General features: G+C 36.7%; 2 protein-coding genes across 3 annotated transcripts in view; one reads left to right on the forward strand and one right to left on the reverse strand.

Annotated features, from left to right (window-relative positions):
- The window catches only part of ARHGEF26 (Rho guanine nucleotide exchange factor 26), a gene marked incomplete at both ends in the record, with an annotated part of 100,516 nt that extends 85,877 nt beyond the window's left edge, over positions 1–14,639 (forward strand). Inside the window, 4 exons of the mRNA XM_084232577.1 lie at positions 3,342–3,577; positions 12,264–12,331; positions 13,834–13,938; positions 14,497–14,639. Coding sequence (XP_084088703.1) covers positions 3,342–3,577; positions 12,264–12,331; positions 13,834–13,938; positions 14,497–14,639 — 552 coding nt within the window. The remainder of the gene's footprint in view (positions 1–3,341; positions 3,578–12,263; positions 12,332–13,833; positions 13,939–14,496) is intronic.
- A 9,175-nt stretch (positions 14,640–23,814) lies between these two features.
- Positions 23,815–60,602, reverse strand: DHX36 (DEAH-box helicase 36; the record flags this gene model as incomplete). 2 transcript variants are annotated; one of them, XM_084231980.1, is made up of 25 exons in its annotated part: positions 23,815–24,000; positions 24,368–24,520; positions 25,371–25,491; positions 27,323–27,413; positions 27,507–27,606; positions 30,983–31,066; positions 32,049–32,135; positions 32,284–32,457; positions 34,488–34,586; positions 35,594–35,711; positions 37,006–37,149; positions 38,446–38,510; positions 39,969–39,982; positions 41,030–41,117; positions 41,750–41,852; positions 42,139–42,279; positions 45,574–45,655; positions 47,166–47,332; positions 47,467–47,541; positions 48,192–48,271; positions 49,881–50,051; positions 50,857–50,895; positions 52,372–52,603; positions 53,356–53,480; positions 60,360–60,602. In XM_084231980.1, 25 exons carry the CDS (start codon positions 60,600–60,602, stop codon positions 23,815–23,817), a joined length of 2,982 nt encoding a protein of 993 aa, XP_084088106.1. The 2 variants fall into 2 exon arrangements, with proteins under 2 accessions (XP_084088106.1, XP_084088105.1); XM_084231979.1 differs by having other exon boundaries at positions 39,969–40,024.
- Positions 60,603–60,948: the final 346 nt, after the last annotated feature.

Below are 60,948 nucleotides of genomic sequence, written 5' to 3' on the forward strand. Positions count from 1 at the left end.
CTGAGTAACAAGTCATCTTTTTTAAGTTGTGAGTTGGATCAAGAGTAGCTAGAAGGGGCCTCCCCGGTGGCGCAGCGGTTGAGCGCTGGGTTGCGAAGCTGCCCGCAGTCTCTGCGGCGCCGGTTCGATCCCCGGCTGCTCCCCAGCCACCAGAGGAGGGTCCCACATGGCGCGCAGACCTCCCCTGCCGCCCGCTGCTCCCCTCAGCAGTGTACTTCGGTCCTTCTGCCTGCTCTGCTCCCCGCTCTGGCTCTGGTGAATTCTCTCACCCTCCCGCGCTTCTGACTGTACCCAGTGCATGTATAAACAAACAAACAAAACAAATAAATAAATAAATAAAGCATGCCTCTATAAAAAAAAAAAAAATACATCTTTTAAAAAAAAAAAAAAAAAAAGAGTAGCTAGAAGATGCAGAGAGAGGACAATCAACCAGGAAGCCACCATCTGCCTTGTTTTTTCTGTTGTTTTTGATATTGTTTTTGAGGTGTAGCTTTTGTTTTCAGATTTTTGGTTTCTGGTTTTGTTCTGGTTCTATAACCATGTCTGAGATAAGTAGACAGCATGTCAGATTTTTTCTACACTGCCCAACATTGCTTGCTTTGTTTCTTTTTTTTTTTTAAGATTTATTTATGCATACAAGAGCTGGGGTACAGGCCAGAGATTGGGGGGGGTGGGGGTGAGAGGAGTCACCAGAGACAGAGTGGGGAACAGAACAGGCAGACTGACTGAAACACACTGCTGTGGGGAGCAGCGGGCGAGGCAAGAGAGGTCTGCATCATTATGTGGGTTTCTCCCTGGCTGACCGGGTATTGAACTCATGCTGCAGAGGCTACGGATCACTTCATAGTGCGGTACTTCACCCCTTGCGCCACTAGGGAGGTCCTGCTTGCTTTGTTTCTGATAAACATGGACTTTTCAATATATAACCTGATTTGTTTATAAAGTATATTGTTCTGCCTCCTCCTTTTATAACAATCATGTCAGCTTTGAGAAAACTCATTTTGATAGAAGAAATAATTTCGGTATCGTGAGTGTGGAAATGCTGGTCTGTAGGCAGGCTCTGCAGAGATGTGGAACTATCTTGCTATATGAACTTGCAGCTGATATAGGTTACTTTGCTAGGAACTATTATGCTTGATAAGAATGCCACATTTTGTTTTTACAGATAATTGTATGGCTGCTAATCTGAGGAGTAAATCCCCCAAGCTAAATTTTAGGAAAAGATCATAAGGTTTTTTAAAGAGTGTTACATGGGACTGGTTGACAGGCAGATATCCATCACCAAAAGAAAGAAATCTTGAGCAAAGTAGCCTATTCTAAAATTCTAAATACAGCTGATGAGGTGCCAAGTTTTCCTTTTCTCCAGCTCTTCCGAGTTCATATTTGCATTCTTATTAAATAAGGTCATTGTTCAGTACTGTTCTTAGAATATATTAGAATGCATTTCATAGTTTTCCACTTGTTCTCCAATTATTTTTTGAGCTCCTTCAAGTTCAATTACAAGGACATAGATGCAGAGGTAAAGCTGGATCTACCCAGAGCTGAAGTTTGCCAAGGGGATCAGCCCTGCCTGCAAGAAGTAATTGTGACTAGGGACTGATTTAATACACACGAGTGAGAGGACATGGAGGGTTTAAGGCAAAAGGGAAAGTCAATGGGTAATAGAAACTGGTGGGGTGAAGAACACAGAGGATTGAGGATTAGAAGTGGTGAGTTGGAGAGACGGCCTGCTGGTCATTGAGCGGTGTTCAGAATTGGGATTACAGAGCGGTTGGTAATAGCAAGGTCTGGGGTATGACCCTGGAGAGTTTGCTGAAGGAGGGCACAGGATAAGGTGATTGCAGGAGAGTAAGACAAAGGTGTGAGAGGTCAGGACAATAGAAGGATCTTCTGTGTGGGAATCCAAGAAAGAAGTAGCGTTGGAGAGAGATGGTGAGCCAGCAATGAAATCATGAGCAGGGGAAAGAAGGCTTTAGTGTCTGTGGGTGACTGTGATTATGAGGTAAACTGATAGCATGAGCTTCCAAACTGAGGACATTTTTGGAGGAGGAAGCGATCATCTTCTAAAAGCAGCAAAGAGGGGCCTCCCCGGTGGCTCAGCAGTTGAGCGCTGGGTTGCGAAGCTGCCCGCAGCCTCAGCAGCGCCGGTTCAATCCCCGGCTGCTCCCCGACCACCGGAGGAGGGTCCCACATGGCGCGCAGACCTCTCCTGCCGCCCGCTGCTCCCCTCAGCAGTGTGCTTCGGTCCTTCTGCCTGCTCTGCTCCCAGCTCTGGCTCTGGTGAATTCTCTCACCCTCCCGCACTTCTGACTGTACCCAGTGCTTGTATAAATAAATAAATAAATCTTTAAAAAAAAAAAAAAAAAGCAGCCAAGAGAAGCCAGTTGGCAGAGAGCCTTCAGGGGAGGTAGTGTTCTCTAGGGAAAGCTATGTCTCTCTTAAGACCAAAAGGCAGGGGGGGTGGTTCAGGGAAGAGGCTGAGTATTTAGGAGATGTGCTGTATTCCCTAGATGAGTTGCATTTCCATAGGAAACAGTGACAGGGGTTCAGTGGCCAGCTGAGGAAGTCAGGGTAGGGGTCAATTAGACCGGTTCAGTGCTGTGAGAGTCCAAGTGATGCAGGACTGGGGTCTTGGATGAGCAGTGATAGGGGACAGTGTGCCTGTTCAAGCACTACCATGTGGCATGTTAGCACACTTGTTAGCAAGTTCCAGGATAATGTAAAATGAAACCTAATGGGTTAAATCATTGTTTTCAATATTGTTTTTATATCTTAGATACAATTTAGTCTATCACTGGAAAATAGTAATAAATAGGCTTAATTTGGTGAGGGTGGCTGTTGATTCTTTTTTGTAAAGATTTATTTATTCATGAATGCAAGAGCTGGGGTGCAGGCCAGAGATGCATGGGTGGGGTGAGAAGATTCACCAGAGACAGACTGGGGAACAGAACAGGCAGACTAACTGAAAAGCACTACTGAGGGGAGCAGTGGGTGAGACAGGAGAGGTCTGGTGCATCATGTGGGCAGCACCCTGGCTGGGGATCGAACTCATGCTGCAGTGGCTGCGGATAGCTTCTTAGTGCTGTGTCTTAACCCCTTGCGCCATCAGGGAGGCCCTGATTCTTAATCATATAATTTAAATTACAACTCACATATTATTCTTCCTTTTTTTTTTTTTTTTTTTACTTGAAGTTCTGTTGTTTTACATCTTTGTTAGTGTTTTGTCCCATTCATATTTTAAAGTAAATCATTTTGTCCGGGTCCACCCTTCCTCCCCCCTCCTGTCACCCTCCCCAAGATGTGACTTAAACACGAACAGTGTCAGTGTATCCACTGATTGACATCTTCCTTTCCTTTTTCCTTACAGTGAAGAAAGTTACAACGTCAATGATTATTCCTTAAGAGATCAGCTATTGGTGGAATCTTGTGACAATGAAGAACTCACTTCTTCTCCAGGGAAGAACAGCTCCACGATGCTTTACTCCAGGCAGAGCTCTGCCAACCACCTCTTCATTCTGACGGTCCTGAGTAACCATGCCAACGACAAAGTGGAGATGCTGCTTGGGGCTGAGACGCAGTGAGTATGTGTGGGAGCTTCGGTGCATCTGTTACTGTCCTCCCTGTCTAGTGCCTTGGTCTGCAGACTCCCTAAAATGGGAGACAGTAGCTATTATGCTTTTTCTTCTTGGATTCCTATCAGGCACCAGCCTTGGGTGCTTTATTATTATTTTTTTTAAGATTTATTTTTATTTATATAAGAACTGGGGTATAGATCAGAGGCATGGGAGAGTGAAAGAATTCACCAGAGACAGAGCGGGGAGCAGAACAGGCAGACAACCCGAAGACACTGTTGAGGGGAGCAGCGGGCAAGGCAGGAGAGGTCTGCTACACCATGTGGGTTTCTACCTGGCCAGCGGGAATTGAACTGGCGCTGCAGAGGCTGTGGACGGCTTCACAGCATGGCGCTTAACCCGCTGCGCCATCGGGGAGGCCCAGCCTTGGGTGCTTTATACAATGCTAGTCTTTTCACTGAGAACCTTTCAGTGACTCAAGAGGTGAATGTTGTTATTTTCCATCTCTGAATTCTGATAATGGTGGCATGCTTTTATGTTTAGAAAGGGGTTTAAAAATCATTTTATTTCAGGGGGCCTCCCTGGTGGCGCAAGGGGTAAGTCTCAGCACTGTCAAGCTATCACCAACCACAGCAACATGAGTTCAATACCCGGCCAGGGACCTGACCCATGTGGTGCAGCAGACCTCTCCTGTCTCACCCGCTGCTCCCCTCAGCAGTGTGTTTCAGTGGATCCTCCCGTCCTGCTTCCCACTCTGTCTCTGGTGAATCCTCTCACCCCACACATCTCTGGCCTATACCCCAGTTGTTATATGCATAAATAAATGAAAATAAATCTTTAAAAAATCATTTTATTTCAGTCACTATTAAAATATGAGCCCTAGAAATAAAAACCCAACAGACAATTTTAGTCTCAAATGCAGGTTTACTTAGATGAAAGAACTGAGGTCATTTTGTAATCGGTAGCCTTCAACCAAATAGCAAAAGGTGCTTTCTGATGAAAGAAATGCCCAGTTGAGGGAAATGTGTGCATGCCTCCCCTGTCTCATCCAGAGTTTATGCAGAGGATGAACTGTCAAACTGTTTCCAGTTTCACAACTTATTGCACAGTCCATCATCATAATGGATAAAAGGATGGGGGCTTAATTTTCAATCCCACCCCTATGATTTGATCCATTTTCAGATTGCTGAGCCTTTGTACCTGATCCTTGAACATCGCAGGGTTTGGTGGCTCCACCCTGGCTCAATCAAAAATCTATAAATAATTTCTGGCCCTCCATATTATTCCTGGTTCCATGTCCACCAATTCAGTCAGCCACTATCAAATGCAGGACCCGTTGTTAGAATGAAGTGGATGTAAAAGTGGCCAGCACAGTTCAAACCTAGTGTTCAAAGATAATTTGGAAACTTCCTGTAGGAACAGTCTTCATGGGCAGATGCTATGTTGGGCCAGAGGGTAGAGCAATAGAGCAAAGAAGTCCCCAAGTTCTCTGTCTTCTTGGGGTCCTAGAGCCAACCCAAGTCTGCCACCAAGGTTCTCTGAGAGCTAGGTCCACATTTTAGTAATATTTTAAGTGTTCACTGGATCACGAGAGAGACATCAGAAAAATGTTAAAACTATGAAACAGCCACATTAAATGATTAAATTATCATTTCATATTTTTTGGCACTAGAGGTAGCTTTTCAAAGGGCAGAGGAAACTAATAAGCTTAGGTTGATGTAAGCTATTTGAGATTCGAGACAGCCCACAACAGAGTGTTCCAACAGAGGAGTGAGTAAGTGAAGGCGCTTCAAAATATGTGTTTGTTTACTAAACAAAGAAATGTTTTTTGCTCTGCAGTTCTTCTGTTGAAACTGCTGGGATATCCTGACACATTCCAAGACTGCCTTGCTCTCCTGAGGAGGGGGCTTTGGGTGGGTCTGGTGCAGGCTGTTTTATGTCCAAAACCAGGGCTTGCAAAGCTATTTCTTCTACTCTAAAGGTGATTAAACCTCTTGGTCAGTGAAGTCTGGCCTAGCCTCCCTCTGGCTGCCTCTCTTAAAAGGAGAATTGAACATGTCCAAACTTTGGATTTTATATGACTTTAGGGATGAAAAAGATGAAACACTTTAGAGATTAGTGCTCGTCCAGAAGTTCTAGAAAATTCTCAGAAACTAGAGGTTTTAATTTCATCATTTTTAATGAGTAATAGTGAAAGTGGCATTGACTTGGCTTGTGTTTTCGGATTTTGTGTTCCAATGGATATTTGTTCTTTATTTAGGCCTTGTCAGTATATTACCAGATCTTTTCCTGACCGTCTCATTCGTAATTTATATAATCTCCACCGCTTGTTTCTGAGATGAATCCAAGGGAGTGGGAAGTCCATTGACATGTCCAGTTCTTTGGACACCAAGGTTAGATGCTTTTCTGGGACAGTCTGCAGCAGATGTTCCATTTTCTTGCCTTTTGATCTTGCCATAGACTGAATGGATGCCATTTCCGCAGTCAGAAATGTTCTCAGAATATCTAGTTATGTCATCCATAAACCCATGGTATGACTCATATTTGTAGTTCTTTAATTAAGAGAACATTCCAGAGCGGGCAGAGGGGCAGATGTCTCCTTGGGTACAGGAGGAGTGAGTGACTCCCTCATTCCTTTGCCTCCCACCAACTCAATTACAGTTGAAAATTAAATAAACGAACAAATACTTTTAAGCTCATAGGGCATTAGTGTGGAAAGACAATTTATGATGGCCAAGATGCACATTTCTTAAAAATAAAAATGTTGGCTATTTACAAGTCACATTGTTCAAATTGTTCGATGCCATATTTGGAAATCTGCAGGTCAGCTCTGGGCTACCCGGTTTTGAGCAATCACTATGTGAATTGTTTGCTTCTGTGATTTGCAGAATGTGCATGTGATTATATGTGGGTTTTTTGTTAGGCTTCATTCTCTTATTTTGTATATGGTTACTATGATTCACTCGTAACCTCACTGAGAAAACCAGGTTTTTACCACGCCTCTAGTCTTGAGTAATTGTGGATCTTCAGACCGATCACACATATCCTTTGGCTACTTAATCTTTTGTTGAAAAGAATAGGGTTCATGCCAGATATTTTTACCTTCTTTGAAAAACTGATATAAAAATCTAAAACCTGCAGTGGGAGGTGTGCAGTTTGGCACAAGGTGTGCAGCTTGGCACACTCTCTTGTGAGACAGTGAAACCATGAAAGTGACTTTTACCTAAAGAATGCAGAAACGCTCCCTAAAGGAAAAAGGGTAAACACTTAGCATCTGGGATGTGCCAGGCACGGAGCCAATAACAAAAGTAAAGGAGGCACCAGTGGGTGTTTCTCAAGAAGGATGGAACTTCAGAATTGAAGGAGCTCACCAGGTTTCCCCCTGGTGTTATTACTAACCCCCACCCTCAGCTCTGGCTTTGTCTTTCTCCCACTTTGTGCATATGAAGTTACAACAAATATTTTGGGGATTGACTGACAATCAATATAATCAGCCTTTCTAGAGCTAAGACTTTTCTGTACTTCTGTGTAGGGGAAATACTGCTTCTCTGACAGTGTCCTTTTTGTGCTATTGGAGCAAGTTTTCTCTCAATTCCGCTTGTTTTCAACATTTGCTCTTAAGGATGTGGTTAAACTTTTTAAAGATGTATATCTAAGTTATGTATATGTGCTACATCTGCCCCCTTAACACTTCAGTCACTGTATTGTTAACAAGACAGTAGTCTGTGAGAAATGCAAAAACTTGCCCTTTTTAAAGGACAAAGGAAGAATGCTTTACCACCACCATTTCTTTTCACTCCGGGCCTTTCAAGAGAATGTGGGAGCTGGAGAGACCCTTTTGTCTGCCTTATTAAAATGAAGCACAGACAGCTGAGGCTGGCACAGAGCAGAGGCTGTGACAATGGTGGCCCTGGTTTCCTGCCTTCACAGTGGAATTTGGGCAGCTTTTGAGTCCAGTGTCTGCAGTGATAAGCTTATCCTCAGGACACGGTCAATAGTGGACCCAAACTTTCTTTACCTATCATATTTTGCTATAGGGTATATTCACCTTCAGTTGTAATAAAAGATTTCACTATTACAAAGAACTAAATGCCTAATTGAATGTGATTGGTCCTATCAGCCATTCAGATGACCCATTCCGGGGCCTCCAGATAAAGGGGCATTGTTTGTAGGGAGTTTTTTGCTCTCTTCCTGCTTCTGTTAATGATTTAATTAGAAACAGGAAATAAATGGGATGGAATAAAATTGTAAATAGTATGTCTGACATACGCTCATCCTTTGAGAAAAGTGCCCCTAAAGAGGTGTCAGTTTATATGGAGAAAAAATGTACTTATTACGGTTTTCAGTACTTACTGGAATTTTTTTCCTCCTCTTGAATCTGAAGTCCATGTTCAATAATGTTTTATGTTCATACAGTACCCAGCAAAGTGCTTGATTTTTCATACTCCTCATTACCAACCTCAACAAAACAGGAGGTCAGGTAATGCCCTGGAACTTTATCACTGAGGAAACAGAATATTGACGTGAGTTTAGCTCCAGGATTCTGGACTACACTCGAGACCTCATGAGTTGCTTGATCTATTAAGAAATAATTGAGTTAACTACATAATATGCTACAAAATGTAAATTTTAGAGCTCTTTTATTGGGCCATGGGAATTCTTTTGCTTTGGTCAGATTTGTTTAATTAGGTAAGTTGAGCTGGTGTTCAGCTTTAGAAGACTTTTGCTCACTGCACACAGGATGACTTTTGTGCCTGGTTGGTTTTCTTTCATGGTTCAGTTTATTGAACTTATCCTGTTGAACTGAATGTGAGGGAATGAACAAAAATGACTGTCTTCATACCCCTGGTCCTTATCAAGGGTTTGAGGGTTTTTTCCAAAGGCTAGTGTATAGGAATTTCAAAAGAAAACAGGTAAATGTATAGGCTCAGAGGAGAAACACAAAAGCTATCTGGTCAGAAAAGGGATAAAAGAACCTGAGGTCTCTTCATGTCTATTGAAAAGTCAGACAGACCCCTAGGGATGAAGTTCTTGGTGAAAACTCCATTCCATTCAGTCTCCTCCGTAATCTTGTATCTTCTTTCAAAGTCTGCTTCCCATTTTCCTATTAGGTATTTCTATCTAGCAGGTGCCTGATATTGCTCAGGGAGTCTGCCTTTATTGTATCTCTGGTCTCTTTGCGATTAAATTTAAACCTACTGTTCTTAATTATATGAGTTAGCAAGGGCTGCATAGCTAATTCCTGAGTTAGGGAAACATTGCTGTGTCCTTCCATGCCATCCAGAGAGAATTTGCAGGTGATAAAAGGACTGAATGGACAGATATTTATGTTAAAAGAGGCTTTTCAGCTCAGTCTTACTTCTTCCTGGGTTCCATGCACTGTTCTGTCACAGCACAATGCATGCTGGATTTTGTGGTTTTGTTGTCTTTTTCTGCTACTCTATCGCACTGAGAACTGTGAAGAGCAAGTGATCCGTTTTCATTCACTTTGCAACCTCATCCTAGCAAAGGGCCATGCAGAGGAAGGACAGAGTGGACAGGCGAGTCTTGGGAACTGATATTCCCGAGGTTGACATGAGTGTGGTGTTACTTACTCTATTGCTGTTTGAACAAAGGGAGAAATCTTTCAACTGGGCATGAGATGGATTGTGAATTCATCTTGATTATTTCATAGTGTTCCTGGACAAAACAACTGTCTGCACATGAGTCATGGATTTTATATCTAAATCTAATAAAAGGTTTGTCTCTGCTCTGATTTTTCTTGTTCTTAGAATTCCTTCATGCATCGAGTAAGTCTCCTCTTTGCTTTAGAGACGAGTGCTTTCTGCTTCTTACTAGGAGTGAGCTCCTTGGCAGGGCTCTTGGAAGCCCTGAGGGGAAGTCGTGTGGTTTTGACAGCATCTAAGAGGGGGTGGGACTGACTCAATTGAAGCCATTTCAAGAAGCGGCTCCTTTCAGAGAGGGCAACAAGGAGTGTGTTGTTCTGTCCTCTGGAGTCCCTGTGAGGGGCCTCCGTGTCTAAGGGATGTCATTAGCATCCCGGCAGCATGCCACTGGAGTGAAAGGTTTCATCTGCACTTCTGGAAACTGGCTGGGGGCTGAGGCTGCTGCTGAAAGTGCCCACTCCATGCCAGAGATGGGCTGTGCCTGGGATCGCATCAGAAGGATTGCACGCAGCAGGAAGGGCTGTGTAGAGACCTGTGGTAAGCCAAGGAAAAGTAAAACTTGCCTGGGTATGAGGCAAGACTCAAATGGACCATTGCAGATTTCTCTGGTGAACAACTCTCCCATATCAAGATGCTATTTCACTTTCAGTTGCCTTTGTGCTTTGGAAATTCCAGTTGAGCCTGAGGGAAAAAAATAGATATTACCCAACAGAGAGACGCTGTCAAAGATTTTAAATGTTTGCTTGGGATTGTTTTAAAGGAAGTTGTAATTTATGTGTCCTTTGTAAGACCAGGCTAAATCCCTCTGTCCTGTATTAGGGTGAGATAAAGCTTTTAAAATCAAAACCATGTCGTAAGTTTCTATATAAATTGTACATGTCACTACTTGACATACCAGCTCCACCAGGGCCCAACGTCATTTATTCTTTTAACTGAGTCTGTCTTTCAGCATCCTATAGCTCCTACCCTTCCTAATTCCCGCAGCATTTCGTAAACACTTCAGATCCCAGACTGCCTGTTTTTTTTTGTTTGTTTGTTTTTGTGGGACCCTCGCCGGTGGCTGGGGATTGAACTGGTGCTGCCTGGTTTTGATTTTGACTCCATACCTAACCATTTTACTGGGAACTGGTGTATAATGCACGAAACTTCAGCTTTGTCCTCAAAAGGAATGGAAATAATAATGAAATAATGTTAGATTAGATGGTACTCAGAAAATACTAGCAAGTTCCATACCGGTTATGAATATTGATTAGAATAAGATTGGATTCCTGCCCACCCAAAGCGGATGACCTAAGAGAAACAGAAGTCAGTCAATGGTTGGGGGTCAGTGAACAGTAAGTGATGATGACTCACTGGTTGAGCATGTTTATGGAGACCCTGAGATAGGCACCAGGCAGTGCTCTGCAGAAATGCAGAGAATTGAACAGGTACGGTGCTATGTTCAACGAGGCTTCCAGCAGTGTGAGGAGCCTTGGGAAGGCTGCGTGGGAATGGGATTATCAGACTGAATGTGGATGAGAGTGAGGTTCACACACTGCAGGAGACCTCCTGGGGAATTTGGGCAGTGTGTTGAATGTGTTGAACAGAAGCAGTTGGATGCAAAAGTGGACAGGCCATTGGAGTCCATGTTCCTGAAGGACAAGACAGTCAAAACTTGTCCATGGTGATGCAAATTAGAGAAGCTCTACCTTTGCAGGTAGGGGTTGGTGGGAAAGGGAGGGAGGAAAGGAACCTCTTGGCACAGCTGTATCCTGATCTGGCGGCAAGTGTAGACACAGTGTGTGTATATATATCTATATATACATATACACACACACACACACACACACACACAAGTAAACCATCACAGAACTGTGTGTACTCAAGATTAAAGCAGCTTTTATTTTATGTATGTGCTTCAATTAAAAAAGTTCCAGTAATGAAATTGAATGGGCATGGCTGGGTACAGGGCAGCTCATATTTGAACGTGAGAAGGACAAGTAGGGAAGGTGAAACAGCAGGAAGGTTTCCCTTTCTGTAGGTAGCGCATGCTGCTTGGATGGAAGGACACGCATTGGGAAGTGAACAAACGTGGCAGTGAGAAGTAGCTGTAGGTTCAGGCCATTATGGAGGAAAAAGTCTTTTATTTTAAGCAGTGTGCCTTGAGGTGTTGCTTCTGAAAATGGTCATAATTGACTGGTTTGAATTGTTTTACCTTGGAACTCCTGTCCATTCTTCTCATCCTTAAAATGGGCTTTTGAGAGGATTACATGAAATCGTAGTTCTCAGTCAGGTGTTTGTATCTGACATGTAGCATGGGTTTAACAAATACTTCATAAGAGACTTTAAACAACACTGTGTGTGTGTGGGTTATTTAGTTAATTGCAATCCTAATACTTTACAATCAAAAACTGGGGGTGACTATTATGGAGGAGTGCTTACTTATCTGGAACTTTTAGTCCTTTCGTTAAATAATTATTTTATTATTTGTAACTACAGCTTAATATTGCTTGAAAATATTGGGTTTCTTTTTCCTTAAAATATTTTTTGATGGTTCTCATGAAACCATTTTATGCATTTGAAAACAGTTTTAAAAAAGGTCAAACAAAGAATTTCTCCCTCACTAAGTCTCATATTTGGCAATAATGGTTGTATAAGGAGCAAAAAAACTTAAAATGTCAAGTTTCTCATTTTTTCTGAAATGGTTTGCATGTTGATTGTGTGTACTAAATATCCTTATGTGATTTTGATGGATTAGTGTGATCAGCTCTTTATTAAATGTTAAACGGTCATGTGAGAAATTCTGTTTAATTAGTACCTTGCCAAATTCATTCAGAATCTTTTGACAATAACTAGTTTTAAGCCTGTTTTAGATTTCCCAGATTATTGTGTTTAAATAACTCTTGTCCTTGTTTTGAAGGCCAGTCCCTTAACTCTCTGGAGAATATCTGTTTTCTGGGAATGGCTCTGTTTTCTAGAACACACTTCATTCTGTGTCTAAACACCTTGAATATCTCAACTGGATGCGCTTCTCCTCTGTATTTAGGAGCGAGCGTGCCCGCTGGATCACCGCCCTGGGACACAGCAGTGGGAAGCAGCCGCCAGAGCGAACCTGTAAGTATCAGGCGGGACAGCCCACTCTATGCACATGGAGGGACTCTGCCCCCTGCTGGACATTGGGTATTAATGGTTTACCACCCACAATACCCCCTTTCTAAGTTTCCTCTGTGGTTTCCTTCCTGCTGCTCTACATCTGAACTAAGAGATCCCTGATTTGGAAGTCAAGGGGTCTAGGGTGCAGTTTTTCTTTGTCGTATAAATGTGGCAAATTCTTGCATTATTACAAATGACAGGGGGTTATTAGGAAAGTTCAATTAAGTGATGAACACAGAAAGCGCTGCTTGTGAATGGGCAACAGTTTCATCTTTAAGCCTTATACTGACAACCTGAATCTAAGTGGAAATGTTTAGCCTTTAAGTGAATTTTTAGCCTTTAGGAAGATTAATTCTCACCTTTTTTTATTAAAGTGATATTAGGCAATGTATTTCACTCTACTGGAAAACTAAGAATTGGCAGTAAAGGGTAGTGTTATGGTATTAGTGCTTCAATGTCGATGTTACGATTCTCTGAGTGATTCTGCTTGGAAGGACCAATGCAAAGATCAGGGCAGCAAAAATGGTTACCCTGGAGCACTCAAGAGTCTTAAGTTTAAGCTTAGAGTCATCAAAGTTATAATGATTGGCTTGAAATTTCTCCACAATCAAGTTTTATTTTAAAAATCAAGTCTTGCGCCTCCCCGGTGGCGCAGCGGTTTGAGCGCAGCTCTGTGAAGCTGTCCGCAGCCTCTGCAGTGCGGGTTCGATTCCCTGCCGGCCAGGGAGATTCCCACATGGCGCAGCAAACCTCTCCTCTCTTGCCTGCTGCTCCCCTCAGCAGTGTATTTCGGTCCTTCTGCCTGTTCTGCTCCCTGCTCTGTCTCTGGTGAATCTTGTCACCTTCCCGCACCTCTGGCCTGTACCCCAGCTTTTGTATAAATAAATCTTTAAAAAAAAAAAAATCAAGTCTTCTAAGGAAAATCATGTCAGTCAGTACCAACTCACCAAAATTGACTGTTTTTGTTACGAATCAGCATTGGGAGGACCTTCTAAAATGTATTCTGAACTTTTGGTTAAATATTTTATTTCTAAATTTGGGCAGATTTCCTGTGCAGCTACTGGTGGGCTGGGAAGCACCTTGCCTGAGAGGGTAGGTCAGGTGTTGTATCATCAGTTCATGGCCCAGGCCCATTATCTATTCTTTCCTGCTTCAGTTTCCCCCAAACAATGGCTATTTCCTCTTCCACTTTGTGATATGACTACTGGTTCTTACCAGTGCTCATTGAGGGAATTCATGCATCATAAAAGGCCTGTCTTGATTCCGAGCTTGCCTAAAATTCTTAACCAAGTAAGAGAGTGCCTGGAAAAGAATTTCTGCTGCTTTTTAGAAGTTTACCTTCAGTGCTACTCTGGTTATTCGCCTTGAAGTGCACGAAAAGCCTGAGTGTGTGTACATGGCTAATTTGTATGTTTTACTTTTCCTCTGCTAATGGAAGCTCAATGTGTCGCTTTCCTCCACAGCATTGACCCAGGTAGAAATCATTAGATCTTTTACTGCCAAGCAGCCAGACGAACTCTCCCTGCAGGTAGCAGATGTGGTCCTCATCTATCAACGTGTCAGCGACGGTGAGTGGTGTGTTCTTAGGAGTAACTTGTGGTCCGTTGTGATAGAACCCGGGACTGTCATTTTGTACTTAATGTTAGTATTCTGTATCCCTTCAATTTTGCCTTCTGCATCTGCCTCTGAGCTTTTAATGTTTTTGAATAGGGATATAGTCACAGGGTTTGCTGTTCAAAAGGAACCAACCAAAGCTTTTCCTTTTTCCCCCATCCTTTAGTGACCTAGTTCTCACCCCCATAAGTTCATCCGTCCTTACTTTAAAAGAAGAAATCATTTCACCTGCTGCTTGTGTCCAAGCATCCCCTTCTGTAGCCCAGCCCAAGCTCCATACTCTCTCAGCCTACTCTCTTTCGATCCTCTGATCAAGTTCTGCCCCCTTAGTTGAATTACTCCCCCATGAAGCTTTTCCCTCTATTCCACTTTCTTCCTGACCTTTCATCATCCATGATGCACAAACTGGCAGGTTGCCCACTCTCAAATGTACTCACATCCTCCTGGAAGCCGTCACGCAGTCAAATTTGTCCCAGTATTTGCTGCTTCATGAAGACTCTGGTTTTTTGCAGGCTGGTATGAAGGGGAGCGACTACGAGATGGAGAAAGGGGCTGGTTTCCTATGGAATGTGCCAAGGAAATAACATGTCAAGCTACAATTGATAAGAATGTGGAGAGAATGGGACGTTTGCTAGGACTGGAGACTAACGTGTAGCCTTTCTGATGGCCTCTTATTACTGCGAGATTTGCACTACGTCATGGTGGACTGGTTGGTTCTGGGCTGGTTTTGTCTTTTTAACACAGCCGATTTATTTACAGGAATGAAAACACTTGCCTTAAGCTTGCCAGGTGGTTATGCTCTCTCAGGAGAACAACTACTAGATTCAGTTCACAAAACTCAGTTTGTAAACAATGATCCACTTACAAACCTTTTCATGTTCACAGAATAGCGAAGCCATTCACTTCAGAGATCAGACTACGATTATGCTCTTGGTGCCGTCATGTTCTGGCATAAACAGTGATGCTGTCTGTGACTTGGTTTTCTCCATCTTTACTTAACCAAGAGCTTTGCTGTCTCTTGTATCTTCTTTCTATGGTTCTCCCAGTATTAGCAAGGGTTCATGTCCTGAAGGAATACCCAGTTTTGTAAATATTTTTCCTGCCTCTTAAAATTTAGATCTGATTCTAATGCTCTGTTGTTTTTGAAAGGAACTGGTAGAATTCAGAAGGTGAGCTGGTCAGTTTTTCTAAGCCTCTTCCCAGGAAAGGGATATTGACACTTGAATATTTACCACTTCCATCCTCGTTAGAAGGAAATTAAAGAGACTTACAGGTTTTGTTTTAAATACCTCTCACTCAATATTGGTCTTAGGTAAGTACAGCCTAATAAAAACTAAGCTAGTCAGCTACTTTAAGTGACATGGTTCACATATTTGAAAATATCCTAAATATAGGCATACTTTTTTTTATATTCCCAAATGAACTGATAGACTGACGTGAGGCTGCTCTGCCTTCAATGATGAAAGGTTTTGACTCTTTCTACTCCCATTTCCAAATAAGAAATTGGCTGCAAAACCCTTTAAAACTCTGAAAGATAAAATTAGTGCCTAGCAGTTATTAAAGAAGCTAATATGGTACCTAATTGAAACAACATTTTGACCTACATGGAAACGCTTTGATTTGCACGAAAGCCTTGCTTGCTGGATTTGGAGCCTCTTTCATACTTAGTCTCTATTGACCATCATTTTGATAGTACATTTCATGAAGAGGAAAGGAGGCCTTGGAATCGAAAGGGAGGAAGTGATTGTACTGGCAGCTATGTTTCCTCGACACTCCATTCTCTTCCAAAAAGGGATTAAACCTAGCAAAGGCTATATTAGTCAAGGACTCGGATCTATGAGACATTCCCAGCTACTGTGACCCCAAATCGTGAGCAAAGCTACAGAAATCTAGTGCAGGAGGTGAGTGTGCTTGGCTCAAGGCCCTGCGCCCTGCCACCGAAGCACTGAGCCGCCACACAGCACCTGCACCTGCCAGCCCCTGCGTTGCTCTCTTGGACCTATGCGTACATTTCCAGTGTAGCAGACACAGCAGGCCCTGAGTCATTCTGTCTGAAGTAATAGCAGTGGAGCGGAGCAAGAGAAGTTTCAACCTCTTTAATGTCATGGATTTTTTAGTGGAGAGGCTAACAATGTTGTGATCTAATCTAATGCCATGTTTTCATTAAGGAAAGGGAAATGTGTTGCTAGAAAAGGGAAAATTTGATATTATTTTTACTAATACTCAGTTGAAGCTAAAAAGCAACTATACAAATTCTGTAAATTCATCTGAGTAGAGATGTTAAACAGTTTTGGAAATAGGTGCATCATATAAAACCAAAACTTTATTTAGCACACAGGTTAGTACTATTTTTAAAGTGTTTTACAGCAGGTGTTTAACACTCACAATGTTTAATTTCATCCATGTATTGTTTTTATATGACACAGGATTGTTTTCAAACCTAGTGGGTTTTCCATTAAGTTTCTCTGAATTGTACAATGACTCTATTCATTGACCTGTGACCTGTGGAGAAATATTCATTTTTGTCCCTATGAATTGAGACTGATTGTACACTTTTGGTGAAATATGTGAATTTATAAAGATTTTGTATAGACTTGTTCTCTCGTGCTGGTGTGATTAATTTACTGTACAAGGTATTCACTTAAGTTTATAGCTCAAGTTTTGGCCAAAAGGTATCTTTAAGTCAGATCTGATTTTCAAACTTCTTTGCCAGCTCTGGACTGTGAGTGGACTCCTAATCCTGTGTTCTTCTCATGGATGGCCATAAAAATAAAGCCAGCCTCAGTCATTAAGGCTCCTGAGATGTTGTACATAAATGTCTTTTTAGATACCTGGTTGGTATTTCCTCACTGAAAATGTCTTTTGTTTGTACACAGCAGTGCTTGGGGTTACCGAAGCCATAACCCATTAGCCTGTCATTTTCCAGATTAGGGGACCAGCCAGACTATGCCCTATTGCAGTCTGGTTTGCTCCTGTTGTTCTGAACTAAAGACTGGTTTGTCAAAGAAGTCATATGCATTTTTGATTAAAAAACAGAGGAAAAAAAAAAAGAAAAAAAAAAGTCATGAGTTTTCCAATAACCCAATATTAAGAACGCTGCTTTCACTACCAAGTTCTCTTAATTTTCACTGCCCTCTTTTCCTTAACCTACAAATCATCTCAAACAGCTTGGTATTGGGGTATCTACAGCTAAGACTGAAGGATTCTAATCTTTCATTTCGTGTAACTTGCCCTAAAAGGCTGGAGCACATTTAAGAGTTGAGCCATGCTATTTCTTCTCAGTTTTCACAGAACTGCATCATTGAATTAGTTTATCTTAAAAAGGTCAGTTCCCGGGGCTCCCTGGTGGCGCAGCAGTTGAGCACTGGGCTGCGAAGCTGCCCACAGCCTCTGCAGCGCCTGTTCGATCCCCGGCCACCAGGCGAGGGTCCCATATGGCTTGCAGACCTCTCCTGCTGCCTGCTGCTCCCCTCAGCAGTGTACTTCATCTTGTCTGCCTGTTCTGCTCTCCACTCTGGCTCTGGTGAATTCTCTCACCCTCCCGCGCTTCTGACTATACCCAGTGCTTGTATAAATAAATAAATATATCTTAAAAAAAAAAAAAAAAAAAGTTCAGTTCCCTAATTGCCACTTGGCCCCTGGAGCACATCCCTTCTGTATTAGTTTTCTTTCACTATATAACACAGCATCATAAACTTAGTGACTTAAAATAGTACCCATTTGTTTTCTTAGTTCTGTAGTCAGAGGTCCAGGATGAGTTGGCTGGGTTCTCTGCTTTGAGCCTCACAACACTGAAAGCCTTTCTCAGCTAGAGCATCTTTTGGTTATTCTTTCATACCTATTATTGGCAAAGTTCAATTCCTTGTGGTTGTAGGACTGAGGTCCTTGTTTCCTTGTTCGCTGCCAGAGGGGCATTGCTCACAGCTTTTCCTGCCTATTTATATATTCTCCTCCATGTGGCTCCTTCCATCCTCTAGGCAGTTGTGACATGCTGAATCCTTCTCATGCTTGAAATCTATCTTACACTATCAAGTGAGAACTGCTTTTAAAGAGCTCATATAATTAATTGTATTATGCCCCCAGGATGGTATCCCTTATGTATTAACTCAGAATCAGTGGATTTGGGATCTTAATTAGATCTTCAAAATTCCTTTGCCGCACAATGTAATATAATCACAATGTGACACCAGTTGATGGGGTGGAAGTGCATAATGAGATCATGGGATCATGGCAGAATTTTGCCTGCAACACTCTCTCAAATGCTAGATAGTTCACTAGCATCCCTGCAGTTAAACCACAGCCTTGTGATAGAAAATAAAATTGATAAACCTTTAGGCTATACTATGGGAAAAAAAATTTAAAAATCAGAAAGAGAAGTTACAATGGATGACCAGAAATATAAAGGCTCATAAGAGACTCTCTGAACATTTATGTGCCATTAAATTGGGCAACCTAGAAAAATGAAGAAACTATACAACCATTGAAACACCACATGGGGGAGATCCTGTACTAAAGTCAGATAAAGTAGATTTCAGAGAAAGGAAAATTACCAGAAACAGAAAGGAAAACTATATAATAATAAAAAGGTCTATGAAGAGGACAACATAAGCCTAATGTGTATGTTCCAAATAATGAATCTTCAAAATACATTGATCAAAAGCTAACAAAAAGAAAAAAAAAAAAAGAAGTCATGAAATAATGTTAAAAGTTATAAAGCAGAATGCCCTCTAGGAATGGAATCTAAATGACATTTATAGAACATGCTGTCCAGTAACAGATTATATGCTATTTTTATGTAAATAATGGAACATTCCCAAATCATATTTTGGGTCACGAAATAAACTGATAAACTTAAAAGAACTGAAATTATACAAAGTATGTTTTCCAGCCAGCACAAGAGTATCAACTAGAAATTAACACCTCAAGACATTAGAAATAAAGAACAAAGTAAACTCAAAGCAGGAGGAAATAAGGGTAAGTATAAAGATCAGTAAAAATAAAATCAAATAGCTGATTCATTGTAAAGATGCACACAGTTGACATCTCCTAGCAAGACTGATAAAAAAATATTATTCATGTCAATAACGTGAGAGGAAATACTATGGATTCTACAGATACTAAAAAGACACAGGATACTGAAAACAACTTGGCACACAGGTATTTAACAGCTTAGATGAAACAGTTCATGAAAAACCACTACCAAAACTCTTAACTAGTCTTATATAACTGCCAAATAAATTGAATTTGTACTTTAAAAATTTATGAAAATCTCCACGTGCAAATATTTTCACTGGGAAATCCTTCCAAACATTTAAAGAATTAAAATCAATTCTGCAGGGCCTCCCCTGGTGGCGCAGCAGTCGAGCGTTGGGCTGCGAGGTTGCCCATAGGCTCTGCAGCACCGGTTCATTCCCGAGCCGCCAGGGAGGGTCCCACAAAAAAAAAAAAAAAAAAAAAATTCTGCAGTCTCTTTGAGAAATTACAAGAAAAGGTCAACACACTTCCCAACTCATTTTATGACGCTAGCATTACTCCACAAAAAGAAAACTATGTACAGGCTTGTATCCCTATAAACAGGCAAAAATCTTCAATGGATTATTATCAAATTAATCCAACAATATATATTTTTTTTAGATTTATTTATTTATTTATACAAGCACTGGGTACAGTCAGAAGCGCGGGAGGGTGAGAGAATTCACCAGAGCCAGAGCGGGGAGCAGAGCAGACAGAAGGACCGAAGTACACTGCTGAGGGGAGCAGCGGGCGGCAGGAGAGGTCTGCGCGCCATGTGGGACCCTCACCCGGTGGCGGGGCGGGAATTGAACCGGCGCTGCAGAGGCTGCGGGCAGCTTCGCAGCCCAGCGCTCAACCGCTGCGCCACCAGAGAGACCCCAAACAATATATTTTTAAAAATCACACTACAACCAACTGGGTTATTACAAATAATGCAAGTCTGGCTTAATACTTGAAAATCAAAGAAGTTGAAGAAAAAGCCACATGGTTCTATCAATTGATGCAGACTATTTGGAAAAGTCAAAATACTTAGAAAAATTCAAACTAAGACTAGAAGTCATCTTTGATATTTTGCTGATCTTCAGTTGTAGGAAAACCATGGGTTTTTGTCATTAAAACACGAACCAATAAAAACTGGAAAAAAATAGTCACAATGCAAAAGAAATTCCCTACTTCAGCAAGACTTGCAGGATTCTAACATTCACGATAAAGGTTGGTTCTGCTATGCTTCCACATCAGCTGTCTTCCTTAGCTCGTGTTTTTAACCGAGAAATGTCCAATGCCTTCTTCATCTCATGGTGAATATACAAACTGGTGCCATCACAAACACATAAAAGTGGTGCTATTCTTGTCTGGCACTTAATAAGTGACTTTAACTACAGTGCACCAGCCAACTTAAACAGTGGCACATTCTGACCATTTTCTATGTCAAAGAATTTAACTTCCTGCATCTCTATATAAGTCCAGAAGACAGTAAACAATAGAAATAGATATTAAACCCACAATTAGATATGACTGCACATACACTAAAGGCTAAAATTAAAAGAACAAGTAACTAAAAATACCAAGTACTAAGGAAGATTTGAAATACCTGGAACCTTCATAAATTGACAGAGGCAATGTAAAATAACATACCCACCTTGGAAATCAGTTTGGCAATTTCTTATAAACACACCACATGACACAGCAGTCCTAACTATGAGAAATGAAAACAGAGACATCCATCACAACTTTGTAATTGGGAGGGAAAAACCCTCAAAACTTCAGCAAATGGTGAATGACTACACTGATACAACCAAAAATAGAATGCACAGCAAAATAAAAAACTGATACATGCAAAAACATGAGTATCTCAAAAGCATTACATTAAATGAAAGAAGTTGGACACAAAAGGCTACATACGATTTCATTTATTTGAAATACTAGAAAAAGCAACACTAGGGACACAAAGCAGATTAGTGGTTGCCAGTGGGTAGAAGAGTGGCCAGGGGATTGAATGCAAATGGGAATAAGGGAAATTTTTAGGAGATAGGAATGTGAAGAATGTGGAGGTAGGAATTACATGACTTTATACATCTGACAAAATTCACTTAATTATACACTTAAATTGGCTAATTTTATTATATATAAAATAACTTAAAGCTTAAAAAAATACGGATATACCAAAACATAAGTAATAACATGCTTCTATGTTCAATTTCCAAAAATTCTACGAGATGTGTTGTTTTAATATTAGAACAAAAATGCTACTTAACAATTAGCGTATTGTAAATATATGATTATACCACATGATCACAATTATTTAAAAATAAATATACATAAACTCAATGTAAAAAAGAAGGTAATCTTTGGGTATGTGGGTACTAAAATAAATTTCAAAGCTTTTATATAAATTTTAAATGTTCAGGGGGCAATTTTTCTTTTTTTTTAAAGTACTGTAAGAATGGAAAACCACTTACACTGAATGGTATAATAAAGCTTTTGCCCAAGTTCATGAATTAGGGCTCACTTCTCAAAGATGCTTTTAAGGATTATTCAGTGGTTTGTTTTTTCCCATAAATTTCTGTTTCAGAATTAATTGTTCAAGAATTATCCTCTGCATCAGTCAGGCAAGAGAGGCAAACAGGTTTTCCTTCTTAATTTAATATCTTTTCTTTAAAACCAGCAAATAACAGTTCTTAGGCCTGAAGCGTATTTTCCACTCAGTAACACTTTTTTATAAACAAAAGAATAGAACAGCAGCAGTTTTGAAAAGAATTTCATCCTGACCAGCTAAAGACATAAATTAGGGGTGATAGTAACTGCTACAATTTCTGAATATCTTATCTATTAAACAATTTTTGGGAATAATTTCCCCCTCTATAGGGTTTGCAAATACAGAACCAATGAACTAGTAACTTGCATTTACAGATTCTTTGAATGCTTTCCTTCAAGACCATTTTGGCCAATTGACTGAATTTAAATGGCCAAGTAAAAGCCAAAAAAGAAGAGATCAAGCAGAAACACTCTTAGAGAACAAAGAGGACCCAAAGGTCACCCTGACTTCAGGGACAAAATTAACAAATAACAATATGTGATATGATTCAAAGGAAGAATTCAGTGAGAGATGTCACTTTTGGGAGATGAGTCAAGAAAACAGACTTGGACACAGACTGCAGTCCAAACCTTGGAAGGCATTGATAGATGACTGATAATCCCATAAATGGGAGCAGTACCTGTTAACTGATGGTCACAGCTTTATCAAGAAATTCCAGCCATTGTATGATACTCTTCCTTTGTATTTGTTTGAAGGCACAATAAAATATTTTTTAGGTTGCAGCAAGATGTTCTTTCTGTTTTGCTTTTATTTTACAATATGTCCAGTACTACCCCTTTATATCTTTCGTGAAACTGTTAGATCACAGAATAAATGGTAGAAATACTGGCTCAAGCAATGATGGATAGTGTTTCAGTTGTTTTCTTCCAAGTTATACAAAATATTCTACTAAAAGTGGCTAAAATAATTGATTTTTTTTTTTTTTTTTTACTATCAAGATAAGTCGTTATGTAGCTCACTCTAGAATTGGACAATTCAGCAGTTCACTAACATGACCAACTACTGGTGATTTCCAACTTTGTACTGACTCAACCTTAGCATTCACTGGAATCCTAACATGGCTGCGGCAGTTCTCAGTACCAGATTCAGCAAAGACAAAAGAAAACAAAATGTCCTCTATTTGTGAAGATGCCCCCTTGCAGATCTCATCAATTGCCACAGGCTAGGACAGATTCACATTCTCATGCCTCATCAGGTACTTCAAGGGGAGTAAGACCATGTCTGGCTTAGAACAATCCCCAAGTGATTGTTGTGGGGAAGTGTGTTCAACATACCCAGGAACAGGCTGCACGGAAAGGGACCACTTGAATAAGCAATAAGAGAGGGGCAAATTGGCTGTTGAATGACAATAGCATTTGTCATAATCTGATAGGGCTAAAAAATAAAGCACGTCACACTAGCTTTCATTGGCTGAGAGTAAAATAGCACTGACTAGAAAACAGTATAATAATGGATTGTTATTAAAAAAATTTCAGTGAAAAATAACTAAGATTTAGTTAGTACACTCTACCTGTCAAGTACTAGTCTATGTGCTTTACATGTTCACATCTTTAATCCTCACAACTGTTTCCTGTATTTTACAGATAAAGAAAGTAAAAGAAGCCAAGTAACTTGCCCAAGACATCTAAGTAAGGAACAGAGCTTAATTTAGGTGATCACTGTCAATTGCTACATTCTGCTACATAGGGTGATGCAAAAGGAGTATAAATATATTCTAAAAAGATAAAAAAAAAAAATCAAATAAACCAAGGGATAAGTGGAAATATAGAAACCAAGCCAAAGGTTAGCTGAGATTAACACACTGCATATTTTATTAGATACTGGGTTTTATTTACTTCTGATAGAAATTTCATTAAAAAAATGAAAAAAAAGTTCAAATTTGGTTTTGACACTGCTTTTTGGCTAACCAATCTATTTTTACTGGTTTTATAGCTAATCAGTCATTGTGGGCAGGAAAACTTTTGTAACAAAACAAAGCAATTTCTCAAGTGGTACAACACATCAAAGTATATGATCAGAGAACATATTTCTTTTTCTGATATATTTATAATAGCTACAGATACCATTGTTAAGTCATGCACATTAAGTTTTCACTACCTACTGAAGGTTTCTACCTTGTATATGAAAATTACTCATGTTCCAGGGTTGGGCATCCAGCCAAAAATTAAACCGATGAAAAGTGGTTGTTAAACTGTCTTTTCAGATCAGCACAGAAAAGTTGTCAGCTGTAATATCCGTCCTGGAATCGTGGCGGTAAGTTCCTGGAAGTTGCTTTTTCCTGTGTTTTGATCAAGTCTGTAATAGCAGAGAGTACTGCACAGTCTCTGGATTTAGTGTCCTTCCAGTCTACAGGATGGGGACATTCAATCTTCTCTTGCAGAAGGGTATCTAGTTCTTTTCTTAATTCCTAACATTGGAAAAATTACACATGTTCAAAAATGCTGATGTACTGTCAACATAATAAGTAGAAGTGACTCTAGATGGTAAAGGAAATACAAAAGACTGAAATATTTACCAAGCAACTAAGTGAGCTGTGGCTGTGATTAAGAACTAAAGTTAAAAAATTCAAACTTTAGTAACACAGAACCATTAGAATAGTTGATCTGTAACTACCTAAACAAAAAACAATGTGGAAAAACTATGAATCTATTTCTCAACATCTTTACTCTGCTTAAATGTCTAGAAGTGTTTCATACATACACATCTGGAACAAAACCACAAGACTACCTGCTCACCTGCATGTAGATCAAAGACAATCATGAAAAATCAGTTACCTTCACAAGATGAGCAATTCTTGCTGGAGACTGAAAAACAATCCATTCATCTACAGCAATAGTTTCCTGATCATTATCCTTCTGGATGGAAATATCACCTCCAAAGAATAAGAGACAGTATGGGGAAACCTCTGTGCAGTCATATAAGTATATCTGCAATGAGCGTAAAAGGATATTGATACCTTTGGGAGTCTCAAAGGATTACTGCCACATTAATTCAGTAATACCACCAATATCAATTAGCACTTCCTTCTAAAGTAGGTATTATTTCTGTTATAATTACAGAGACTGCGAATAAATATCTCTTTATTCTTCAATAATTCAGAACATAAGTTTTATGTTTGTTTCAATTTAACAGCAGCATTCTTTAAACAATGTATTTTAAATAACTAAAATATTAACATATTTTAGTTAACGTTCTGATGGATACTTATAAGATATGCTAAAAAAATTCTTTGCAGAGTAAACTCCTGAGTACCATAAAATACCAGTATTTCTTGAAAGAAGGCTCTGAAAGAAAATTATGCAAATTAAGTAACTATCCCAATCAATTATAATACAATCATAACAGACCTACACATTAAAATTATAGGTTACTGGGCCTTCCTGATGGCACAGGGGTTAAGTCCCAATGCTATCACCACTGAAGCCTGAGTTAGCTCCACCCAAGGAGCTAATCCACATAGGTGCAACAGACCTCTTTTGTCTCGCCTGGAGCTCCCCTTAGCAGTGTATTTCAGTAGATCTGCCTGCTGCTCCCCACTGTCTCTAGTGAATCTTCTCACATTTCCCTAGTGCCCACAGTTATGGCCTACACCCCAGTGTTCTATACATAAAAAAAAAAAAACCTTAAAAAAAAATAAATAAAAATCATAGGTATTATTTAAGGAAATCATAATTCATGTCAGATTTTTTTTTAAAAGAACAAATTTTGTTTATAATTGTAAAAACAAAACAATTATAAAACAGACATGTCCAAATTCACGATTATATATTCACTTACACTACTTGTTCTCATCTTCAGGTGATAAATAAGCCAGTTGTAGTGAAATTCTGTTTGTTCCACATTAACAGATTTAGGATGAATAGCAACCAGTCCATCAGTTTTTGTATAAACTTTCACCCTTAAAAAAAAAAATGGAGTTTGTCAAAAAAATTCTGGGAGATTCCAAATCAATTACAGAATTTAAAACAACTCCATGTATGAGTTTAGTTTTGCAATATAAATATTTTTATATTTTATTTTTGGAAAGAACAATATATTTTTGGAAAGAACAAAGTTTTTATTTTGCTAAAGCACGGAAAAATACTAGCAAAATGTGACTACTCAAATAAGGAATCTTCATGCAATTGTAAAAGATTCTGCAATTATGTTTCTATTATAGCAACAAAGGATAAAGAATGAAATAATTGTAAGTGATTCTGATCAAGAGGGCAGTATACATTTTCTTATCAATCATAATACTCACAAATAGTCCTCAATTTAGAGAATTTCATGAAGTGAATTAAAAAATTTCACAGGTTATGCACCCAGATTTAAAAACAAAAGTTTCATTTAAAAGGGATTTTAGCTACAACTAATTTTTTAAAACCACTTTAAAAATGTTTTAAATGACCTCATTTCACTCAAATCCCTCAATTTCGAAACAGGAACATTGAAATAAATGCACTCTTACATATGTCTACTGTAGTCTCTTAATTTCTATGGTCTACTCTTTATTAGCCATAAAGACTTTACAACTTGATTCACGGTAGCCTAATTAATATTACTTGTCAGGAAGATGATTTACTTTTAAAAAAGTCAACAGTAGTTACCTGTATCAGATTTGATTTAAAGGGTATCTTTTTCAAGGATGCAGGAATCCCTAACACCAAAGTCATGAATCTGTGTTATGATTCATTATTCAGAAAAATATCAGAAATTGTTTCCTTCACTGCAAAGTCAATTTGACCATTTCTATCCTGCAACCCTACATCACTAGAGCAACAGGGTCTGAGAGGAAATATTTTAACCTTGTGGATTCGATGATCTCTGACATACCTACTCAATTCATACTGTGGCAGACACAGATAACATGCAAATAAACAGGCAAGGCTACGTTCAAATGAGTATTATAAAAACAAGCTTTTGGCCAGCATGCAAATTTTTTTTGACCCTTGGTCTAGACCAAAACAAAGCACTGATGCTAAGAAAATTAAATTTTTGTCATAAAGCCTTCCCAAATGATAGAGGGATATAATAAAATGTTTGCATATCAAAGAGTCTCTCTGTAAGCTACCTGTTAAGAGCAAGGAGAAATATTAAATAAGAATTTGGGGTTTGGGGGGAAGGAAAGAATTTGGCAAAGTACTGAAAGGTTCTATAAGACACAGAATCACAAAGCCATAAATTTCACACTGCTGTGTGGCTTATTGAAAACAGTCCTCAAATGAAATATTTACTTATGAATCACTGAGAAGTGACCATTTTAATAACTCTTGATACATAATTCTAATTCACAATGCCTTCCAAAAGGGCGTAAAAGGGCATATGCCACTAGCCTTTTGTGATTGTTTTCTCACTAAAAGCAGCTCATTTACTAGGCAAAAATACAACCTGTTATCTCCTACTGAGGCTATTTAAACACGAAAATTGTACTTTATTACTCCAAATGGTCAAATCACAATTTTATTCAGAAAACTAAATTATAAAATTATCCATCTTATAAGAAAAACAAAATCCTTAAGCAAAATTGACTCTAAGCATTTATTCAAAAGATTTAACAGCTGGCATGCTTTTCTAAAATTTACAGTGTATTATATTTTACTAACATTCCTTGTATCTCAGGGATGTATTGTTAGGGAAAAGTATACCGCCCTATATTAAGAACAAAATTATAATTCCTGTTACATTAGAGGATGTCAAAAGCTTAAGGAGAGAATTATAACCAATTCATAATAATCTTCAATGCTTACATTTTTCTCTTTTTACCCAAATTTAGACGGATCTTGGCAACTTTAGGATATAAACCAGCACATATGACAGCTTTAATTATCTTCTCATTATCTATTGGAGATGGGAAGACAAAGAAAAAAGAAGTAAAATGCTGAAACAATGTATGATAGCAGCAAGTTATTTATACCATATATTTAGCCTTACCTGAATTTATATTAGATTTTGGATCTTTAGGATTTCTACTGCTTACAAATCCAGCACCAAGGAGATGCTCAGCAAACTGTCCTTTCATGTTATGCAGCATCTAGGGAGCAATAATAACAAACAAAACTAGAATACCTTTTACAGAGATTGATAGTGGCTACGAAGCAGAGACTCCTAAATAAATGAAGCCACAAGCTTTTCTTGCTTTATAAAACACTTCTGTAAAACAAGTGATGTTTTAAAGCAGGAATTGAACACCTGAAAAATTTACAAAACCATGCCTTTGGTCGATAAAGTTTTATTGGAATACAGCCACACCCATTATTTTATTTATGGCTGTTTTTGTTTTGGTTGTTTTATGGTTGTAATGGCAGGTATAAATGGTTGCAACAAAGACCACATGATTCTAAACCTAAAATACTTAGCATCTGATATTTTACAGAAAAGTTCTGCCTGTTGTAAAGAAGAGCTAATCAAGTTTAAGGAATACTTCATCTATTTGGGTAAAAATGACACATAGCTCATTATAAAGCAATCAAATTGTACAGAAAAGTACAAATAAATAAAGCTCCCTAAACTCAATGCAGTAAGAAGTAATTATTAACTAGATAAATAATACTTAACCACTATTATACATATATATTGACAAAATTAGATAGAAATGCTATTCTAACAATGGCTTCAGAATACAGAAGCTGTTTTTATAAAAGAATTAATATTAGTTTTAGTTCAAGTTGAAGAAAGTTTAAACAGAAATGAACCCATAAATCATAAGAGATACTTAACAGATCCTTGTGTACTTAAAATAAGACAGTATGAAAAAAGTCTATTGTATTTAAATATCCCTTTTATGAATTATGTTGACTTCAGTTATCCCATCTAATTTTTCTTATAAGTTACGCTTCTATCTTGTTTTAAAGATTTATTTTTATGCATTATTTATGCACACAAGAATAGGCCAAAGGTGCCAGTATGAGAGGATTCACTACAGAGTGAGGAGAACAGGGGGATTGACTGAAATATACTGCTGAGCAGTGGGCGAGACAGGAGAGGTCTGCTGCACCATGTGGGTCACCACCCTAGCCAGGGATTGAACTCAGGCTGCAGTGCCTGGCTATAGCTTGACAGCACTGAGACTTAATTCCTGCACCACCAGGGAAGCCCCTACTATTGAGTATCTTGACTGAATATAATATTGTCAAATAATACTTGGATGCAGTCATCTTTTCATATTTGTAGTTCATTTATTTTTCTACTTCACAAAATTGTTTTTATAAATATCTGTGAATACACACATTCAATGACACTTGATTTTTTTATATAGACACCCATTATCTTCATGATGGTCCTGTAATGTCTTCCTGTCTGTAAGCTTTGTACTTACTGCTTCTTATTGCCTTTTATTTTTTTTTCCCGTTTCTTTTGGAACCCTATCTTTAAACTCTACCTCATACCTTTCTTCTTTTGCAATAATTTGTTTTAAGGATTTGCACTTTGTGCAATTCTTTTGATCTCAATTTGTTTTTGTTTTTTTAGCACAGCAGTCTTTTCATTCATTATATAAATCTATTTTCTTACCTTTGTTTTACTGAGTCCATGTTCTCCTTAAACTGTTCCTTCTTATAAAGCAGTTTAAAGTACTTTCTATTGAGACATGTTGTGTTCCCTTTTTTCCCCCTTTGTCTACAGTATTGTTCAGAGTTATGAATATTCCCCTGCCATTTTGTTAAAGTTTGGGCAATTTTCTTAGATGTGCTAGATTCTTGATTCTTTTACCACCTTGTAGATATGCTGAATGTCTAGGAATAGGTTAGTGACACACAGCTGAAATGAACATCTATTAGGAAAATGTGAGGATATTCCTATTCCATTGACTTGAGCTCACTTCTCCAATGTAGACTTTAAGGTTTGTTATATTGGGTTGTCAGAAAAGTCATGACACATTTTTGCTTGAAAAACAGAAAAAATATGTCATGACTTTTCTGAAAACCCAATGTAACTACCCTATTTATTTGTTCACTTCCCTCTTGTGTAGCACATCCTGTACTGTGTTTTCTTGCTCATCAAACAGGTAAAGATAAAGATACCTATCTGAAAGTTAAACTAAAGATACTCACCACTCACCCTAATTGATATTTTAAAATTGATTTTAGGAGTACCAGTTAAAATTTTCAGCTTGAACGACAAATGTTAGCGAGGATGTGGTGAAAAAGGAATTCTCTTACATTGCTGGTAGGAGTGCAAACTGGTCCAATCACTATGGAAAGCTGTGTGGAGATTCCTCAACCTGCTAAAAATGGACCTATCATACGACCAGGCAATTCCACTACTAGGGTTCTACCCATTGATTCAAAACCTACGTTTATTACAGCACTATTTACAATAGGTAAAACCTGGAAACAACCCAAATGCCCAAAAAAAGATGACTGGATCAAGAAGATGTGGCATATATACACAATGGAATATTATTCAGCAATCAAAAAAGATAAACTCATTCCATTTGCAGAAACACGGATGGAACTAGAAGGAATTATGCTCAGTGAAATAAGCCAGGAGGAAAAAGAAAAATATCGGATGATTTCACTTATAGCAGGAATATAGGGGAACCAAATAAGACATCAGTGTAAAAAAATAATAACAGTACAAAACACAACAAAGCAAAAACAGACAATTACAAATCAGAGACATACTGCAGGGGAGGAAGAGGGAGAGGGATCAGCAGGAGGGAGGGAGGAACACAGGGGACTGAGGTGATGGTGTGTTGGTACACTGGTGAAGGAAACTCTATGGGGACTACACCTGAGGGGGTGGGGGGAAGCAAATATTGTTTAAAAATGAACAACGATGTAAAAATAAAAAAAAATATTAAATTAAAAAAAATAAATGGGTGAATTGTAAAAAAAAAAAATTTCAGCTTGAATCATCACAATGGCAAACACAAGGTGGGGCAAGAACCAAGGCCTATTGCACTTTCCCACTATACTCTGGAATTTTGCCTCTTTTATACATTGTTGGTGTATATAACATTTTGCATCTTTTCTTATTTTATTGCAGTTGAGTTAATAAATGTCTCTTCTATTATTTGGACAATAATTCACCTTCCTAAGACAAATTCATACAATTTTTAACTTTTTGCTACAGATATCGCTGTACAAAAAAGGATTCGTATATTTACTAATCTAACATATATAAGAATTACTTTCAAAAAGTCAAGTAAATAAATCAGAAAGAGAAAATACCAGATGGTGTCACACATATGGAATACAGAGAAACCAAACAAAGGGTTGGACAAAGTGAAACTTAAAACCCTTGAAAACTAATTATGCAGGCGGACTAGGGGTCCTCTGTATGATGCTGGGTGTGCCTCAGTACAACACTGAAGGGTGGGATCCTATATTTCTAAAATATAGCCAATGTTACTAAAACAAAAAAATAAAAAAGTTAATATGCAATTACAAAAAAGGTCACTATTTTACCTGAAGTGTGTTTGAAGAGAGAAAATATTCCCAGCAATAGTCTTTTTCATATCTGAAACCACGTCGTCTGGCTTCTTCCCAACCCTACAGGGCATTGAAAGGAAATTAATGTTGTTACCCAAAGCAAGGAATGCTTACTAGTTTATCTTTATTTTTGCATCAAATTACTATTACTTTCTTTGTACAAAAACTCAAGGAATTCTGAAATATGCAAAATTAAAAACATAAAAATGTAAAAATAAAAACCATAAAATTCCCATGATCATGTTGTTGAAACCACCACCATGGATTTCCACACCTGTATACAAATAAATTATATAGTAACAATGCATATTTTTACACAAAATGACATCACAATTGAAAAATAGTAATCAAAAAAAAATATGCCATTGCGAAAATTTTAAAGATGTTTCATACTTTCAACTTCACAAATGTTTCTCTTTTTTCCTTTAGCTAGAGGAGGGGAGCTAGGCACAGTGATAGAAAAATAATACCGAATAAGCACAGAGAAAAATAAACTTTCCCATAAAATTTAATGTAAAACTTAGTCTAGTACTACAGTAAGAAGATGCTATCTCTCTAAACCAAAGTACATTTAAATTTTGCAAAGATGGGTTACAAATATTCTCAGATAATCCTGACTTTTGGAAGAGTTGTTTCTCTAATCTGAATACACATAATTATGACAATCTATCAGAATGCTGAATCTGAATATGGGTATAGCTCACTAATAAACAGAAAGAGGCCTGTCATGAATGTCAATAAAAACGAGACACAAATGAATAACAGCAAATGAAATTAAGAAAAAATTTTTTATTTGTTCTATTCTCAAAATACAAATACAGACTGACTTCTCTAAAGGATAAATAAAATGGGTGAATGAGCTATCTATCCTAAAATTGAAAAATAATGTACAATTCTTTTCATATGCTTACCTAACTAAACATTTTCATATAGCAATTTATTTCTCACACCTACAATAACAAATTTTAAAAGGTTATTTTCCTATTTTATTAACAGCTTTCATTTAGATAAACTGTCACAATCCAGAACAAGTTATTCTTACCTCAAATGCATTCACGACTGTCAGGTGGTCACTTTTGGTATCCTTTGCCAATTCCTTTCTTCTTGCATCTGCAATCTTTTCTTTTCCCTTAAAAAATGACAGATAAAGGCAATTGAAATTGTTCTATGCTATATAACAAAGAATATCATTCTAATGGAATGATGGAATATTTTCTAATGGAAAATATATCTAAGCCACATCACATATGAAAATGATGTTTTCGTATCTTTCTTACCAGTGGAATAACAAAGGGATCTTTAAAGCTGAGACTAGCAGCAATGGTGAGTACTGGATCTAAGCAACAGAACAGAGCTCCAAAAAGAATCATTTTCCCAATATGTGGTTCAACTGGTAATCGTGCTAAGTGGACTCCAAGAGGTGTCAATTCTTCTTGTTTATCCAAAGCATTCTGTAAAGTAAGAGTTTATGTTTAAAATGCACATTGCAAAGCAGCACATTTAAATATATTTTAGTCTGCACTGAAAAGAAACAACAAAACAGGCAAGTCTCAGTCTCTAAAGCCCAAAATGACCTACTAGTGCTCAGCTTTAGTTTTCTTTATCAAACCGTAAGTTTTAAGGCCAGAAAAAGGCAGAAACCAATTTAAATAAAACAAAAACTAATGTACAACTTGGCTTTATCTTAAGTGCTAGAAAAAAAATAAGAGAAATAAAACATTCTAAGAGAGAAAACCACCCAGTATAGTATAAGAACTGTGGATAAAACAAAAAAGACACTTATATATTTGGAATACACAAGTATAGATTCTAGTAGTTCATGAGGCATGTGACACAGGAAGCTAAGAGAGATCAGGGGTTGCAGATGATTGGAAAAGAACAAAACTATAGTGCTGTGTATGCAGGAAAATCTGCATATAATTATTAGAATAAACAGTTTCATTTCTATGTATCAGATTAATAAGAAAATTAAAACTTTTAAAAAGCAGAATTCTAAAATACCACTGAGAAATAAATCTTAAAAAGAAGAAAAAGACATAAAATTCCTACATAGAAGTGGGGCCTCCCTGGTGGTGCAAGGAGTTAAGCACAGCACTGTGAAGCTATCCGCAGCCTCTGCAGCACGAGTTTGATTCCTAGTCAGGGAGGTGACCCACATGGCACTGCAGACCTCTCCTGTCTTGCTGCTGCTTCCCTCTGCAGTGTATTTCAGGACATCTGCCTGTTATGTTCCCCACCCTGTCTCTGGTGAATCCTTTAACCTCTACAACTCTGGCCTATACCCCAGTTCCATGCAAAAATAAATTTAAAAATTTAAAAACTAGATAAAAATAAAACCAATGCATGTAAAATACATCTTTAGCATCCCCTAACTCAACACTAATCAACAAAATGTTGGCACAAATGTTCCATTTCTGTGCTGTCCACAATAGCAGCCACTAGTCACATGTGCTTATGAACATCTGAAAAGTGGGGTGTAAAAGATATTAAATTTCTAATGTAATTAGAAATTCAAATTGAAGTAGTTACATGTTGAGTAGTGGCTACTACACTGGACGTACAGCTCCTTTCACTCCCCTCTGGCACTGACTCTAAACCAGTCCTATGTGTTTTTCAGTGAGGTCTCGCACAGACTGTCTCTCAACTTGACTTATACATTGGAACAAATTTCTCAAAAGACAGACTTCCTAAAAGAACAAAAGAAACCAGAAAACACTGTTCTAAGGAAATAAAGCTGTAAGAGTATAATGATAGATTGAGTAGGAGAGAAAAGAGTAAGATATTGTGGAGAAAAAACACTTGTAGCATTCCTTAAAAAATATAAAATATGGGCCTCCCCGGTGGCGCAGGGGTTGAGTGCTGAGCTATGAAGCTGCCCGTAGCCTCTGCAGTGCCGGTTCAATCCCCAGCCCTTGGCAAGGGTTCCACATGGCGCACAGACCTCTCCTACCGCGCCCGCTGCTCCCCTCAGCAGTGTACTTCGTCAGTCTGCCTGTTCTATTCCCTGCTCTGGCTCCGGTGAATTCTCTCACCCTCCCGTGCTTCTGATTGTACCCAGTGCTTGTATAAATAAATAAAAAAAAAGATATGACTTTTAAGATGTCCACACAATTGCTGTTACTTGATTTTGACAAAAAAAAAAAAACGAAGAATATTAGAAAGACTAGAAAAACAAAATTCATTTCAAGAATATATAATTTATATATATATTTATATATATATAGACAAAGAAATTAAATGAGCTCAAAATTTTATGTAATTTTAAATCAAGCCTACCAAAAACTGAAAATGAAAAATGGTGTCAAAGCCTCCCAGTATGATAAGAACAACACAAAGATACCACTTTACATTTTCTAAAGCAAAGTTTCTATGCTAAGCTGAATAGTCAAATAGTGAATCAAATCTGACAACAGTAAATTTTATAATTACTGGGCTTACATGTTATAACGCTATAAGAATTTTTTCAAATAATCAGACTTACCAGTTCCATCAGATGTTTTATGGAGAGTGACACGGCTTCATTTGATGGTGGATCCATTAATCTACTCAGAAAATCAGCAATTCCACCAAGCCTTAAAATCTGGGGGAGAGATAAAAATAATTAACATATAATATATGTTAACATATATTATATGTTATGTAATATGTAATAATTGACTCAAAATACCATTTTAACTTATTTTGGTGAAATAGCTAATCTGAAAATCATGATAGGTTTGACACTCTGTGATTGGCATGACTAAAGTATAATGTCAGTATATATCACATGTTAAATAATTAACATAGTATATGTCATATGTGTTATATGTTATATGTTAAATAATTAACATATTATATGTTATATATTACATGTTAAATAATTAACACAGTATATGTCATATATTATATGTTGAATAATTAACATATTATATATTATATGTTAAATAATTAACACATTATAATTAACATATAACATATACTGACATTATACTTTAGTCATGCCAATCACACACAGTGTCAAACCTATCATGATTTTCAGATTAGCTATTTCACCAAAATAAGTTAAAATGGTATTTTGAGTCTATACAAATGAGTTAAAAGGCCAATAGACTATTTTCTACCAGTAGTCTAAGGAGAAAAGTAGCTGGTGAAAATCTGGAACAAGTTGATTATCAATTATCAAAATTAAGAAGGCTAAATAACTATATCAAATACGTAAAATGCTGAAAAAAAAAAGGGTAAGTAGTTTATAATGAAAGACAACATCTTAAGATGTAATAATGATAGCTAACATTTACTGAGAACTTACTAAATGCCTATGTATTCTGAGAATTTTCTGAGATTAATTTAAATAATTTGCTCAGTATAACATGACTAGCTTGTCAGGGGAGGATCTGGGATTCAAAGACAGGCCGGGATCAAGAGCAGGACAGATTAAAATCTGTTTGAAGTAAGTTAAAACACAGTTTGCTACCACATACACACACAAAAAAACAAATGCCTGGTGTTAATTCCTTCTTCCAGATTAATCCATGTTTTTTGTTTTTTAAAGTGATGAAAAGTAGAACCCAGCCCCACTTAGTTACTTAGCTTTCCCAACTACTTTACCTTGATTTGTAAACAAAGTTCTTCCAAAGGAGTTCTCAGAATTTCTGGCAGCTGATAGTCATCTAGAAGGCTTGCTCTAAGACCATTATACAGATGATAGCAATGACCAGGCTGAACTCTAAAAAAGAACAAAGGAAAAAAAAGGGGAGAGCTGTCAATAAGGTCTTAGAACTTCAGAGAAAAACATAGCAATATGTATTTTTTATAAGCCATGTCATAACTAATTTGCTCAATTATTTCATTTTGTTACTCATTTATTCCTTCTCATCTGTTTGGAATAACCCTAACCCACTTTCCCCATGTCCAAGGTTTAAGAAATACAAGATTTCATACCCCCAAACTCCCATATTTTGGTTCCCTCTTTTTATTTTATAGATACAGACTGCAGGCCTATAACAGCAATCTACTTAGGCTAACCTTGAAATATCTCATGAGCACTTTGTCATATATCTTGGTAGTACATTATCCTACTTATATTATTATTAAAAAGCTGTAAAATATGTACTTTTTAGTGAGTTCTCAGAGGGTGCGGGAAAATTCCTTTTATTGTTTGCAACTTGTGGCATGCATGATTTCTTAGCACAATGCTCAATATGGATGTAAGAGGTGAGGGTACTGGTGTATTTTCAAAAAGAAATATCTCAATGGGCTCCTGATGTTACAGAAAGGGATACCCTTTACCTGTGAGAATAAAATAGTATTCATTACTAATTAAAGCACATCATCTATTACATAACATGCCTGTAGAAACTAAAAACAAAAATACCTCCACTGAGAATCATATGATATTTGCTCTGATCTACAAAATAACTGTAAATCTAAACAGGCTTTGTTGAAGGCATTTATATGTGCTATCCTACAAGGGAATTATTTCCATTTGAATTCAAACAATGTATTCTGTTTAAACTCCACAAAATGGGGATGAAGAACTGGATAAAATATAACACTTTATTTATTTTCATAACTCTTCTGTGGATCAGACCTGAAGCCTAGTGTGTTTATATTCACATATAACAACATGCCAAAACTCCTCCATTACGGTAAATATTTTTGAGTCAATGTCCAGCAGTGATAAGTCTGCATGAGAAAACTCCAGTCTTGCCCTATCAAGTTATTCCCTTGATAAATGATTAAATGATCTGATATTCAAACAGTATTTGTAGTTATTATTGTAATAAATGCTTTAAAAAGTGGGAAAAAATTGTAATTAATAAGAATAAAAAATAATAAGTTTAGTTAAGCAGACTGAAGAATTAGAGGTAGAAAAATATTTTTCTAAAGAAACTATGATTCAAACTTTTCCAATTAAAAATGTGCTGTAGTGAAAGGCAAATCCAGTAAACAATGTCAGCAACACATCTTAAAATATTTTTTTTTAATTTTGAAAGTTTAGACAAAAGGGTTCATCTTACCTTCCAGCTCGACCTTTCCTTTGTTTGGCATTAGCATTACTAACCCATTCAGCAGACATTGTACTTATATTGTTCTGCGCGTCGAAGTGTGTCTCCTTTATTTTTCCTCCGTCTATCACATAAACTACATCATCTATGGTAATGCTGTTTAGAAAATGAATATATGAAGTATTAAAAATGTATCAAAAGCCCATTAACCTAGAGTAGTGATTTTAGAGCTCTGTTTAAAACAAACAAACAGGGCCTCCCCGGTGGCGCAGCGGTTGAGCGCTGGGTTGCGAAACTGCGCGCGGCCTCTGCGGCGCCGGTTTGATCCCCGGCTGCTCCCCGGCCACCGGAGGAGGGTCCCACATGGCGCGCAGACCTCTCCTGCCGCCCGCTGCTCCCCTCAGCAGTGTACTTCGGCCCTTCTGCCTGCTCTGCTCCCCGCTCTGGCTCTGGTGAATTCTCTCACCCTCCCTCCCGCACTTCTGACTGTACCCAGTGCATGTATAAACAAAACAAACAAACAAACCAGCAAAACAAATAAATAAAGCATGCCTCTATTAAAAAAAAAAAAATTAAAAAAAAAAATAAAACAAACAAACAAACAAACAAAACCACCGTGACTGCACTACACATTAGTGTCTGTAAGACAATGGAAGAAAATTTATGAGAACTAAGTTGGTGCAATCATTTTGGAAAAATGGAGCTTTCTCAAAATAAAAAAAAGATAAAAAATACCAATATAGCAATTCCACTTCCGGATACCCAGCCAAAGAACATTAAATAACTACCTTAGTGAGTTATACGGACCATGTTTACTGCAGAATTATATACAATTGCAAAGATAAGGAAAAAACCAAAGTGCCTACTGATAAACGATTAAAGAAGATGTGGTACATATACGCAATGGAATATTAATTCAGTTATAAAGAAAGAGGAGATGATGCCATTTGCAAAAAATGGAATGAACTCAAGGGGATTAATGAAGCAAAATAAATCTGAAGGAGAAAGACAAATAAATATTGGATCAGTTCACCTAGATATGCAATATAAGGGACAAAGCAGATGAATGGACAAAATTAAAAAAAACCAGACAACATCAACAGAACTGAGGGAGGGAAGGAAAACTGTTTTAAATGAAAAAATTTGAAGACTGTAAATAATCAATGAGCAAATTACCAAACAATACCACCCCAACCAGAAAATGATAAAAATTAAAAAAAAAAAAAATTAACTTCCGTTCCCATGCTTCTTTTGAAAAATACTACTGGAAGAAAGACTTACTGAAAAAGGCTAAAACATTAGTAAAAAAGAAAACCTATGCTCATTGCCAGGACTATATTAAAATTACCACTTTTAAGAAACCGCTAAGTACCTTATAAAGAAAAAGATTAATAATTTATGGGGCTCAAACTAATATAATCACTAGTAGTTGATATATAAAATAATTTTTACCTAGTCTCTGCAATGTTGGTAGCAATTACTATTTTCCGAACACCAGGAGGGGTTCTTTTAAATACCTGTAAGAATAAATACATCAAAACTCCTAAAGTACACTAGTTTCTGATACAGTATTCTTCCAATTGGAAGAATTCCTTTACACACTATTCATCTTTAGCATTCTGTGTTCATTCATTGACATATGAATCTAATATTTATAGATATATTTGTAAAGATATTTATTTAGAAATATATACTTCATTACTATAAAGTCCCCTTTCTCAAAATAAAAATCCCCTACAGATATCAAAACTTTATTACAAACGAGATTTTAAATTTAACATGGTCATTTCAACTTACAGAATATTTTTAACAGAAGATGGACAGCATAAATATCTTAAGTTTAAAGTTAAGAATTATGAATTACCAGGAACTATGGTTAAGGGCAACAACCTACCAAGCAGGTGTCTAACTCATCTGAATGAAAGACATCTGGCTACACCAACTTATAGCACTTGAGATAAGATGATCTAAAAATTAAAATCCTTTTCAAATGCTGAATACTACAAACCATGCCACTGAGGACAAAAACATCCAAGTAGGGAGACAAATACCACTTGGCTATACTACTAAAGTAACTAGCATATGATGTGGTACTTGAAATTCAAGTACTACTTGCCTCCTGCCCCCCCACCCCAATAAACTGCAAAAACTTACTCTCTCACTTATAAAAAAAGGAAATCAGTTGAGAAAAAGTTGTTTCCCAGGCTACTCACATATTTATTCTCTACCAAAGGAGTAAGTAACTTACAACTAGGGTATCAGAGATGGAAGTACTCCACTGAATACACTTATGTAGTCTTTGGCTCTATCTTTTCCTTCAGGTATACACTCTGTATATAAATCAGCTGGCAAAGCCTTACTTAGGGTTAAGGTACTAGTAGAGTTAAAAAAAAGTCTTGATATTCTGGGACGAAACAAGTGGATAAACTAGAAAATAAGGTAGACCTTCAAATCCATCTCATTTTACCAGTGCCTGTAAGTACTAAGTCCAAAAAATTAACTTGTCTTTAAACATGCAGGATCCATTCTAGTAAGGTAAATCCCTAGAGCTAATAGTCAAAACATTTAAGAATATAATCCAGTATTGATAAAAAAAATCTCATACTTGCAAATAGACCAATTCTGTTAAGTCAAAATCTCAAACATCAAGTTACAGTATGTCATAGATTACTTAATTTCTAGGTTGAGCCTTTTACTGGTACTCACATATCTTTTTCTTTTATTCAGGAAACCCAAGCAAGTTATTGGTGAAACCAATCTTTAAACTTTTCCCTAATTCAGACAAAGCTAATTTGATCTCTGGATTACCCTCTGTTATTGAAGTTTTTATACAATCACCCTCTGAAGACTCATTTGAAAAATACCCAAAAAAGTACATTTTATAAGGATTACTATTTGAAAAGGTGCCTTAAAAAAAAAAAATACGCAAGCAGTCCTCCTTAGTTTGAAATACAGTATAAAATTTAAAAGCATACCTGCGTCTGGTTAACTGTAGGCATCAGTGAATGTAAAGGTATAATAAGAAACTTGTCTGAAAATTAAAAAAATTAAATTTTAAGAGGAATTTTGGTTACATAGGAACTTTTATTTTTAGAGATGCAAGCTAGTATATTTATAGGAATAACATATTAACAGCTGTTATTTAAATAGGAAAAAAATTAGGTCCAAAAAGTCAATGGTATATGATATTCATTATGATTCTCTAAGTTTAAAGTAACAAGTAACAAGGATAAGTCATAGTAATTAGATAAAAATCTTTTACCAGCTTGAGAATAGTAAATAATTCAAGCAAGTACCATGTGATTTAACAAAGAAAAACAGATCTTTACTTTCTTAGCTAATACAACTAGATCAAAATAATTTTTAAGAGTCTTATAAGAATAAAAAGTATCATAAGCACTTCCACAAAGTTAGAAGTTATAGTCAGAACTAGAAAATACTAACTAGAATTTGCTTTGTATTTTACTAAATTTAAGTTAATAATGATTCCTGAAAATTCTTTAAATAAAATCTTATAGAAAGAATGCATGTGCCCATGCATTTACCTAAACATAAGAGGTTCTCTCTCTCAAACAGAATTAAAATCACCTGAGGAATTTTTAAGTACTTCAGATGTTCAGGACACATCCTTAGACTTGGGGAGTGGATAGGGTCTGTTATCTGAATTTTATAGAAATGCCATGGTGTTGCTGTTGTATAGTCAGAGCTGACAAACACTGGGCTAAAGGATAAATTCAAACTTCTTTTCTGCCCAATTAAATGAAGGAAAAATCAAGTAATCTCAAATGCCAACATCTTATCTTTAAGCCTCCACTTTACTAGACAAATTTAGGAATGGATACAAAACTTTCTCACAATTATACCACATGAAGAACTTCATTACATACAGATTATCTTTATCTGTGACCTAGAACTTAAGATTCTTACACTGAGATGACCTTTGAAGTAATACTTCTTCAAATGACAGGGGCAAAAACTGTTACCTATGATTCAAGTACTATTCTTGGAATTGCAGTAAGATATATTTCTACAATACCTGATTTAAACATCACTTGTGACATCAAAAGATCATGTAAAGTGCTGATATTGTCCCAGCCTGGAAGAAAGACCAATATTGCACCATCCTGCCAGGGGGGAAGGAATAGTCATTACAAAAGAACTAAGGTAAAATTCTGTGCATGGTTATGCCATTAAAATGATAGAAGTACATGATAATTTTAATTTACTGGTAAAGAATACAAGCTCATTTCTAAGAAAATATAACTTACAACCCAGGTATTTCATTTGTTTAATCTTTCCTTCAAATAAGATACCTAAACCTTTAGGTATTTTAAGATTCTTATTTTCACTGTCAAAAAAAAAAATTACTTCCATTGAGGGCCTGGTGGTGCAAGGGGTTAAGCACAGCACTATGAAGCAATCGCAGCCTCTGCAGCACGAGTTCAATCCCTGGCCAGCCAGGGAGCAACCCACATGGTGCAGCAAACCTCTCCTATCTCACCCGCTGCTCCCCTCAGCAGTGTGTTTCAGTCAATCTGCCTGTTCTGTTCCCCACTCTGTCTGTGGTGAATCATCTTAGCCCCCACACCTCTGACCTGTATCCCAGCTCTTGTATGCATAAATAAATCTTAAAAAAAAAAATTACTTCCATTGGCTATTTTTAAAACATATTTTAAAAATTATTTTTCTTTTTTCATGGTTTTGGTATAAAATTATGTCACTTGAAGGAAAGAAAAAAAAAAAAAAAACAACTAACCTCTTCTTCCAAAACAATGTGTCGAATAAGGGCAGCAATCAAATTCAGATCAACTTTATCATCATCCATCATTTCTAAAACATCTACAGTGCTTGTAGAATATCTATCAAAATTAAATAGAAAGTCATGAAATATGTAGTAAAGACTCCTCAGGCTTAGCATGATATAAAATCTTTAAAATTAACTTGATCTGCAAATGAAAGTATATAATCAACAGACAGAATTACTGGAATAATAATAATCTTTACAAGCTGTATCAGTATATTCTCCAGCTGGAATATGAGACTTGCAATACTCTCTTTGAACATATGCAAAGTCAACAAGACAATCACTATATTTTGTTTTAGTCTTTGAGCCTCTAGGTTCTCTTTCAAACAAAATAAACGTACTTTTTTCGCAGTTCTCTTACATAATTGGGCCAACGTTCTTTATAAATTGCTTCTTTTTCTTCTTTTTCTTGTCTGTTTACATGCCCTTGCATGAAACCTCTCTTAAACTGGGATCTGTGTTCTTTTTGTTCTGGAACATATCTAAAATAAGAACATTTTTAAAAAGTCTCACTGTTTTTTGGTTTTAGTTAATCAATGAGCATTTACCGTAAGATTTTAAAAGGAGGATTTAAAACATTTTCCTTATACTTTATAGTGAATAATTATCAATTTGTAAATATTTATTAACATAAAACCTGACATCCAGGAAAAAAAGAATTTCTCTAAGAACCTAAACATCTAAATCATCTTTAGAAATCAAAATTTAAAAATACACTAAATTTCACCTTCAATTTCAAGTCTGCTCCAAGAGAAAAGTTAACATGAATAGAAGTTCAAACTAATAGTTGATGGTCTAGTAAAAGATGCATTTTGAATAAAGGAGATTTCCAAACTTAGAATGCACATTAAAAATCTCCTAGACAGCTTATAAAGTTTATGAAATGTAAACTACAGAAATCTTAAAGCCTATCCCTTGCGCTTTGGATTCAATATGTTTGAGTGGAGTTTTCTAATCTAGGAATTGTAATTATCCCATGAGATTTTCAGATAATGTACCTAGAGAACTGCAGAACTATGCTTGAGTACTATTAATTCTGCTAAGTCCCACAGAAAGAGCTAAAGGCAAAGCCAGAATCAGAATGCAAATTCTCAAATTTCTGTTCTGTTGATCACTGTCAGTGATTCCACTACGCTGCAATGACTGCTAGAAAAACAGAGGGCACATCCATCCAAGAATGCAATGGAGGGGAGAGGGGTTCTAGGAGGCCTAGGGGTAAGAAGATACAAAGAAAAATAAATGTGTATTTTAAACCCAAACTCCCTCAGAGTTCACCAAGGGGAGATCATATAGAAGGAATGGGGAAGCTGGAGTACAGGCTTTGTCAGTCAGAATGGGACTGATGTTCTTGCTCTGCCACTGACTAGCTGTATGACCTTGGACAAGGTTAAAAAACCTCTGACCACTGCTTTTCTTACCTAAGAAACTAATATTCTTATAACAATATTGACATGAGAATTTAAAAAAAAAAAGTGATAAAGCATAGTGCCTGACACATAGCAGAAGCAACGGTGTTTACCCCCTCCCTATTCAGTACCTGTGACCCAGGATTCCCCTAAGTCTTCGAACATATAGAGGCACCAACTAGAGGTAAGTAGAGCAACCTGGGAGAGAGATTAGTCCTAGTCAGCAGGATGAACCCACAGTTGGCTCCCTTCCCAGCATTTCCAAAAACAGAGGTAACTTCAACCCTTTACCCCAAGTACCCAATGATGGCCCTCCATATCATCTCACCCTACTTTCTTCCCTCCTAATTCCCTCCAGTACAGCACTTCTTTTGAGAAGGGGATAGTTGTAGGCTTCTGCTGAATATTTCCATCCCAGGCGCCTTGTCTCCAATTTCCCTCTTAGGGATGCTAGGGGATGACAAGGCTGCAGATACCATCCTTTTGCTTCAGGAGACCCTCAAATTACAGTTCCTTATATACTCCCTGCCTTCTAGGGAGCAATTAACCATTCTGATGGTTAACTTTAGATTACTGATCACCAAATTTTTGCTTTCATTACTATCAAGCTGTTGCCTTTCATTCTCTTTGAAAACTACCGGTAAATGTGTCATAGTAAGAAATGGAATTAATGGTAGAAAGTAGAACTGAGGAGCCAGTGCACTAATAGCAAAAGCAAAGCATGAAAGAGAAACACAGTCTCTCTCATTTTTAGCCTGTTCTATCCTCTGACATAGACATCCCCCTCTCCCCACCGATTTCACTATTTCACTGACTCGCCTAGTTGAATCTTCTTCCCAATACACTCCCCCAGAATAGCTATATCTTACTTCGTATCAATGCTTCCGTCTGTATAGGGCAAATTCTGAGGACACACACCATGTTTTTCTTAATTTATGTTCAGACCCTAGTGTACAGTGCAAGGAATGAACTTTAATAAACATATGTTAAATAAATGTCCACTCAAAATTCAGCTGACTTTTCTCCATGAAATACATACTCTATGATTCTTGTTCTCACTTTCCACTATCATGTCCTGATTTTCTATTTAACAAATAATTTGTGGAGTACTGAAAACTTTCATCACAAGTGTGTCCACATCTGCCCCTGTAGAGATTCAGATGTTTACTACAGGCCAGGCACTGTGCTATGCGCTCGTTACAAAGATGAATAGGACAAAATCCTTGACTTTGAAAAATCTGAAATCGAATGCAAGCAGCAAATAAAAAGAAATACATTAAATGTCAATAAGCTAAATGTTGATTTAAATAAAAGTACTATGGAGTCCAGACAAGAAAATAACTCATGCTGTGAGAGGTATTCAAGAAGGCTAACAGGCAATGAACTGGGGTTTGTTCTTAAATTATGAACATTTTATAGATGAAAAGATGGAGAAAGTGGCAAGATAAGTCTAAAATGAAGAGACAGCATGTAAAAAAATACTGTGGTTGAGGATGGGGGACTACACTGTGACGAGAGTAATGTGGTAAGTTTTTAAATCTTTAAAAACTATTGATTTCTGGCTTCCACCCAGACTTTGTAATGTATTTAGTTAAGAAGTGTAAAGGGGGAAAATCGATTTTAAAAGGTTCCAAGTGATTTTAATGTGAAAGCAAGTTTAGGAATTCCTGATTTATGAAAAATGTCTTAAAAGAAGTTGTTAATGAATTATTTTGCTTTCTAGCTTAGGTAACTGGGTGAAGATTCCACCAGTATCCATTATAAGGCTGTTGGGGCAAGACACAGTTTTGCTTTAATATTTTGATGGAAACATAATGGGGATCAAATGTAAGTTCATGATTTTGGTTTGAAAAATACGAAGTTCAAGGTATCTCTGGTACTGGAATACTATACGATAGGAGAACATGCTTAGATTTAGGAGAAGCTTAAGTTCTGATGCTGTAAGTCTAAGAGTTGTGATATACAGAACTATAGTCATAAAGATTTCAGAGTGAAGCTATTAAAGACCGAGGAGAGGATAACAACTCAAGAGGGAATTCATATTTACAATGGACAAGAAAATGGAAACCATGTAGGATGATCAGAAGTGAAATTCAAGTACTAAAGACAAAGGTCCCCAAATTTTGCTGTCTAGGAATCTTTAAAAACTATTGATTTCTGGCTTCCATCCAGACTTTGTAATGTATTTAGTTAAGAAGTGTAAAGGGGAAAAATCGATTTTAAAAGGCTCCAAGTGATTTTAATGTGAAAGCAAGTTTAGGAATTCCTGATTTATAAAAAATGTCTTAAAAAGGAAGTTGTTAATGAGACCCACATGTTTGACAGATGACATATACTTTTTAGTTTAGTTCATTTCCCAGTTTTACTTACCTTATTTTTTCAATTATATCTTCCAAAAGATATTCCACAACAGGAAAAGTAAAACCAGGTATATGAATCATTGGACAGTTACCTATTTATGGTAAACAAGACATAAATCTGGACTCAGTGTTTAATAAGTCAACAGACTTAAATATCTAAACTGTAAATATCAACAAAAGTCAACAGACTGTAAATTACTACTACTTGACTTCACAAATTAGTACTAAAATTTTTATGGTTCTACCTTGTATTTCCTTATCGAATTTAAAAATAAGCAGTAGCTGGACTTCATACATACCATTTTATTGCTACCAAACTAAACACATCTCAGTTTTACAAAGTAACCTAGAATATCAAAGAATACAGCACTTTAAATTGGATTGAAAGTTTACTACTTAGAAATCTTTTTGTACTATTTTGAAAAGTTTCTTAATACTACTTAGCACTGTAATTTAAATGCTATTCGAATTTTGACCAAGTAAAACAAGCAGTAAGCTGGGAAAAAAGAACACTACATCAGAGGTCAAAATCTGAACTGGTATCACAGCTCTGCCTCTGACATATATTATTTGATCAAGTCACTCAATGTTAGTTCTAGATATCTCATCCTCCGCAGCCCCCCGCCAAAAAAAAAAAAAAAAAAAAAAGACAATAGATCTAAGCTTTAAGGGTCAGCTGGACTAAATAAAAGAACACTTTATTTATGCATAGAAGAACTGGGGTATAAGCCAGAGGTGCAGGGCATGAAAGGATTCACCAGAGACAGGGTTGGAGCAGAGCAGGTGGATTTACTGAAATACACTGCTAAGGGGAGCCGTGGGCAAGACAGGAGAAGTCTGTTGCGCCATTAGTGGGTTAGCTCCCTGGCAAGGGATTGAACTCAGGGTATAGTAGTGATAGCACTGAGACTTAACCCCTACACCATGAGGAGGCCAAAGAACACTTAAATATAGCTGTATTCCATTTTAACTCTTCCATTTTTCTTCCTTCACCACACAACTATATGGAGACAAAGAATAACTTAAAAAAAAAAAAAAAGTATTTCACAGCTAATGTGATTCAGTTTCAAATCCTCGCCACCTTGTTTATTATGCAACATTGCGTAAACTACTTCATGGTTCTGCAGTTATTTTCTCATTTATAAAAATGGGAATAACAGCACCTACTTCATAAGGTATCGAGGATTAATGAACCAGATATGCCACTGGCACACAGAAGAGGTTCCATTAGCTATTGTTCCTATGTTTATTATTAGCAAACCACCACCCTATCTTGTGATAGTGCATAAAAAAAAAAAAAAATCACAAAAAAGTATGAAATTATTTAACTCTGTGGTTTGACTTCATTAAGTCACCTTAATTATTTGGGGTGACACAAAGAAGCTACATTTCTTCACTACAAGAGTAGAGACAATGCCACCATCTAAGAATAGGCCCAATTATTTAATCCGAAAGGCTAGAGAGTAGAACATTAAAATAAAACAAAATGCTAAAGACTCATTTTGACTACTCTGCATCTAACAGTATATAAGTTTAAAAAACTTAATTATAAATTCAATGGCTTTGTGACAACTTTCTAAAGAAGTATCAAATTTTACTCACCAAAATATTCTGAAAATTTCTCAGCATTCAAGGTTGCACTCATCAATATTACTTTCAAGTCAGGTCGGGAATTGAGCAGATCTTTAATTACAGTCATTAAAACATCTGACTGTAGATTTCTCTCATGGATTTCATCAAGCACAATATGACTAACACTAGATAAATGCCTAAAGCAGAAGCATGAAGTATAATTCAATAAAAAATTTAAACAGAAGCATTTTATGTCAGTAAAATTCAAAACACAACCAGTTTAGACCTTTTGTAATATTTAATTAAATATTCTAAATGGAAACATACTCACGGGTCTGACTGAAGCCACTGAAGGATTATTCCTGTGGTACAATATAAGATTGAACCCTGTTTCCTTGGCAACCGACTGTGAATGAAAGACATTAGTTAACAACTCTTTGTTTTATTTTTAACTAATACCATAAAAGTTTAAAAGAAAATCTTAATTCAAAAAATGGTTTCAGTTTTAATGAAAATCTTCACACTTAATTTTTTAGGAATCCCTTTCATAACAGAATGGGAGTTACTATAGTCAAGTTCATTATTTTCATTGTCATGACACAATGTTCATTTCTTTTTAAAGGTATAAACAGTAACATCTGGAAAAACCACTGAATAACTTGGGGTCCTACATTTGTTCAGTGATAACAAAATCTGTTCATTTAAAAAGGTAAATGGAATCCAAAGATCCAGAAAAGGACTAAGAAATAAAGTCGAGTGGGATAGAGGAGTAAAGCAACTAAGGCATAAGATACCAACTCCCTTCACAGGAATGATGGCTTACTAATGTATATCCAGGGAAAGAAGTTATTTTTGTAATCATTCCAAAATATAAAAGTTAATTCAAATCTGAATTGGGGTTAAAAGTGCATTTTTGTGTTGCGAGCTTGTGAAGTACAGTTATATGTTAATTCTAGTAACAATATAAATGAAAAAAATTCTTTCTTTTAAATCTGCAGTTTAAAAATTTCACTAAAATCTACCTGTGAACAGGAAATGAACTTTTTTTTTTTTTACCTTTGGAGGCGTATTTGGTATCCGGTGCTATTCCCATTGCCACAAGATTCCGCCCTTTCAGCAGCTACTCTCTCTGCAACCTTTGATTAGGAAAAAATAGTTACAAAGAAAATATATTCTCTTAGAACAAACATCCTGAATGCTCATGAAAATCAGGGATTATTGAAAAACTGTTCATCAGATTTTCAAGAGATATAAAAAAAAGAGAGAGTGACATTAAAATCTGAGCTATCTATCTAAAACTTTGTGTCTTAAGAGCTGCATATGACTTGCTTCTTAGGTTTCCTTTGATTTCTTTGTATAAAATTCTTCCAGGACAAATTCTGTCATTATTTTTTAAAGTGCTTTTTCTAGCATCTTCTCATTTATTTTTGCTTTTCCAGAATTGTTAAGTAATTTCTAAACTTGTAAAACTTGTGTATCTGTTTTATAAAATTTGGGTAAACACATATTTTGTTTCTTTCTGGTAGCTTATGCTGCTTAACTCCTAGCTCTTGGTTGTGTTCTGAAAGTTATGACTGCCAAAGATAAGCTCTGACGATGAAAGTTATAATTCAAAACTGATTAGTAATCATCTTGTGACAGAACAGTGATTTATGGGGATAGAAAAAAACACACATTAATTTTTAAGAAATAATACTTCAGAAATAAAATTCTCCAATTCAGTATGCACTGACTCAGACCATTAGTTTACTTTATACGACTTAAAAAAAACAGTAAAGTAGATAAAGATCCAGAAGGTCTTGGAAAAATGAGTGAAAAACAATCTAGTGAGCATTTGATCCTGCTGTCAGTACAGTACCTATCATGTGTTAGTGAAAATAAGATTGGATTTTTTAACCTAATTTATATCTAATTATATCATCATAGTATAATGACAGCAGGTTTTCTCCATTTCTTACACAATTTCCAGGAATATGGTTACCTCACCAAGAGACTGCTGCCCCACTTTTATGTTTTAGAAATCAGTATCATAATTAAAGCAGTTTTTGACTATAGAATCTGTACTAATACAGTATGTAATAAACAGCATCATCACAAAACCAAAATATTGCTAAATGTAATTTAAATTCACATATAGAATTATGTAACATGAAAATAAATGTATTACATACATTGACTGTTACAAGAAACATCTTTAAAAATTATATAACATATATATCTAAGTCATCTAAATAAGTTATTTATAACATCCGTACATTAACTGTTAAATGATAAACCTGAAAGTCTTGTCTTTTCATGATAAATTTCCTTATTAAATAAATGCACTCAAAACGTAGAAATGCATCTTAAAATATGCAAAGCTTCCTGATTTACGCCACTATTCAATGTGTTATGTACTGAAAAAAAAAAAGGACCTGAAAACACTATTGAATAAATCAAGTAAAATTTAAATCATCTAATGATGGCGATTATTTGAACTTTTTAATGACTTCTATAAAAATTTATCAGCTTTTCACTTTTAGTTCTATTTTGAAATTTGCATAGGTTTATCATTTATCTTGAATTTATTAACATCTACTCTCAGTAAGACAGAGGTCACTTAAACTTTTTTAGTCTTTGTTACCAAATATTGTTGTCCAACAATTATTTGCTTTCATACCAGCATAGCCAAAATCAAAGAATCACTACAAACATGCACAACTAGTAATTTCTAGCAAACATTCACAACTAGTAATTTCTACTTACTGAAATGGCACTAATTCTTCTCGGCTGAGTACAAACTATCCGGCATGTAGATCCTTTCCCTCTTTCAATGTAGTTATCCAAAATGAACTGAGTAACTTGAGTGGTTTTTCCACAACCAGTTTCACCACTTATTACTGTTACCTGATGGTTATCAATCATATTAACCAATTCCTATTTCAAAGGGGAAAATAAGTAAATAAGATCACATGTTGACAGCAGCCAATTCTACCTATCTGGAAAATCTACTTTCTTAGAAGTTTTAGATAAACACTAATTTTCAATAAGAACTATTTTTAATAGCAGTAGTCACTTTATTAACAAAACCATCCTACCACCTTACCACTTCAAAAGGATGGTATGGGTTATTTTTATCTACAAACTAAGCTGAAAACTGATCTATTTTAGGTATTTATCATCTAACATACTATGTATATCAGAACAACTTTCAAGTTTGAAGATTAAAATCTACAGCTGGTAAATACTGAGAAGTAGAATGACATTCATTCATTCAACAATTTACTGATGATCTATAGAAAGTCAGAAAAGGTTAACTCAAGATATGCATAATGAACAAAACAGATTCTGTCCTCAAGAACATACACTGGACTAGGAGGGGGAGATACAAAGATAGCAAGCGGTAGTGAGTGCTATGGAAAGCAAAGGAAAATTGAAAAAGGTTCAGAGATCTGAGAAGGATGGGAAACTATATAAATCTATCCAGGGTGGTTGTGTGGTAAAGCACAGTAAATTAAAGTACTGTATTTCCTAAAGATATTGATTAGAAATACAAATGAGAAAATGTATGAGAAAACTTTAGAAAAACTGTCTCATGACTACTTTTTGTCCTTCAACAATTCAATGAACTTCCAATAATAACCTTTAGGGGAAGGTTCATTAATTTTTATCTTCCTGATATAATTTAGAAAAGAAGTATGCCTAACTATTTTGCAAATCAATCAAGTGATATTCATTTTACCTTTTGCATTCCATATGAAGGCAGCTTTTCCCTGAAGTGCTGAAATTTAAAAAAATTTCACATTAGCAAAGAAATGTAATCAAATTATCATCATGGTAATATCATAAATATGCTATAATACAGACCTCACAGCTTATATGAAATAGCAAGATTCAAAATTTTATATAAAATATGAAGTTAGCAATCCTTTTACTTTTGAAAATTGGAAAGATAAAATATTTCACCCAAAACAGACACTTTTATTGATAGTAAAATGAAATTTATTAAATTATGTCTTAACAATGCTTAAGTTACCTTTACCATTTCCTCTATTCCAGTTTTATACACTCATCTTAGATTTGATTTCCACAACATACCCTTTTTCTCACCCATTGATCCATCACTTAGTAATTCAATAGGTATCAGAGCAGATTCAAAGATTATTTCTAGGCGCTTATTACCTTTGGGTATAAAGGAAAGCTTAAAACAGTAAACATTTGGTGTCAGGAAATCTAGCACTGTCACTTAGTAACTGCGATTTTTAATTAAATCAAAATCAGAGGTTGGGTCCCTCAAAGGTTTCATCTCACTGGGTTGCCACAAAATCTGAATGAGAAACCTTTACATATATAGCAAATGGGAGTTTCTGACACACAGAAGCAACAGGTTTTTGATGAGTTACAACTGGAACAGTAACGAGGGACAAACTATTTTCTATATTTTTTATTTATGGAGTAAATTCTAATTTTGAAAACTTTCATGGAATCTCATACTCACACTATATACAAATGACACACTGAAGAAACCATACTATAGCTTTTAAGGAACTAGGTACACAAAATAACAAAAAATTCTTCATGGGCCTCCCTGGTGGCCTAGGGGTAAGAACTCACTAGGCCTGAGTTCAATCCCCAGCCAGGGAGCTAACCCACATGGTGCAGCAGACCTCTCCTTTCTCACCCACTACTCCCCTAAGCAGTGTATTTCAGTAAATTCACTTGTTCCATTACCTACTCTGTCTCTGGTGAATCTTCTCACCAGACACACCTCTAGCTCACACCCCATTTCTTCTAAACAAAAATAAATAAAATCTTAAAAAAAAAAAAGCTGCTGACAATAAACACATCATATAACTTTTGGATGAATTAATTTCATTATTTATAAAAGAGTTATATTAAATGACTGGGGGAAAACTATAATTCTAACCACATCTCATAATATCTCACTAAATTGTTTTAAAAAATTAAACCTTAAGAGTGATTTTTTTCATTTGTACCACTATTTTCCAAATATTTCTTCCCCTCATTATAGAAACTGCTATAGATGAGATGGACTACTATAGGTGATATGTGATTCTATTACCACTGCTTTTCTCTAGGATGATGGGGGGGGGGGGAATTTCCCACAGATGATGATCTGCTGAGGAAACAATGACTTAAACCATGTGCTACCTCTAAACATAAGTTTAAATATATTTTTATGAAGTGTGGGAAAAGATAACTAGTAAAATTTTTCCTACATCTTGCTTTTCATTACCTGCATTTCAATATACCGATGGTCAGTTTTCTTCTTCTGTAAATCTTCCAATAATTGCTGGTCTAAGGTTACATCTGGTTCATTTTCTTGTAACAGATACTCTGAATCTCGGTCAATGTATTTGTCCCTGATTCTAAATGTCCTTTTTTCTTGATTTATCAATTTTTTTTCATGGTCCTCAAGTTTCTTCTCTGAGTTTGGTTTTTTCTCAGCCGGAGCTTCCGTACCATACCTATTTTGACAAGATGAAAAAATGAGAAAACATAAAATGAAGAGCCACTAGGACTCTAGGATAAAAGTTTGTCCTAGACTCTAGGACAAAATTTTATGATATTTCAAAATTACCAAAATCAAAAACTTTTATTTTTTCATAGGAGAGCAATTTTGAAAATACCTACATTCTTATAATGAAGTCATGTTTTTCCTCCCTCTAAATAAATATTGCCAGTTATCCCTTATTAAACAACAACAAAAATCCACAAAATAGTCATTCCTCCACTGCAATGGCTTAACAGTGTTTTTCTTTTTTTGATTTTCTAAGCCTTGTTTAATTTTACTTCATTTTCTTTCTTTTTTACCCATAAATGGGAAGCTACATTACACAGTACCAGAAAAACTCCCACTTTTTTTTTCTAAATGATATAGCTCCTATGATTCTCCTACAGTAATAGCAATTTAATTTCCTGTGGAACTTCTCCACATAATTTCTGAAATACAACAATAATGGTAGGAAGAATAAATAATAACTTAATGAATCTCATATCCTACCATTTTGCTTTCCTGTGGAAATGAATATACCACCTAATTTTTTTCCCCTTACTTTTCATTTTATCTACTCAATCCACATACACAAAACTTTAAGATTAAATCACTTATTCAGGAGTCTAAAGATGCCACTTTCATTATTTTTTTTTTCCCCTAGCCAATGCTATGAAAGAAGTGTCACCACTTTGCTCATTTTTTAAAATAATACTTTTGTTTTACCCATGATCTTCAGGAGCAAACCAGGATATCTGTGCCTCTGAATCTTTATCATTCTTAGCCTGGACAGAATGGAGTAGCTGCACAATCTGCTCTTCTCGGCGTTCATCCATGTGTACTACAGCTCTCTATTTGTGCAAAGGAAAAAGCATCCTTATCAACATATGTGCTAAGTTATCCAATATTTTTTAAAAACAGGCAAAGTAATATATATTCAATAGACAAACATAAAAGAAAGTTAAATTAATCCCATACTTGTCTACTAGGTCAATTCTATTTCCTAGACCCAATTAATGTTAACATTTTTTACATATAGTCTTCTATACCTTTTTTCTATTATATTATAAAATTAACTCTAAGATGACTGTAATAGGGAACATATTTATGTCTTACTCCATCTTTATTTTCCTTACCTCCTGCCCTCAGACTATTCATTATGAAATTTTCTCATCTTAACTTTTCAAAGATGCCCATAAACTATTAAAAAACCCTAAGATCAGTTCAAAAAAAAGAAAAATCAATTAAATTTTGGAAGCATTATTTTGGTTGCAATGTAATTTTTAAGTTCTCACACTTAAAGGAGGAGTAAGTTTAAAAGTTAGAAGGTCTGAGTTCAGAGTACATAAATACAATTTATCAGCATTTATGAAGATTGTGATCACATGTGGTAAATGACACAGTTGCCTCACAAAATTTGAAAGCATTAAAAGAAAATAGGTTATCAGAGGAGTTAACAATGAACACGAACTTGGAAAAAAAGTTTATTTTATAAATGCAAATTAAAATAAGTTGAATTATAATTAATAATTATTTACTAAATTATAAATGGAGTTGGCAGATTTTTTTTTCTTCAAGTATGCAGGCAGGAAAGACAGCCAAAGTATTAAATGAAAAAATACAGGAGCAGAAAAAATACAGGAGGATCTCATTTTCATTATTATTATTATTTTTAAAAAAGCTTATCTACTATTCACATTCTGCATTTTTTGCAGTATTTCTTCCAGATATATTTCTTATACATAATAGACAGAAAAGTCTGTCAAATGAATGGATGAACGGTTGAATCTATCTTTTATAATGAGTATATGTGACACTTCTGTGTTAAGCTGTTTTTCTTTTTATTCAAGAGTTTCATTATTCTAATATAATTCAAAAGCACAATAGAGCAAAACTTTGATAGGAGCTGCAGCAAAATCTTTTTTTTTTTTTTAAAGGATTTATTTATTTATTTATTTATACAAGAACCAGGGTACAGGCCAGATGTGCAGGAGGGTGAGAGGATTCAACAGAGACATGGTGTGGAACACAACAGGCAAAATGACTGAAATACACTGCTGAGGGGAGCAGTGGGCACAACAGGAGAGGTCTGCCGCACCATGTGGGTATTTCGCTGGCTGGCCGGGATCAAACCTGCACGCAGAGGCTGTGGATAGCTTCACAGCGTTGAGCTCAACCTCCTGCGCAACCAGGGAGGCCCACAAAATCTGTTTTAAAACAGTCACTAAAGCCCCAAATTCTGTTTTTTTTTTTTTTAAACCATACTACAAAGAATCTTTTAAAAATGGCTTATGCTTATATATTACACTAATGAGTCTTTTCTATATAATATATCCTCTCACTAGAACTGGGACTCTTCAACCTGGATTTCCTGGACTCTGCCCTATGCACATTTTACTTTGCTGATTTTAACCTGTAATAATTGACTATAAAAAACTGTCATTGTGAGTACACCATAGTGTTCAGAGTTCTGTTATTCCTCCTACTGAATGAAGGAACCCTAGAGCAGTCTTGTGGAACCAGACCCAGGGATCATTACTAAAACATGTTTGCCCTATGCTTTAAATTGTGTAATGTCCTAGCAAGCATTAACATTTACTGCTCTTTCTGCCTCCCTAGAAATCAACTATTAGGCTTTTTCTTAGGAGTTAGAAATTTATACTTTGATTAAAAATGCCTCTGGAAAGGATAAATAGTCATTCTCAAGTAAAGCTTTCTTAATTTTTGCATCCTTTCCAACCAACCCAAGGGTTCAAAACCACTGTTTCTCTTATTCACATTTCAAAATGGTAAAAACAAGACCGAGTAACTTTTACCTGTACAATGATTTATTTCCAACTGAAACTCATTCACATTAAAGCATTTCTTCAATCAACCAGAACTTTATGTTTTGAAGTTTTTACCTCTACTAGCAGAACAAAGGTTCTCCTCACCTTGTTATATGGATTTTAGATATCCACAAAAAGGCGGGATGATTGAAAAATGAAACAGCCCCTGAAAACATAATTTTATACTTTTTAATAAAAACACAATTTACAATATCTATAAAATTTTAACCTCATATTTAAAATGAGGTTCTCCCACAATGAGGCTCAAGTGGAGAACTGGCCAAAATGCCAAACCTGAACCCTGCCTTCTTTGGAGATTGCCTCCCTTATCACCTTCCTTCACTCTTCACTTTACCTCACCACCTGCCTGGAGAATCTCAGACACATCTTATGCTTCATGGATGTTATTACTTTACAGCATTTAGTTTTGATCATTTCTCCCCTTTTGGCTATCCTCAAGTATTCTTTCTGCTTCTAGTTATAAATTCCTGGCAGGGGAGACCCTCAATGTTGTTTGTGTGTTGTTTTTATTTTTTTAACCTATCTTATCAGTTCCTCATTAACAATTATTCCAAACTTTTCCCATCCTCTTTAACACACTAACAACATCTTTGTGGTCATACTCAACATTTTATATATTAATTCATAATGAAAACGAAATTGTAAGGAAAAGGTCCTCAACTCCATGCCCCCAAACCTCAAAGCTACTTACATCAGATTGCACATTTTTGCTCTTTTCCTTCCAATTAAAATGGAAGGACTCCATTAAGATGGAGTCCATTTTCATGCTGATGGTTAACCTCTCCACCTAAACTCTGTAGACCAGCTGTCTTCACCTCCTCAGTACTATATCCTACTGAGATTTATCTTTCTTAAATCTCTCATTCTTTAGTAGTCACTATATATTGACCAATATTCTGGTTTACTCCTTTGCATATATATAGAACTGCATTTTCACTCCCCTAAGTTCAGCATGGGTATATGACTTACTGCCCAGAGAAATGGAAATAAGAATCTCTAAGAATCAAGGATGACTTACTGTATTCCTTCCCTGCTGTCACTGAGACTAGGTATGCTTTTAGATGGAAGGAGCCTAGCCTCCGTTTCAAAATGAGACCTCTCAACAGAACTCCAATAGTTAAATAATGTCAGCAGAAAAACAAGTCTTTGTTGTTCTACATCATTAAAATTTGGGGGCTGTTTATTACTGAGACATAATTTAGTCTATTGTGATTTATCTTTCCTCTCCATTGTTCCTAACCATCCATATATGAAGATGAACATAGTCAAATCTCTTTATTTTTCAAAGAATAAAAACAAGCAAAAAATCATCTTTGAATTCTTCCATCCCAATCAGCCATTGCTCCATTTCCCCCCTTCCTCTTCATAGTAAAACTACTTGAAAATGCTCCATTTCTCTAACTTTTCCTCACTAGTCACTCCACTGCCATCTGGTTTTTATTTTTACCACTCCATAGAAAGGGTTTTCTTCAAGGTTATGATAACCTTGATTTTAAATACAAAATGTTGCTGAGTCTTAACATATATGCAGTACTTGTCATTAGCGATTATTTACTCATTTTTCTAAATCCTTTTTTCCCCTTAAATACTACCTCTATATTTCAAAACACCCACCCTCATTTTCATTCTCTGGCTGCTTCTTCCTGGATTCTTTTGCAAATTTCTCTTCCTTAGCCTGTCCCTTTAATGTACTTGTCTCTCCAACGTACAGCCTGAGTAACCTGCAGGTCAGAGCACTACATCATTTGAGAGTGTTAGAAAAGTAGACGTTCTGGCCATTTTAATAATGATGTCAGGTGAATCCTATACACATTCAAGTTTGAGAAGCAATGCTCTGTAAGATTCAGGCTTGCATCCAGTCTTCTATGCACTTTCATAATCCAATTACTGTCCATGCGCCCACAAACTTCCCAATGTTCACTTATAGTCTAGATTTCTCTAGGCATCAGATCTATATGGTTACTTCCTGAAAATCCTTGCTTACATGCCCTGTAGTAGTATCAAAGTCACCGTATCCTTAGCTGAATCTATCATCTTCATCAGCCTGCTTCTTACAGTCATAAAGGTGTAATTCATCAATACTTGCTTTCTTTTTCCCTCCATTTTAAATCAGGTTGAGTGTACCTTCTAAATCACTTTCTAAATTTCTGTCCATCTGTTATAATGCCAGTGTTCTAATTCAAGTCTTCATTTCTCATCTTAATTACCACAAGCAGTCTCCCTGTCCTAGGATTGTCTCTTTTCAGTCCATCATCTACACTGCTACCATAGTGAATATTACCACAAATACAACCATTTCATTTTTTTCCCCCGTAAAGTGTTTAAATGGCTTTCTAAATTTCTCAGGGACAGTCAATGAATTTCAAGGCCCTGCTTATTTTTCCAATCCAGGACTTTTCAAATTATTTCTAAATTACATATTAAAAGATCTTAACCAGAATTATTAAAAAAGAGAGAAGGGTACAAAAACCTCAGAGCAGTGTACAGGTAATTAAATATTATTTTATGAAACTTTTTTTTCCAATTATACGTGTGTGTATAATTGATTGGAGCTGCAGCAGGGTGGCAAATAAAAATATATTCCTTTTGTGGGAAGTGATGAACAAGTTTGACAGCCACTGCTCTACCTTTATGTCAACACAATGCACATCCAGGCTATTGCTTTTCATATTCTTTCTGATCTCAAGGTTGTGTGGTATAGGCTGCTGCCTCAGTCTGAAATCCCTCTCCAAATCCCAAATCCCTAAATTCCCTTTGCTATCTCATGTTTCAGTTTTAGAGTTACTTCCTCTGTGAAATCCTTCAGAATCTTTCTACTCTCAGTTAGGAGACAGCCCATACTCTCCTTCTAATAAAACTTTAACACCATATTCTCTCTGCAGCCCCTAACACACCACAATAGCAGAGAACATGTATCTAAACAGCACAGTACCTAAGATACTACCTCAAATACATTAGGTCCTCAAGATCACTGTGAATAGCTGTAAAAAAGGACTGACTATATAGGGGCAGGATTGTATGCTAGAAGGTCAATTAAGGGACCACAAACAAAAACCAAAATAGTTTCTATGATAACTGATAATAGATCTATAGTAAATGTTGGGGACCTTAGTGATAGAATTTGAGATATACTGAAAAGGCAGAGAAGACAGATTTGGCGAAATGAAAGAGAAGAATCAAAAACAAATTCCATTTTGGCTTTGGCAAATGAGTAAAGGGTAGCGACATTAACTAAAACAAAGATTTGGAGAGTTGATAGTAATCAAGAGTTTCATTCATAATGATCCATGGCTTAAGTGGTTTCACAGGGAAACAAAAATTCCCCAAGGAGACTGTAGCTCTTTAAATGTTTCTTCAGATTCTCTTAGTAACATGCATAAAACCTTGTATGAAACAGAAGGTAAATTAAATTTGATGAAGAGTTCTTAGAAAGTTACTGTGCACATTCCTTTACAGTAATTCATTATCCTTCCAATTTCAAGGTGACTTAGATGTGCTTTCCTGGATTTTTTAAAAAACCAACTTGCTCAATGAACAAGTTAATCTTGGGTTGTCAAAGAAATATGCTGGTCACTATTTTTAAAGAGAAAAATGTGATAACGCCGTGAAGATAAACGGAGCACACCAAGTTTCAATGAAAATGACACGGATTGGGCCTCCCCGGTGGCACAGCGGTTGAGCGCTGGGTTGCGAAGCTGCCCGCGGCCTCGGCGGCGCCGGTTCGATCCCCGGCTGCTCCCCGGCCACCGGAGGAGGGTCCCACATGGTGCGCAGACCTCTCCTGCCGCCCGCTGCTCCCCTCAGCAGTGTACTTCGGTCCTTCTGCCTGCTCTGCTCCCCGCTCTGGCTCTGGTGAATTCTCTCACTCTCCCGCACTTCTGACTGTACCCAGTGCATGTATAAACAAAACAAGCAAGCAAATAAATAAATAAATAAATAAATTAAAAAAAAAAAAAAAAAGAAAATGACACGGATTAAAAAAAAAGTTAATGGAATTACTGATAAACAGCTTAAAAGATAATTTAATTACTCTCTACAAGTAATTAAGTGTGCTTCTATGAAGCAAGCTGTTTAAGAAGTCACTAAAAATCTCTTTTAAGGTTTCTATTAAGTTTCAGTTCATCATAATACTTTTAAAAATTAGACTAGGCCACTCAGGTAACTTTACTGTTTTCTTCACTACAGATTTTTATGATACAAATCAAAGCACAATAACCAATCTGAAGCAACTAAACCAAAACAAATTATCCCTTAAAATTTCTTCCACTTGTAAGATCCTAATTTCCTTCTCAAAGAGGAATTGCTAATTAACATTAACTTCTCCAGCTGAACATAAAAATTAAAGGGAAAAAAAAAAGATTTGTGGCTATTTTTATAGTAAAAATAAAGGCCTACATTCAAAATAGTTCCTGACAGCTTTTGTTCCCTCCGAAAACCTGTATCCAATGTAGAAATCTATTTTCGAGTACACCTAGCAAAAAACTTTATAAGTGACCATAATTATTCTAAGGGAAAGGGGGGGGGGGAGACCAAAAACACTATGACAGCGACACCACAATAAAGTTCATTTCAGTTGGAACCTGAATTTAACATTTATTTTGTCCAGCTCTCACGTCTTGCAGGCACAGTGCACATTCAGCCAACAGTAATGACTGCTCCAAGTCAGATGCACATGGCTGATTTAAGCGATACAACACGCGCTACGGGAAACTTTGGCATAATACCTGTGTATTTCACTTACACTTTATAAGTCAAATGCACCAGTTATAAAGCCAAGATACGAAGCAAACGAGCAAAGAAAAAGATAGGGGGCTGCGGTAGGGAAAAGAAAACTTGTCCTGCCTCATCTCTCCGGCCCCTGCATCATGAGTCTCGTATTACCTCCTGCCTTTCGGCGTCCTTGTTCTTCTGCCCCTGTTTCTTCGCGTACCACAAGCCGATTTCGCGGCCTTTCAGGTGCCCGGGATGTCGGCCCCGGCCGCCGCGACCACCACCTCCGCCGCCGGAGCCTCGGTTTCCTCCACGGCCTCCGCCATGACTCCCACCATAACCCCCTCCATAGCCCCCGCCAGAGCCGCGGGGCGCCCCATCGCGGCTCCAGTTCTGATGGTAGTCATAGCTCATGGTCCCGGGCGATTTAAACCCGTGAGAACCTGCAACCGCTGGAAATGGCGCCCGGGCCGGAAGCGGGTGCAGGTCCACTTCCGTTTTGCTTCCGGCGCCCCGGACGCGAGGAAAGGCGGCTGAGCGTCACAAGTGGCGGCGGCCCGTGACGCCAAAGGCCAGCGACCGCGCATGTGCGGAGGGAGGCTCAGGTGAAGTCCTATTGGCTGTGGCCACAGTTTCCGGCCATTGTGCTGGAGGGAGTGAGAGCAAAAGGCTCGCACGTTTTCTTTCCCTCAGCCTAGCAAGTGAGGAAATGGGTTTGGGGTTTTATTCCTTATAATAAACCGGGAGTTTGCGTTCCCTT

The sequence above is a fragment of the Talpa europaea genome, assembly GCF_964194135.1.
Source record: "Talpa europaea genome assembly, chromosome: 4".
Taxonomy (NCBI): domain Eukaryota; kingdom Metazoa; phylum Chordata; class Mammalia; order Eulipotyphla; family Talpidae; genus Talpa; species Talpa europaea.